The following is a 57423-nucleotide window of genomic DNA, read 5'->3' on the forward strand; positions in this document are numbered from 1 at the left end:
GCTGAGCACTTTTGATAATCCAGAGACTATGCCTGCTTTCACATACTGCTATAGACTGAATATTTGTGTCCCCTCCAAATTCATATGTTAAATCCTAATCCCCATCGTGATGGTGTTTGGAGGTAAGACCTTTGGAAAGTGATTAGATCCCTCACCCCTTCCACCATGTGAGAACACAGAGAGAAGACAGCCACCTATGAACAAAGAAGCAGGCTCTCACCAGGCACTGAATTTGCCGATGCCTTGATCTTGGACTTAACCAGCCTCAACTGTGAGAAATAACGCATAAATGTTTGTTGTTTAAGCCAGTCAGTGGTACTTTTGTTACAGCAGCCCAAATGGACTCAAATACCTATACTTAAAAAAAATCTAATTCCCACAACAACAGTGTGAAGGAGGCATCATTATCTTTATTTTAGAGATCAGGAAACTGAGGTTCAGAGAGGTTGCCCCAGTCACATGGCTGGTGAGTGGTGTCCAGTGTATGACTCCAGATCCAGTGTTCTTTCTCCTGCATCATATTGCCTTTACAGCAAGAATGTGTCAAGTTGTTATATATAGAAAGGAAGCCCCAGAATGTGGGGCTAATATGGCAAAAATACCCCATTGAGAGACAAGGCAATAAACAAGGCAAGGCACAGTGGATGAGGGAGGCACCTCCAGCCTCCTTCCCTGAACATCTCTCAACCTGCAGCAGCAATCATGGGATTCAGGCAGATGTCAAGTCTGTCTAGTGTAACCAACAGAGTGGTATTTACAGCTAGGTGTGACCCCAGAGAGTGCTTGGGAGTCAAGGAGAAGAATGAAATGCGTGGATGTGAGAAAGCATCATAACCACAATGTGCTGATTCCACTGTTTTATCCAATGCTGGCCCCATTCACGCCCCCTCCATGACTCAGAAGTTCTCTCCACTGGGAACTTTTATTACACCCATAGCTTCCAGGCTTATGAATTTCAGGGAACTGTACATTTTTTTTAATTAAGTAATGACAATGTTTTATTTTGCTGAGAAAGGACCAACAACAGCAAAGCAACAAACCTTAATTAAATCCACTCTTTCTAGCGTTGCATTGAAGATTTTTTTTAAAGACTTTATTGGGGAATTGGGGGAGGGGAAGAGCATTGGGGAATTGGGGAAGGGGAACAGACAAATTGCTGTCCTTTTGTTCTTCAGTCTAGTTGTGGAGGACGTCCCTTCACTGGCCCATGTTGGTATTGTGATCATTGTACTCTTCCCGGCTGTGGGTCACTGGTCATTGGATGGCCACTCATGGCATCTCATGGCAGCTCACGCTGGCTGCCGGCAGCTCACACTGGCTGCCGGCTGCTCATGTTGGCTGCCGACCATTCACAGTAGCTCACGGCAGCCCACTGCAGCCCCACTGCAGTCTACACCATCACTGGTGACTCACGGCAGCCCAGCTCCAGGTTGAGCTGTTGTTCACCATCTTAGCTGTAGAGGGTGCAGTATCACTGGCCCATGTGGGATCTGAACCGATGGCCCTGCTGCTCAGAGCTCGCATTCCCAAGCCAACTCTTAACCAATGAGCCACTTGGCCTGCCCATGCATTGGAAATTTTTAACACCAACAGATGGGAAGGATTAATTTAAAAAAACCAAATAACAACAAAAAAAGCCTTAGGCCCAGCCAGGTGGCTCAGTTGGTTAGAGCGTGTGCTCTTAACAACAAGGTTGCAGGGAGATCAACTCCCACATGGGATGGTGGACTGTGGCCCCCTGCGACTGGACTTGGAGCTGAGCTTGTGCCCTCCACAACTAAGATTGAAGGACAACAATTTGACTTGGAGCTGATGGGTCCTGAAAAAACACAATGTTTCCCTTTACCCAATTCCCCAATAAAATTTTTTAAAAACATAGCCTTATATATTGTATACATTTAGCTTATTTTTCTGATTTTGTTGTGGATTGGTGGACACTCTTATGTATGGGTGTTTGTGAGTTTCTGTATTAGATAATTTCCCATAGAAAAATCATCAAACCCCCCTCTTAACTGTTTATCCAATTCATTCATTTGATAAATGATATGATTAAGCATTGATAAGAGAGATACTTAGGTTAAAAAGCATCTTTCCAAAATGTGTGCAGCTAAGGCAAATTCTTCTTTTGGGTAACACCTCAACTCTTTAAAGTACCTAAAATCGTCATGGAAAGTGGTGGAAACAAGTATCTTTTATCACATTTTCCAGGTAATGAACACCATTCATTTTGCTCCCAAACCCAGGTCTAGAATATAAAAGATTCCAGGACAGATTTAAGAAAAATTAAGCTCAAACAAATGTAACTGAAGCTTATTATTATTATTTTTTTAATTTTATTTTTTTTAGCTGAGCCATCCTGCCACCTGTTGGCAGCTCAGCGGCAGCTAAGCTCGGGATGGGACTCAAACTGCTGTTGCTCAGAGCTCACACTCTTGAGTGAGCTCTTAACCAACTGAGCCACTCAGCCAGCCCCAAACTGAAGCTTATTTAATGGGGAAGCTTTATTTAATTATAAAATCCACGATCTGGGCTTCTGATTAAAAGAGGTAAATTGAACATATCTATTCATAACTGTTTTCTAAACTGAGAGAAGATAAGAAGACTTTTAAAGAAGGCACAAACTCTTAAACATTAATGAGGAGAAAAGAGATGATAGAAACAAAGCTTTGAAAGATGTAAATTGGGCTAGTTCAAGGCTAGGAAAAGAGGAATTCTGGGAAAAAGCTAAGGGCCTATTTCCACCACAGGACACTCTTCATAAGTTGGTGGCACCAAGTCCTTCTGGAAAGAGGGGTTAAAGTTTAGCCTAAACGTTGGAGGATAGGCTGAAAGTCTGTTTAAGTAAGCGTTAAATTCCAGATCTCCTCCTGATCTCACAAAGTGAGATAGAAAATTGGAGATTTATTCTCTGAAGAGGCCAAAGAAGAGAGTCTCCAACAGACACAGTTGGGGCAGTGCTGTCATATGGGAAACGGGGATAAAAATAGTATGAAAATAAGAACACCTGCTTGATAAGAGTGTGTGTACATATGTTGGCTATGGGAGAGAATATCTGAAATTGGGAAGGATTAAGAAAATTCTGGTTTCATAGTCTTTTCTCTATAAATAGGCCAACCTAAGACTATTTAACAATATAAGGAGTCCTCAGTTCTCTTTCTGTTTTAAATTGTTGTCTTTTTCTAGTTTCCCAATATTTTCTACCACTTTCTATGTTTCATTCGAGGCTCTCTTGACTTTAAGGTTCTAAAGTGTTCTATTTGGAGTATCCCAAAGCCCAGATACCCGTAGTCTTTGGGGAACTGGTCTGTTGAAGTTTCTTATCAACATACACCTCTTCAGACATTCTCGGGTTCTCAGTGAAGCAGTAATGATCCTGCTAACAATAATTCCCAGGCTTCCTTGCACTTAGGGTTCCACATGTGACCTAGGTGTATCTTCTGAAACTTGGATGACAGAAGTGAGGAATGTAAGGTGGTGACCATGTGGTGACAGGCTGGGTCTTCTTGGATGCTGTGGTGGAGAGTCTATTCTCTGGTCCCTGGCTCCATAGATGCCAAGTGGCAGACAGCAGCAAGAATGGGGTTTCTATTAGAATAGTCTCATGGTGTAGTTATGTATATATCTTGGCGCCTTGTCCTAAATTGGTAGCAGCCAAGCTTAATTTCATGTATCACAGAAATTTTATAAGTCATACTGTAACAAGTCGTTTTCTGTATAAAGTAGCTGGAATGGAGGACATTTGAGTCAGTCCCTCTCTCCGTATCTAGCCCAGACCCTGACTTCTGGAGCCCTGTACCCGATGCCCACTGAGCATCTGCACTTGGGTGACCTGCAGGCATTTCAATGTTAACATGTCCCAGCGGAGCTCAGCGTCTCTTCACCCACACCTGGGCTTCCTCTTGGGCTTCCAAAATGTAAACTATTCCAAAAATATAGACTTGGTTGTGTTCTACAGTTCACCACTCTCTAATGATGCTCTTCTATAAAATTCCTTATTTTGGCTCTTACAACTCACTCCTTCACACACACTGGGTATCATCCATAAAGAACTATTCCTTGCATTCCTTACACTCATGCCATCTCTCACCTCTGGACCCCATGCTGCTGTTACCTTTGGCTAAAATGCTTCCTTTCCCCATCCTTTTGCTGGTGTTCTCATGTTCTTCTTTTCAACTCTCCCTAAGTCCCCAAGACTAGGTTAGATATTCCTGCTATGTGCTCCTGTGATGTGAGAAATGGGGAATGGAAAGTGAGAGGGGAAGGGAGAGACACTTTGAGAAGATGGAGCCTTGGTCATGTGGAAGAGCTACTGTGCAGAATAGCTATTGTTCTGATGTACTTTGATACCTGACTCTGTGAATGTATTGAGCATCTTGGTCAAGGCCCATAGCAGCTGAGTCATAGCCTGAGGTGAGTCCCAAACATCCCTTCAATCACTGGCCACATCTATTCTAAGGTACATTGCCCAAAGCATGAGACTATTCAGCCTTAATGCCTTCCATAAATAGACCACTTTTCTTTTTATAAGAGCTTAGGTTAAGAGTGATCAATTCCATTGACCTTAAGAAGTGGCATCACAATGGTGTCTTTGACTCTCTCCCAGAGCTGGTCCTTCACAGAGAAGAGCCTTGCACAGGGCAGCCCTAACCCTGGCTGGGGATCTGGAATTGATTGCTCTGCCACTGGCTTATGTGTGGCCCCAGATAATTCACTCCTTCTCCCCTGGTAGTCCTTTATTCACCTGTAAAATTGCTACAATAGTTTTTACCTACCTCAGAGGTGTGCTGGGAGGTATAATTAATGGTGGTTAGAATACTTTGAGAGGCACAGATGAAAGGCCCTATATAAGCACATGTCATTATTATGATTAATGATATTTTTCTTCTCAGAACACATGGGGAGACAGCCCTTCTAATTTAAATCATTTAACTTCATTTCAGCTCCCCATTCATACAAGGGACTGTGCAGCCTCCAGGCTGACCACTGAAGAAAACTTTAATGCTTTGGAAATCTACAGACATCCTAAAGGTGATTTAAAATCTTTTTTTATTCACCCTCTTTTGATTACCCCCAAATAATCTGACTTGAAACATGACAGTTTTATGTATCATGAATAATCTGTTTAATCCAAAACGTTTCACCAAGTGTGAAGGGAGGAGAATAAAATACTCATTATTGTTAATTAATATGCACTGATTAATTCAGCACCAGTTCAAACTTTGCCCAGACCACAGAGAAAACCCAGACATCTGTGAGCCAGTGAGGAACCGATTTCCTGGGTGGGAACCCAAATAACTTATTAGGGGGTAATGCTAAGACCCTGTTGGGTCCTTGAGATCCTGGGAGTTGGAAACCCTGCTTCTGAGAAGAGAATTGCTTTTTGGTTCTCACCCAGACCCCTTCAGCCCCATCTTGTAGAGCACAATGTTAAACGCAGGCTGTGATTGAGAGTGATGATGACCCAGGGATTTCTGGTCAAGATAGTGGAGGGTGTAAATGCTGTGTTTACTTCCTCTCATGACCACATCAAAATTATAACTAAACTACAGAACAACCATCATTGAGAATCGCCTGAAGTCTAGCTGAACTGAAGCTCTACAACTAAGGATATACAGAAGAAACCACCTTGAGACTGGTAGGAGGGGCAGAGACACAGAATGGGCTAGTCCCACACCCACCTGTGACCATTAAAAACTAGGAGGGATATCTTGGCTGTGGAGATCCCCCCCTCAGAGGTGTGGGGAGTCCCAACCCCACACCAGGCTCCCCAGCCCAGGGTTTCAGTGCCAGGGAGAGAAGTCTCTGGTTGTGGAAACCAGCACAGATTGTGGCTGAGTGAGATGAAGGGCAGCTGGAGTCCCAGGAGTTCCTCTTAAAGGGCCCGCACATGGACTTATTCACTGATAGACTCACTTGCTTTGAGCTCCAGTGCTGGGGCAGCAGCTTGAAAGGTGACAGGGACATATGGGGAAAAATTGAGTGGTCTGGCTTCAGGTGAGGGCTGGAGGGGCAACTTTCTCCTGGACAGAGGAGCCCTCAAAAGCCATTATTTCTTTGTTGAGCACTCTCCACTCCTGGTGTGCTGACGCATGTGGCCACCTTATCTGAGTCTCCAGCAACGTGGCTAACACATTTGTCCACCCTGCCCCGGTGATTCTGAGACTCCACACCACCCAACTTTTGGGCACACCCAAGCCACTTACATCTGTGAATTGCTTTGTTGCTCATGTCAGGTGGCCCAGGCCAGGGCACAGGCTGTAGCTAAACTTGGTTTGCAGTGCATCCCCTCCCAAGAGGCCCCAGCGCTGGCATGCCCAGTAGCCAGCTTTGAACCAAGCTGGAGCATTACATGGCCACCTTTAAGGATGACACACCTAAAGGGCAGACTGGGCAGGCACCAGAGTCCTGCTAAAGTGAATCCTGCTCCATAGGGTCAGCTCCTGCACAACAGCTCCTACATTGTAGTCATAGCCCGTCCTCATAGTCAATCAGCTTGAGGGTCAATCCCTCGTATTGACATACAAACAGAAACCAAGGCTCAACTACAATAATAGGACCCACACAACTCACACAAGGGACACACCTGGACTACCCAGCTCTGGTGACCAGGAGGCTGTGTCACAGGGGCCCACAGAAAACCTACTACATAAGGACACTCTACTAAGGCCAGGAGACATAGCAGCCCTACCTAATACATAGAATCAAATATAGAGAGGCAGCCAAAATGAGGAAACAAAGAAACATGTCCCAAATGAAAAAACAAAACAAAGCTCCAGGGAAAGAATGAAACAAAATGGGGAACATCAATCTACCAGATGCAGAGTGCAAAATACTGGTTATAAGGATGCTCAATGATCTCATAAGAACTTCGTCAAAGAGATAGAAAACATAAAAATGGAGATAAAAAATATAAAAAAGAACCAGTCAGAAATAAAGAATACAATAACTGAAATGAAGACTACCTTAGAGGGAATCAACAGTAAGTTATATGAAGCAGAGGATCAAATCATTGATTTAAAAAATAAGGTAATAAAAAATATCCAATCAGAACAGAAAAAAAAAAGAAAGAATCCAAAACAATTAGAACAGTTTAAGGGGCCTCTGGGACAACATCAAGTGTACCAACATTTGTATCATAAGTGTACCAGAGAAGAAAGAGGGCAAGGAATCGAAACCCTATTTGAAAAAATAATGACAGAAAACTTCCCTAACTTGGAGAAGGAAATGAATATTCAAGTCTAGAAAGTGCATACAGTTCCAAACAAGATGAACCCTAAGAGGCCCACACCAAGACAAATCATAATTAAAAGGCCAAAGGTTAAAGACAAAAAATAATTTTAAAAGCAGCAAGAGAAAAGCAGTTATCTATCAGAGAGCTCCCATAAGACTTCCAGCTGATATCTCAACAGAAACTTTGCAGGCCAGAAGGAATTGGCACAAAATATTCAATGTGATGAAAAGCAAGGACCTACAACCAAGATTACTCTACCCAGCAAAGCTATCATTTAGAATTGAGGAACAGATAAGGACCTTCCCAGACAAGATAAAGCTAAAAGAGTTTATCAACACCAAACCAGAATTACAAGGAGTCTTAGAGGGACTTCTTTAAGATGAAAGAAAAAAAAATTAAAATATAAATAATAAAATGACAATAACTATATATCTATCAACAATTACTTTAAATGTAAATGGATTAAATGCTCCAATCAAAAGACATAACATGGCTGAATGGAAAAGAAAAAAAGACCCATACATATGTTGCCTTCAAGAAACTCACTTCACATCGAAAGACACACACAGACTGAAAATAAAGGGATGGAAAAAGATATTTCATGAAAAATAAATAAATAAAGAAAGAAAGAAAGAAAGAAAGAAAGAAAGAAAGAAAGAAAGAAAGAAAGGTGGAGTAGCATTACTTATACCAGACAGAATAGACTTTAAAACAAAGGCTATAATAAGAGATTAAAAAAGGACCTAGTAATCTCACTTCTGGGTATTTATCCAAAGAAACCCAAAACGCTACTTTGAGAGGACATGTGCATCCATATGTTCATTATTTACAATGGCCAAAATATGAAGGCAACTTGGGTGTCCCTGAATAGATGAATCGATAGAGAAGATGTGGTACATACATAAAGTGGAATATTACTCAGCCATAAAAAGTAAAATCTTGCTATCTGTGACAACATGAATGGACCTAGAGGGTATTGTGTTGAGTGTAGTAAGTCAGACAGAGAAAGACAAGTGTCATATGATTTCACTTATAAGTAGAAAGTATAGAACAAAATAAACAAACAAAACAGAAACAAACTCATAGATATGGAGAACATTTTGATGGTTGCCAGGTGGGAGGGGGAGTTTGGAGGGTGGGTGAAAAAGGGGAAAGGGTTCAGAAGTATAAATTGGTTGTTACACAAGTATAAATTGGTAGTCATGGGGATGTAGGATATAGCATAAGGAATATTGTCAATAATATTGTAATAACTATGGTTGGTGTCAGGTGGGTACTAGATTTGCTAGGGTGATAGATGGGAGAAGGGTTGGGGGGGCAGGGTGAAAAAGGTGAAGGGGTTAAGAACTTCAAATTGGTAGTAACAAAATAGTTATGGGGATGTAAAGTAAAGCATAGAAAATATAATTAATAATATGATAGTAACTATAGACAGTGCCAGGTGGGTACTAGACTAGTCAGCAGGATCACTTCTTAAATTATATGAATGTCTAAGCACTATGTTGTACACCAGAAACTAATATAAAATAATATTGAATGTCAACTGTAATTGAAAAGTTTAAAAAATGGGGGTAAAACTGAAGGGGAATAAGAGATTCAAATTTCCAGGTATAAAACAAATAAGTCTTGGGGATGTAATGTACAGCATGGGGGATATAGTCAATAATATTGTGATAGCATAATATGGTGTCAGATGGTTGCTGGATTTATCATGGCGATCACTTCTTTAGGTATATAAATGTTGAATAACTATTGTGTACACCTGAAACTAATATAATATTGTATGTTAGTGCTATTTTAATACAAATCTTAAAAAAATTTAAAAAGAAAAAAAGAGTGATGACTTACTTGGCTTCCCTGTGGCCTGTCAGAGGGACTTGCCAGGATGGGCATCTAGGCCAGGATTTTCATTCCTACCTGCTTCTAATTAGCTGCGTGGCCTTGGGCAGTTTATACAAACACACTGTGCTCCCAGAGGACAACACATGTCCCTCCTAAGGTGGTAAGGGGACTAAGAGAGAGAAGTCATGTGAAATACCATAGTGCCTAGAACATAATAGGTACTCAACGCACTTTCTCTTCCGTTTTCCTCAGTGGGCCTGAAGAGGGCTGAATCTGCTTTTATAAGGCAGCTGGGCGAATGTCCAGGATATTCAATCACAAGGCAGGCTTCCGGGAGAGGCTGTCCCATTGCTGCCTCATCTACACGAAGTCATGACTATGTATCTGAAGTGGGGCAGGTCCTACCTCACAACCTACTAACCCAGTGGGCATGAACATCTCCATAGTCAGGAAGGAGGACCTGGGGCAGCTCCTGTAGTGGCCCTTAGACCCTGATTCCAGAATCTTCCAACCAGCTGTTGCAGCACTCACACACTAATTGAAATGGAAGGCGCAGAGGCGCTCAGGAGGGGTGAGGGTCAGCCATGTGTCTTTAAATTGTTTAAATATTTTTTGAGTATTTAAAAATGCTTTTAATCATTTAATAGGCTTATAAATGTTTAATATTTATATGAATGTATTCGGAAATGGATTCCATATGTGAGCCTATGAGGACACATGACATTGGCATTAGCTATATTTGTTTGTAATCCATTAACTGAGAGGGAGTTGCTTTATTCCTCTTTTCCCTGATCAAAACATGCCCTGGAGCATGAGCTCAGTTCTGGATACATGTTTCAAGAGGGACATAGACAAAATTGCAATGAGTTTGGAGGTGACATTCAACTGGTAAAGGAAATCACAGAGCTGAGAGCTAGAGGGAAGGAAGGCTTGGGGAAGATGTGATCACCGTCTTCAAGTATCTGATGGTGAACTGCAAGACATTAAATCCAGGGGTCAAACTAGGAAGCTGCAGAGAGATAGCTCTTGGATCGCTAGAAGGAAGGCCTCTCTAACTGTCTGGCTGCCCAACATGGAATGGACAGCCTTGGGGATGGATTCCCATCAATTAATGTCTCAGTGAATAATTGACAGACCGTGATTAGAAAACCCATGCACCAGGGAGGTGTGTGACTTAAATCAGATCTCCTTCAAATGTCCAAACTATATGCTTTATGATTCTAGAATTTGTCTAAATTAACAATCTATGTATAGAACATATGACAGCTTTCTATTAACCAGAATATTTGCTTAGTGGGAGTGCCAGTCCTTGACAATGCTTCATAATATAAGGTATGCTGTACTTTTTCAAGTTCTGAGAACATAGCCTCTGCTTTGTACTAAATACTACTAGACACATGAGCATACGCTTTAGTATTAAGCTACTCTGCCAGGGCCTACAAAGTTGGGAAGTGGGGCCAAAACGCAAACTCTTTTTTAGCAACCCATGGTTCACTTGACCATTTTAGTCATTGTAAGTGGGAGCTGCTGAAATAGTTTGATCTAATTCTTGGTTTAGTTCAAATCTCCCAACAACCCCATGTAGCTGGTGAGGTTGTTATCCATACTGCACGGATGAGAAACTAAGACTCAGGAAGGTTAAGACATTTGTTCAAGGTAATTCTATTGGGAAATGTGAATTCTAGAGCTTAAACTCAGGTCTCATTTGTTCCAAATCCCACACCTGTACCACCACACCCTGAGGCCTTGTATGAGTCCTGAGGATCCACTGGAGAATAAGAGCTTGGAGGCCAGTGATTCTGAGCATTAGAGATTCTGAGCACCATTGGATTGTAAACAACACGAGAGCAAGAACCTGGCTGGCTTGTTCACTACTGCAGCCCCAGGACTTAGCCTAGACCCTGGTACCCTGTAGTGCTCAGTAAATACTTCTGAAATAAAATAATGAATACTAGAGTGCATTGGGAGAAATGCATTGAAAATAAATGCATTTCTGGAGAAATGCATTGAAAATAAATAATGCAGCTTTTTCTAGCTCTGTAAGAAGTTGCAAATATTGTTTTGGTGTCCCAAGAAAGAGGGAAACCCCAGAGACATTCATGAAGGTCTAATGTGGGAAATGGTATGGTACCCAAGGAGCTATAGATGTGGTTTACGGTGTGAATGGCTTCTTGGGGACAGTGTTTTGTTTGGATGAATTGCCATATTTTTATCTCCCAGCAAAGCTGGGGAAATAGTACTGGGATTCAAAATGTCATCCCAACAGGATGGGATGACGTTCACTATAATAGCACTCTGTGACGAGGACTGGACAATTTTTACAGTGCTCCTCCCCAATTTCTGTCCATTGGAGTAGAACTGGCTCTGCACTTGTCCCCCTCCCAGCTTGTCCTCTTGAAACCCAGAAACTTATCGCTTGTTGCCATATTGCTTCCTAAGACCTGGGTGCTGGAGAAAAGGTCTGCCTGTTATCTTACTAGGTAGGGCTGAGTTGAATAAAATTATTTTTAATAATGATGTATTTTAATTAATGATATCTACTTAATTAATGAATGTTTTTTATTGTGTTAAAATACACATAACATAAAATGTACCATTTTAAGGGTACAATTCAGTGGCATTAAGTACATTCACATTGTTGGGCAGCCATCATCACCAACTTTTTCATCATTTCCCAAACTGAAATGCCATACTCATTAAACAATAACTCCCCATCACCTCCTCTCTAAAGACCCTGACAACCGCTATTCTGCTTTCTGTCTCATGATCTTGACTTTTCATTAATTTTATCTCTCTTTTATCTTTTAGTTTTGAATGGAGACCAGGAGTGCCAGTGCCAGGTAAATGATTATGAAGAGCATTCATGTTCCAGAAAGATGGGTTACTTTTTTTCTTCTGTTATCTGGGAGGGAAGACTGAGTCTAGATGGCAGAGGAGAGAAGGGAGAAAACAAGATGTACCGAGCAACCTCCCTGAGTCAGGCCTCGGGCGTACAATCTCCCTACAAAGGGGCTAGTGTTACCTTCATCCTATAGAGTGGGGACTGAGACTCAGAATGGTGCTGTGACTTGGCCAACATCGTAAGTGCAGAGCTGGGATTTGAACTCAGGTCTGACTCTTAGTCTAGTGCTTTTTCCTTATATCTTTTCCTTTTTTTCCAGTAACAGCTTTACCATATAGCATAAAGATTATCCTCTAAAGTGGATAATCACAATATTGTATATTGTGTACTCACAATGTTATACAACCATCACTACTAACTAATTTTAGAATATTGTTGCCTTGCCAAAAAGAAACCTGGTACCCATTAGTAGTTAATCCCATTTCTGTCTCCCCACTAGCCTCTGGCCAACCACTAATTACTTTCTGTCTCTATAAATTTGCCTATTCTGGATACTCTATATAAATGAAGTCATACAATATGTGGTCTTTTGTGACTGGCTTCTTTCATTTAACATAATGTTTTCAAAGTTTATCCATGTTGTAGAATGTATCAGTACTTTATTTCTTTTTATTGCTGAATAATATTAAACTGTATGGATATATCACATTTTAAAATGTATTCATCAGTTGATGAGCATATTAGTTGTTTCTACTTTTTGGCTACTGAGAATAATGCTGCTATAAATATTTGTTTACAAGTTTCTGTGTGGATGTTTTCATTTTTCTTGGGTACCTCCCTAGGAGTGAAATTCTGATGTTTAACATTTTGAGGACTGCCAAATTGTTTTCCAAAGTTTCCCACCAACAGTTTGTGAGGTTTCCAATTTCTCCACATTTTTGCTACCTACCACTTGTTATTACTTGTCAATTTGATTTTAGCCATCTCATTGTGGTTTTGTTTCCCTGTCCCCTAATAAATAATGATGTTGAACATTTTATATTGTGCTTATTAACCATTTGTATATCTTTTTTTGGAGAAATGTCTATTCAAATCCTTTGCACATTTTAAAATTAGATTATTTATCTTTTTATTCTTGTGTTGTAAGAATTCTTTACATAGGCTGGATACAAGTGCCTTATTAAATACATAATTTGCAATATTTTCTCCCATTCGTGGGTTCTTTTCACTTTGTTGACTGCATTCTTTTTTTTCTTTTTTTTAAGATTTTTATTGGGGAATTAGGGGGATGGGAACAGAGAAGTTGCTGTTGTTTTGTTCTTCAGTCTAGTTGTGGAGGACGTTGCTTCACTGGCCCAAGTTGGCACCATCATTGCGCTCTTCCCGGGTGCAATGTCACTGGCTTCTGGACGGCCGCTCACGCTGGCTGCTGGGTACATACGGTAGCCCATGGCAACCCACTGCCACAGGGACTGCAGCCTACACCGTCGCCGGCGACTCACGGCAGCCCAGCTCCAGGTTGAGCTGTTGTTCAGCATCTTAGCTGTGAAGGGCAGTGTCACTGGCCCTCATATGTGGGATCTGAACCGGGGCCCTCTGGCATCCCAAGCCAGTTCTTGACCATCGCACCACTCGGCCGGCCTTGACTGTATTCTTGAAGCACAAAACTTTTTAATTTTGTCGAGGTCCAATTTATATATATTATATTTTTTGTTGTTGTTTATGCTTTTGATGTCATATCTAGAAAACCATTGCCTAACAACCCAAGGTTACAAAAATTTGCTTCTATGTTTTTTTTGTAAGGTTTTTTAGTTTTAGCTCTGACACTTAAGCCTATGACTTATTTTGAATTAATTTTTGTATATTGTGTGAGGTAAGGGTCCAGGTTTACTCTTTTGCATGTGGCTATCCAGTTGTTCCAGCACCATTTATTGAAAAGAATATTTTTTCCCCATTGAATTGCCTTGCTACCCTTATGGAAAATCAATTGACCATAAATATAGGAGTTTATTTCTGAATTTTCAATTCTATTCCATTGATCTATATGTCTATCCTCACTGCAGTACAGCAATGTCTTGGTAATAATAGCTTTGTAGTGAGTTTTGAAATTGGGAAGTGTGAGGTTTCTAACTGTTCTTTTTCAAGATTGTTTTGGTTATTCTGGCTCCCTTTCATTTGCATATGAATTTTAGGGCCAGCTTACCTATTTCTGTAAAAACACAGCTGGGATTTTGATAGGGATTGCGTTGGATCTGAAAATTAATTTTGATAGTATTGCCGATTTAACAATATTAAGTCTTCCAGTCCATGAACATGGACTGTCTTTCTATTTATCTAGGTCTTTAATTGCTTTTAACAATGTTGTGTAGTTTTTAGTGTATAAGTCTTGTACTTCTTTTATTAAATTTATTTTTGTGTATTTTATTCTTTCTGATGCTATTATAAATAAAAAAAATTTAATTTTATTTTTGATTGCTCATTGCAAGTATATTGAATTACAATTTGTTTTTGTTGATTAATCTTGTACCCTACAACCTCGCTGAATTCACTTATTAGTTTTAATAATTTATTAGTGGATTCCTTAGAACTTTCTCTATATAAGACCATATCATCTGCTAATAGAGTTTTACTTTTTCTTTCTATTCTGCTAGTATTTTATTTCTTTTTCTTGCCTATTGCCCTGGCTTGAACGTCTAATACAGGGGTTGGCAAACTTTTGAGACAAAAGAGCCGCCAGGGGTCGGCAAACTGCAGCTCACGAGCCACATGTGGCTCTTTGGGTACGTACATGTGTCTCTGAAGTAAAATTGAAAATGAAAATAAAACTATCATGGTTTCATTTATAATAATTTTAAAGGATATTATCCACATAATGGTGATTATGTAAAAACATATTTAGGGCTCTTGAATAATTTTAAAATTGTTGTGAGGGACAGGATTGGCTCTTCCAGGGGTTGGCAAACTTTTGAGGCTGAACGTACCCAAAGAGCCGCATGTGGCTTGCGACCCGCAGTTTGCCGACTCCTGCTCTAGTACAATGTTAAATAGAAGAGTAGAGAGTGGACACCCTTGTCTTATTCTTGATCTTATGGGGAAAGCTTTCAGTCTTTCAAATTAAGTGTGATGACTGTGGGTTTTTTGTAGATGCTCTTTATCAGAAGAAGCTCCCTTCTATTTCTAGTTTGTTGAATGTTTTTAAATGAAAGGGCATTCGATTTCGTCAAATGTTTTTTCTCTACCTATTGAGATGATCATATGGTTTTTTTCCTTTATTTTATTAATATAGTATGTTACATCGATTGATTTTTAGAAGTGAAACTAAACCTGCATTCCTGGGATAAATCTTACTTATGGTGTATAATCCTTTTTACATCTTCCTAGAGGAGACCAGTGCTCTTTCTTCTGATATAGCTGCATCTCACAGGCCTTTCTCGTCCTCAAAGCCAAGCTCCTGTTGTGGTGCTAGATCCCATCTCTGATCTTAAACACCGCTGTACATCAAATGCTAACCTGTATGTTAACACAATTCAACTAGTTCCTCAGGGGACCCTCAAAGCTGAATGAGATCAGCCACAAAGACGGCTCGGGGGAAGCACTGGTTTGCTGCGGCTGTCCTTCCAGTGTGTGGGAGAGGCATGTTGGTGAATTGCCTGCGAGTTTAGTGAGCAGATGTACCAGGTCTCATATGACCACAGTATTTTCAAATATTTTGTTGCCTAGGATCAGATCACATGTCCAGACTTTCAGCCTAGAAAACATGGCTTCTGTTTGTCATTATAGTCAAGCCATCCCGATCTCAAGCCCAAACTACAGCACCATTCCATAATGTGGATCATCCTCTATGGCTACAATTTGGGGAAAGGGTCTGGCTCAAAGTAGATGTCCCTCTACCTCAGGCTCTAGATTTTCCTACTTGGTCCTGCTTTTGCTGTTCTGTTTCCTTTTTAATCACTACAAAAAATTCAAGAGAAAAGGCTCTGAGACCTGAGGGATCACAATTTATTATAGTCAGCCGCTGGTGGTGTATTAAGCACCCTGATTACATCACACTGTCCCAAAATATGCCCTCAGTAAAGGAAAAATAGTCAGTAAATTATCTTGGAGTAAACTTCTAGATGTAATCATAGAAGAAAAAAAGTAGCTTAGGTTTGGAATTAAATCAAACTGAGTCCTCTGCATTTAGGGCTTTCTGCAATAAGTACCATTATTATGTATTATTGTGATTTGCTAGATTAAGGCAGGCGATACAAATCCTGAGTCCTTCATGGAATTTATGGGCCTTCAGGCTGTCACGCCAGCCCTGGAACCTCTTTACGCCTCTTGGTGCATCCAAGAATCTGGTTTCAGTTGTCAGGTTTTATCTATTTCCTTGATGAGCTTTGAAGATAGCTTCACATCCAGGCATAAAATGGTGTTTTGAATATACTCCTCTAAATGGCCTGAGCTGATCCTGCCCAAGGTCTTGAAGAAAAAATACACATGGCTACAGGATGTGCAGAACTTGCCATGCCTGTGAGTAAATGGGCTCTCCTCAAGCTTTCCCCAGGCGTAGTGTGATGTGGAAAGTAGGGTGAGCAAAGCTGGAATTTCCAGTTCCCTGCCTCTTAGTAGGTGGTGACCTTGGGAGATTTACCTTAATTAGAGACTGAACTTCTGTTTCCTTCTTTGTAAAATTAAACTTGCCTCTCTGGGTTGTTGTGAAGATTAAATGAATGTATACAAGGCATTTAGCAAGGAGCTGGATACACAGGAGGTGTTCAGTAAATGTTGATTTACTTCCTTTCCTCCTCAGTTGAGGCAAGAACATGTTCTGTAGCTACAGACCCAGAAAAGAGTCAACAGCACATGGTAGCTACCATGTCATAGCCATAAAACCAGGCATGGCCATGTCATGAAGTTAAGACCCAGAAAGCCTGGGTTTCAGTCCTGGCCCTGTAACTTACAAGTCACATGGCTTAATACAGGTCACCTAACCTCTCTGAGCCTCAACATTCTCATTTTAATAAAAGAGGTGATAATACTATCTCAGACCGAGGCACTTCTTGCTTGACATGTCTTCGATAGTTATATATGGGAGTTTGAGCTTTGTGCTTGGGCCAACGAAGTCCTCCAATCTTTTGCTTTTCCCATCTCTGCTCTCCCCAGGGTACCTTTTATTCTTCCCTGCTGGGATGACTGGGGCATGGCCAGGTTAGAATGGTGACCAAGAGTCCCTCAGTGTGGCACACTGACCTATTCTGTATGCTGTGATGGTTACCAGAATGGGATCTGGGTGAGTCATAACTCCACCGAGTATGGGCACTTGGTGACTTTGGTAAATGACTTTATCTTTCTTTGTTTCTTGATATATAAAAAGGGACCAATGCTATCTAATGGGGTTGTGATAAGCTTTAATATTGGCTAATAATTATTAAGCGTTTAATCTCAATAAGTTAATGCTGGGTATTATGTTAAGTGCTTTGTACAAGTTTCCTCATCTAATTCTCACAACCCTATGAAATTGATAATATTATTATTATTTCCATGTTAGAGATGAGGAAACAGGCTCCAAAGGTAATTAATTTTGTTCAAGTTCACATAGCTATTATATGACAAAGATGGATTTTTCTGACTCCAGAGGTAACCTCTTAGCCTGGCAATGAGATGTCATGTGTAAAGCACTGAGAATACAGTCAGCACACAAAATAAGCTACTTACTATGACAAATAGAACATATGAAGTATGGTGAGATTGATACTTCTTTAGCTTTTGGGGATGACCAAGTGCCCTGAGGACAGAAGTCAGAGACCCACCTCCGCCCCTGTCACTCTCTTTTGCTGTATCTTCTGCTCTCCTAGTGATCCTTTCACACTCCTGGGAAAAGGAGACAGCCACCCTGCATCAACATAGCTACTTCCACATAAAGATGGCACTTGACTCACTCTTGGAACACTGAATGAAGGAAGAAGTAAATAAGTAAAGCAAAATGGTTAATTAATCAGACCCTACTGGAGAAGGGTGATTGTGCGAGGCTGGGTTGGAAGGAATGGAGGAAGAGTTCAGTTTATGGCTAATGTTGGGTTTTCCACCCACAGCCTATGGAATGGGGTTGAGCCTAATGAATGTTTTTGCAAAGGGTCTTTGAAATTTCTGAGATGAAAGGCCATGCCCCATTTTTTTCAAGGAGCTTTTCTAGTTCTCATTGATCTGTTTGTCTGCTATTGTGGATGGTGGGTAATTAAATAATCTGAACATCAAAGATGCATTACACCATTTCATGTCCTCACTGCCTAACTCAGGGTTCCCTGTGTATAGTGGGAGCTCTATAAATGCCTGTTCTCACAAGTGAAGATGGGGGTCACCTGGCTTTTCTTATTGGCTCTGGTTTTCTTCATTCGGCTGATCCCCTTTTCTGTTAATTAGGCATGCAGTTATGAGGTTCTCTGCATGTGGGGAGTGGTGGAGGGATGGAGGTGGTAAAAGGTAGAGGAGTGGAGAATTCTTCTTTTTCCTCTTTTGCATGCCAATCACAGTATACAATGGTCAACACATAGGAGTTCTTAGCACGAGGGGCATATTTGCATATTGGTCTTGGGGTGAGTAATGAAAACCAAATGCAGAGCAATAATAAAATTCTCAATTCTGAAGAAATCAGGATTCTTTATTACAGTGAAAGCCCTCCTGAAGGGCCTGTGAAGCTGAGTTATGCATTTAAGCTAAAGTTGTATTCTCAGGAAACCAGGTCTGGAAACACATCTGAGGCAAGGCCTGAGAGGTTTATATGCATCTCTCAGAAGCCGTGACACTTATTCTCCCAAGATAAGCCTCAGGTTGAATTAACTATATATTTTTTTTTATTTAAGTTTTTTATTTTTATTTATTTCTTCACTGTTTCCACTGATTGAGCAATGTCATTGTTGATAGAAAGAACCCTGGTATTCTAGGCCTTCATTTCTGGCAGTTCTCAGATTTTTTAAAATCAAGAACATTGGTTAGGCTCTCCATTATTTTTAGTTTGCCTTTCGGGTTGTCAGGCTGCCCAGCATTTCCTCCTTGCAGGATTTTAGATGAAATACTCTCTGTGTTGTGTTCGGGCAAGTGAGGTGGCTGGTTGGGTGTAACGATGTGGAGCTACAGGTGAGCTGTAACTGCTTGGAGAAAGTATGGAATAGTTTCTGAATTTCCCTGGAAGGTTTATGCCAACAGTCAATTTAATAAACTAATTCATGTAAAGCACATCCTAGTGTGGTCGGCAGAGCCCTGGATTTTAAATCAGAAGCCTTGGGTGTAAACAATGGCTCAACTACTTACAAAGCTCTGTGTAAACCAACCAGCTCTCTGAGTCCTGCTTTCTTTCCTTGGTGACATGAATGTATTCCTATCTCTCTCTGTTTCCACAAGCTGTTTTGGGATCCATGGGATGATGAATGTGAATGGTAAGGGACCATATGGAGGGAGACATTTGTGCATAGTGTTGGGGAGAAGGTTAGAGGACTAACCAACATGGCAAGGCACAGCTACATTTAATTATGTTTTCTGGAGAAAATACTCTTTCCTTCATTGTGCAACTCAGAGGAACTCCATTTCAGGTGACTCTCAGATCACATAGCTAAGAATCCAGAATAGAATAACAGGCGACATATGATAGGCACCCAAACATTGGTTGACTGGGTGATAGAATAACTGTCTGTGTAATGGAATGTGATATGTAGACACCTTCTGAGTATTGTGGGGAGCATTTATTTTCTGGACTTAAAAGAATACCCTTAAGTATAGGAACTCAGATACCATAAAAAATAAAGGAAGCGCTAGATTTCTCAATAGAGAATTTAAAAAATACTACATTATGTGTTACAGATTACAAAACCAGTACTGTTTCTAGTAATTTCAAAATAACTAAGTGTATCTATTGTCTGCCAGTTTTAAGTCTACTCTTTCGTACTGGATTCTGGGACAGGGACAGCAAATCACTTTTCTCCTTTGCCAGTGCTCCCGGTTAGTGCCAGGAGGGGGCGCTAGAGGAAAGCTGGAGGAGGAAAAAGACATGGACGTGGCCCTATCTGTTTGCCTCTGGTGCCTCTCAGCATCTCCCCGGCAATGCTTCCTTTTCACCTTGGCAGGGTCAGTTTGTTCCAATAGCAGCAGGCGAATCCATTTGCAGTTTTCCCAACATTCGCAGAATCAGCCTCATGGCAACACTCCTCCCTGCTTGACAATGGGCCGTCAGCTCCAGTTGGCCAGTGTCTCCTCAGAGGTCTGGATCCCAGCCCCATCGGACCTCTCTTCCAAGCTTGTCGGTTTGAATCATTCCACCCTCTTCCCTTAGCTTCCCCAGCCCTAGGGGTGGGAATTGTGTCCTGCCCTGGTTACCTCCGTGATACCTTAGAGTTCTATTTTCCTTCTTCAGTTTTTCCAGACCTGGCCAACCATACTTCATATTCAATTATCTCTGTTCAAATAACTCGTATGGCAATAGGTGTGGTGTGGACTGCCCTCTGACAGATACTCCGAGTCTTAGAAAACCCTGAGAACTCTAATGAGAGATTTTTTGGTAGAGATTAGCGGGTCCTCTTTGACCGTGCTGGAAGGCAGGCACAGAGTGCATAGAGCAGTTAGCCATAGAAAGACGCACTGCTTGTTCTAGAACATTTGGAGAAGTCTCCTTATTGGTGAGTTAGGGGCAGACCTTTTCAGTGGAGGATGGAATTACAAATATCTCTTTCTCCATCTTTTTCTCTAGGATTTTTAAAATAAAAAGCTGGAAGAGACGTGAAGGACCACTTAGTTCAATCTCTTCATTTTATAGGTGAAGAAACTCAGGTCCAGGGAAACTGATATTGGCTTCTTGAGTTTAGTTAATTAAAGCCATCGTCAGGACTGGACTGCATGTCTGTTGATGCTTATTCCTGTGCATTTGTCGCTACATCATGCTATACTTTAGTTGTAAACTCACCTTGGCCCTGAATGATCTTAGATCAGATGGCTCTCAGACCCATGTGGGTCATATGGGGATGGTTGCACATTCTGGGGTTAGTAGGTTGAGGATATGGCTCTTCAGGGTTGCATTGTGACACGTGTGCTGTATTTTTTCAGGCAACCTCATATCTTAGGTGCCATTGAGAAATGACTTTATGACTATATGGAGGATATATAAATTTGCTTCACTCGTTTCTTGCCTTCTAAATGTTGAAGTCCCCCAAGCCCTAGGCTTTGAACCTTTTCTTTTGCTCCACTCACTTTCTAGGTGATCTTATGTAGTCCTGAATTTAAAGTTCATTTTGTATTTCAGATTTAGATCTTCAATCTTGACCTTTACTCTACTTTGCAGACACAGATAACCAACTGCCAATGTATCATCTTCTCAGGGGTGCCAATAGGAAACTCAGAATTGACATGCCTGAAACCAAACTGTTTATCTTCCCCCTAATTCACAAGTCTGCTTCTCCTGCAGTTTTCTCTATCTCTGAAAATGGTACCATGATTCCCTGAGCCGATCAAGTCAAAAAGCCTTGGAATCATACTTGATTTTTCTCTTTCCTTTACCTCTACATATAAATTAGTCTGCAAATGCTGTGGGTTCTCCTTCAAAATATATCCAGAATCTAACTTATTCTCGCTTCCTCCATTGCTGTCCCCTACCCTTAACCAGACTACTTTAATAGTCTCCCAGTTGGTCTCCTGTTTCTACAACTGCCACCTTTCCTTCTGTTCTCCACATAACAGCCTGACTGGACTGTTGAAACTGCAAATTGGAGAACGAGAAACAAACATGGTGAGTCCTCTGATGACCCTGGCTTGCTGCCTGGAAGTACTTTCCAGACTGTAGTGCAGGGCGAAAGAAGCCACACAGAACATGGTGGCCTAGCTGAGCTGAGGAGAGATTGGAGTGTAGGCAGGCTGAGGCAGCTAAAATTTGCAAAGCAGACTCATGAAGAGGAGGAGGGGGCAACACAGAGAAAGAAATCTGAGGGGTCCCCTTGAATCCTTTAGCTCATCCCCTGCCTCTGGTTTTGCTCCTTACAATCAGTTCTTGACAATCCAGCTAGTGTGTGCAAATCTGATCGCTTCCCTCTCCCTTCTTACACCTATTCTCTCTTCAAAATAAAGCCAAAAGTCCTTAGCATCGCAAAGCAGAGGAGAGCACTGCATGGTGTGTATTCTCACTATTGTTAGCTGGCTGAAGTGCTGGAAAGCCAGAGTAAAAGCACCCCTAGTGACTCTGTAGGCCTTGAACTTGGCCACACTCCTGTGGTCTGGCTAAACTCAACTGTCTAGAGGGGAAGAAAGCCAGGCAAACGATGACAGCACAATGCAGTAAGTACGCCATAAAAGCCAACAGTAAATGTTCTGTAGGAAGCTAAGAAGAAGGCGCTTGACCATGCTTGGAGTGGCAGGAGGGGATCAGAGGAAATGATGCTTCAGTGGAATCTTAAGGGATGAGTAGGAGTTTTGCAGGGGGGTCAAGGTGAGAAAGGACATTCTGGGCCGAGCAGACAGTGCGGCACAGGTGCAGAGGTGTCAGATGACAAAGGGTTTGATATGTCATGCACGTGAGTTTGGATATATCCTCGCAGAGGAATTGCTGCAGGATTTTAGGATCAGCTTTGTGTGCGTAAGATGACTTCAGCAACAAAGAGTGGGATGGATTTAGGTGGGGACCGGAGACAGGAAACCAGTGAAGAGATCACTACAGTAGCCCAAGCAGGAGATAATGAGAGGCAGAAATAACAGGTCGATTCAGAGCTTACCGTATTCCAGGCACACACTATTTTATCTCATTTGATCTTAACAACAATTCCTATGAGGTGGGGAAATTGAGGCAGTTTACTCAATCAGTGGCAAAGCTGAAGATAGAAACCCCGGTAGTGGCCCCAGAACTCATGTTCCACAACAGAGGGAACAGACTCTAGAGTCTTTAGGATATTAAGTAATTAAGGGATAAGTTCCCATTTTCCTCCCAGAGCAGTGTAACTCGGAGTGCTTGACTGGGCTTGTGGGAGGGTCACTAGAAGCCAACCCAGGCTCCCCTGGGCATGGAGAACGTGAGTCAGGCCATCTGGGCTGGCAGTGGGCCAGTCTGTGTTTCTTCTGAGCTTTGCGTGCGTTGTTTCTGCCTCGTCACACAATGCCACTGGCTTAGAATTATGAGAGTGACTGTGGCAGGCTGGTGCCAGCATAATGCACGACAAACACGTTCTCCAAACTGAAAGGAATGTTCCTTATGGGCTAAATTTAGGGCACATATGGCTCATCAGGTGGTCCAGAAAATGCCAGCAATCAGAGACTTATCAGCAGCCTCTTTAAGGAAAAACAGATGGCTCTGTTTTCTGTGAAGGGCTAAATGAGAAGGAAATAAATTCCCAGCATTTACTACGCATCAACAAGGTAGACGTTGAAGACCAAAGTGACAAAAAGCATTTAAGTTTGTATTTCCCAGATCATTTCTACCTCATAGATTTAAAATCAAACACACGTGTCATCTGCTAGTGATGGCTGTATTAGCATGCTTCTTTTGCCAGAGTAGACTTGTTTCTGCGCCTTTGGCAGTTACTTGAATGAAGCAGAAGCGAGGCAAGCAGGAAACCTTGCTCCGTGAGAATCTTGTAGATGTCTGAGAAGACCCCAGCAGCTCTGGTATCTACACAACTGGCCCGCAGGCCCCTTTGACGTGACAACATTCACAGTAGTCTTGAACCTACTGGACTCTCTGGGTCTTGCACCATAAGTCCACTACCTCCAAGTTAAATACACAAAAGGCTTAAAAAATTTAAACAAAAATTAAGTAGTTAAAACATAAAAGGTCATTGACAGCCTTTCATCATGTTTAAAGCTGGAGATGTCAAAGAATTACTTCTTCCTTTAGATCTCTGCTCAAAGCCATGTTATCGGAGAGGTCTTCCCAACCATTGAATAGCAATACCAGCATTCCTTTGCCCTGCCCACACTGTTACTCCCTAACCCAGTTGTCCACATTAATTTTTCCCCATAATACTTAGCAGCGCCAAATACGTATACTGTTTGTCATCCATTTCTCCTTCCTAACAATAAGCTCTGTGAGAGTAGGGGCTTTATTTTGTTCACTGCTCTATCCCTAGCATCTTGAACAGTTCTTGGCACATAGTAGATGCTCAACAAATAGCTACGGAATTAGTGAATAAATACTAACTCCTCGCTGACTTCTAACTATATTAGTCTAATGTGTATTCAGAGTTCATGTTGCTCTTCAAGCTACATACTCAGAAGCTTTCCATTTCATTCATCCCTTTTCCTCATCTCTTGCAGTTATAGAATTTCTCACATGTGGCAGAATTTTCTTTGATTTTTGAAAATCATTCCTATTGTCCAAGGCCTCCACCATTAGAGTGTGCAAGATTATCTGCTTCTTATCATTTTTAACCTCTTTTATTTTGTCTTTACTTTTGTTTCCATTGTAAGAATATGCCTCTTACTAATCTTAGTAAATTCTTAAATCTATCCAAGGATAGCCATGTGCCCCAACAATATGTCAGAAGGCAAATGACTGCTAATACCAAGTGCTGGTCAAGGGCATTTTAGCTGAACAAAATTCAGCTTTGTTTTTGTGTGAATGTTCATACATCACAAGTTCACAAATAGGAGAGATTCTCTACTCCCAGGTATGGATAGTATTCTGCCGTTGTCGCCATGACCTGGCCTCCTGTTTGTCTCTTGGAGGCCCTGAGAAGTCCTGCTTCCTCTCTGTACTCCTGCTGTTCCCTCTGCCTGGAATAGCCTCTCCTTCCCACTTGCCCAGTTCAAGCTCCTTTCCTTCTGAGGCCTCCCTTTCTGCTCCAACCCCACAGCATGGCGCCCTCGGGTTCTTTCCTTTAAAGTGATACTGGTCTTATCTCTTCAACTAGGCTCTGAGCAGCAATATTCCATGGAAGGAATTCTTGGACTTGCAGTCCAAAGTTCAGCCTTGAGCCTCATATCTGCTGCTTCTTGGGTAGCTACCTCTGAGCCTCTGTTTCCCTTGCAGTCAAGTGGTGATAATCATTTGTCCCTGGACAAGATGATGTAACTGAGGGTCAGATATGGTCATGTAGGAAGAGATCTTTGGAAATGATTCAGCCTATGCAAAGATCTCAGACATTATCATGATAGGATTTTTGTGTGTTAGGCTTATAAAAGAAAAAAAACACTTATTGTTTTTCTTTATGCTACATACATACATAATACTCTGCATGCTTCTGTATTCTGGTCAGCAAATGTGTGGGTTTTTTCCCACACCAGGAAACTCTGTGACACCAGCTGGGTGTCCTACGACTCAACTCAGTGCTGATAATACCTGGAAATAGCATCAGATCCCACAGGTTAAGAGCTTAGTCCCACCAGACTGCAGTCCCCTTGTTACCTGTGCTTCTAACTACTGGCTATAAATCAGAGGCTCCCAAGACCCCCTTCTCAGGTTCAATTAATTTGCGAAATTGGCTCACAGAACTCAGGAAACCAGTTTACTTACTAGATTACCAGTTTATTATAAACATATAATAACAGCCAGATGGAAGAGATGCATGGGGCAAGGTATGTGGGAAGGGTACAGGGATTCCATGCCCTCTCTGGGCACACCACTCTCCCAGCACCCTCTGTGTGTTCACCAACCCAGAAGCTCTCCAAACTCTGGCTTTTTGGGAGAGGGTAGAGATGAGGGTGCTGAAAATTCCAACCCTCAAATCTTGGTTGGTTCCCCTGACAACCAGCCCCCATCCTGAAGAGCTTTCCCAAAGTCACCGCATTAACACTAACTCAGGTGTGATTTGAAAAGGGTTTGTGATGAATAATAGAAGACTCCTTTATCACTCAGGAAATTCCAAGATTTTAGGAGTTCTGTGCCATAAATGAATGAAGACCAAAAATATATTTCTTATTATAAAATCACAATATCACAGTGCTACATTTAGAACCGTGTGGCCCATGCTATGAACTTTATATAAACCCCAACTGATGGGTGGTGGCCAGCGACAGAGTACATTTAACTACAGTTGCAAAATGAAACCACTCAGAATTGACTTTTTTTTTCCTTTTGGGAACTCCCACATCTGGGCCAGGGTGATGAAGAGAGGAAGAGAAAAAGAGGAAGCTTTTTAGAGTTGCACAGTCAGTCTGTATAAATTACTTTGCATAATTACATTTCCTGAACCCCTTTGCAGGTTTGGAACATTCACTCTTCATTCTTTCGTTTATCCAGCCACTAAACATTTATTGAGAGCCTATTATGCCCTGGGCACTGGGGAGACAGAGATGAATAAGGTGCATCCTGCATCACAGCCGTGTGGAGGGATCCTGCATGTGAACGACAAGATGGGAACAATTGAAGATCTGTTCAGGGAATGAAGGGGGCACCTAGTTCAAACCAGGGGATTATCTCGGAATATTTTGCACGGAGGGTAAGAGGGTACAGTGGGCGTGCGACAGCACTCGGTAGGGCAAGAAAGCATCCACTACAAAGGAACCCATCAGACTATACTGTTACACTTCTGAACCCATGTTCTTGGTCACTCTAGAACTGTACTGTCAGTTTACTAGGGGTCAGGTGGCATGGTGCTTGTCTCCATGATGTAAAGTAATCCCCTCTCAGCATTCTGCCCTGGAGGAAGAGGCCAAGTCAGGGTCCTTACATAAAGAGTCCTGTGTTTCTTGACTGTGTTTTACTCACTTGAGCTATCTGTGGATAAGGCCACTGCTCAGGCAGTGATACTCAGACACAGGAAGAGCTAGCTGAGTTTGTCTCCCATTTGAATGATGTTGGGTTTCCTAGACTGCTGCTGCTTAGGTAGTTTGGGAAGCTCAAAGCCTTTTATTCAAGGAAAGCCATTTGTCTCCTTTTAAATAACTTAAAATTTTTCATAAAATTTTAAATTTAAAATAATAAATTATTTCTTAACAATTTAATGGGTATACTCATTGCTACTGGTGTGTCATTGCTTCTAGCTCTTTCAGCAGACAGGGCTAGAAAATCTATGTAGAACAACCCATGCATACACACATATCTGTATTTCTGTTTCTATCCATCTGTATCTACAAGGTATGACAATTAAGTTCACAAACTCATCCTATAAAAAGTGCTACATACCTAATGGCTGAATGTAACTATGGTCACCTTAGAAGAACTCCTCTTGGAAAGCTATGCACCGATGCCAGCACCTAGTCCACCCTTCAAAGCAATTTTGGAACTCTTTTTCTGGAATGGCCATCAGAGCTGCCGTTGTATTACCCTTGATGTCCTGAATGTCATCAAAATGTCTTCTTTTCAATATTTCCTTTATCTTCGGGTAACGAAAGAAGTCACTGGGGGCCAGATCAGGTGAGTAGGGAGGGTATTCCAATACAGTTGTTTGTTTACTGGCTAAAAACTTCCTCAAACAGTGCAGTGTGAGCTGGTGCATTGTCATGATGCAAGAGCCATGAACTGCTGGTGAAAAGTTCAGGTTGTCTAACTTTTTCATGCAGGCTTTTCAGCACTTCCAAATAGTAAACTTGGTTAAGTGTTTGTTTAGTTGGTACAAATTCATAATGAATAATCCCTCTGATATCATAAAAGGTTAGCAATAGCGTTGCAACAAGTTCACGAGCTTAATTGTCCGACTTCGTACATTAAGCCAAGCATGAATTTATACTGATGTCCTTGACTCTAATCCAGTATACATGGATCATTCTAGCCTTACCTCTTTGCTTATCTGTAACTTCTTCCTTCAACAGTGAGAAACCTGTCTGCCACCATCCACCATTCAACCCCATTATACATGCTTACCGGGTTCATAATTGTTAACTCTTATCCCTGTGAGAAATACCTTTAGATCACAGTGTTTACATACAATTCCCTTTGTCTTTAGCCTTATAGTTTCTGGTCCAAACAACTTTTCCTAATTTTTCCAGAGCTACTTAGGTTAGCTTTATGTCCTTCTCCCCACTCCCGATAGTGCATCTCCCTCTTTTAAAATTATTTTCTACCCATTTGACTTGGGAGAAATACTGGATGTTGGTTCATCAATGAGCCTTTGAACCGTGACGTTTCTCTCAAGTCAATGTCAGACCCGAAAGAGGATTTCACCAGACATAGTATACAGATGAGTCTTCTACATGGTTTTCATAAAATGGGCAAGTCAATTTTTCACATACATTTATAGTTATCCAAGTTATCTTTGCATATTCTGGAAAATGTGGAATCGTTACACTATAGCAAAGTATAAAGAGTAAAATGGAAAGACTTTTTAAACTCACTACGGAGAGCTATCTTCTTCATATTTCCAATAATGTGTGTATTGTATTTTATAAACACTGTTATATCCTGTGGTAAAATCAATTTTTAACATCCAGAATATGAGTGTGGGGGAAAAATGTCACTCAGCGCTGGTCTGGAAGACATATGGTGTCCCTTGAGAGAGTAAGGAATTTAAAAAGACGAGATATGCTTGAAGACACAGAGATTGAAGTGAGAATAATCACCTCCCCCGTTTCTGCCTCACATCTGGGTGGCAGTACACTGAGGTTTTCCTTTCTGCTTTAACCCTTTCTCCCCAAACTGAGAGCCCTTCCATCCCACCTTTCTCCAGGCACTTTGGCTTTGTACATTGTAGGAACTCAGGAAATAACTGTCCTGTAGCCGAAGAGTAGACCTAACCTAGCCTCGAAAATCAACTATTTCTCCTTAATTTCAGAGAGCTATTTCCTATTTGGCAATACACACTTTTAGTGGATTAATCATGAAGTATTTTATGGTTGGCCCCACGTCTCAAGTGTTGGTGGTGCTCTTCCAGCCTCCAAAGCCCTTGATGGTGTGCATTACAGAGCCCGGCCTGCCCTGCGTGCCTTTACGAGCTGGGTGCTGGGGCCTCGCCCAAGCTCTCACCCTTGGGCTTGGTGCCTCTTCCGCCCACTTTACTGGCCACAGAATGTTTGTAGTTCAGAGTCTTTTAACAGCGAGCTCCTTTTACTCGCCAGAGGAACAACCACAAGAGGACCTTTTGCCAGAGGCAGAAAACCTTTCTCCTCCCTGCCTTCAAATCCATCACTTTACACAGAGGGTGTTTTCATGGGGAATAGCTAATAAAACATTTTGCTTTGGATTTTTTTTTTTCCCTCCCAGGGAAACAGAATTTGGGCCATACACAGCCATCCTCTGTGACTCTCCTAAAGACTTCCCCTCCATAAGCCCAGTTTCCTCCCTGGATGACACCCTCATGGGGTTGTCAGGGCTAAGGGAACAATCCCAGGTACAGTGATGTGCTGGGCTCCATGCAGGGTACTTAGGACATCTCTTGTCTGGGTTGTGTGTGTCTGGCTTCGTGTCAGTGGGAGAGCTAAAGGGAAGCAAACAGCCTGAGTCAGCAGGGCACTCGGGGGGTGTGGGAGGTCAGCAGGGCCACCTGTCCAATTGAGGAGGCTGTTTCTGCACAAGGCAGATGAGTGGGGGGGGCCTGCTCCCCTGGTCCCTGGCGTGGGACTGTGTATGAGTTTTCTAAGGCTGCTATAACAAACCACTACCAACTGGGTGGCCTAAAATACATTCATTCTCTCACAGTTCTGGAGGCTAAAAGTCTGAAATCAAGAGGTTGGCTGGGTTATCACTTTGTGAGGGGTGTAAATGTCTATTACATTGTTTTGTACAACTGAAACTAATATAAACAAAGAAGTTGGCTGGATCCTGGAGGCTCAGAGGGACACTCTGCTGCATGGCTCTCTCCTGGCTTCTGGTGGTCGCCACAATCTTTGGCATTTCTTGGTTTGTGGCCCCATAAAGTCAATCTCTGCCTCCATCTTCACACGGCCTTCTTCTTTGTGCATGAGGGCCTTCTCTCATGAGGACACAGGTCATATTAGATTTAGGGTCCACCCTAATCCAGTATGACTTCATCTTAACTAACTACATTTCCAAAGGCCATTATTTCCAAATAAGGTCACATTCTGAGGTTCCTGTTAAATACGAGTTTTGGGAGGGGGAATATTTTTCAGCCCAGTATAGGCTACATCAACCTGGAGGAGAAGGTACCTTTCTAAAGTGTGCCTTTGATTCTGTCTGCTTGCCAAGCTGTATCCTCTGCTTTTCCCCCTAACTTGTACAAAGGCGCCGTATGAGCTGGCGGGGGCCCTGGATATCTCTATGGAAGCAGTCAGCTATGCAGGGTCCATTAGCTTGTAAGCTTCCTGAACCAGAGACCCTGCCTGATGCCTCTTTGGGGCCTGCCATAGCTTGTATGGTAGATTGAGTTCTCAAAAATATTTGTTGCAATGACAGTAAAGAAGCCTGAAAGTAAAGAAAACTTCTGATTCCAGCTATTACAGCAAAACTTTTTTTTTTAATTAAAGATGGGTGAGTAGTCCTTAACTTGTTTCATCCCATATTTTTCTGCTTCTCTGATGGTTTAAAAAAGTCTTTTGGATTCTCATGGGTTAAGCAAGGTAGGTTTTACCTCATCACTGAATCACATAGTGTTTCTCAAAGTATGCTCCATGGAATATTAACCGCATAAAAATTGTTCCAAGAGAAAAGGGTTTTGTAGTGAAATAAGACTAGGGAATTATGCATTTGTTATTCTCTTCCTGGAGGTTAGCATTGCACACTGGATTTATAAAGCTTCTAACAAGTTCTGCGGTAGAGAAACCTATTAAACTTTGTTTAATCTAGTGTATCTCAAGTTAACTTGACCACAGAGTCCCTTCCACCCCCTTTTTGTAAATAACACCTATTGCAATCCATGGAACTAGTGTCTAAGCAACAAACTCTGAGATCCACTGGACAGTGGTTTAGAATATAAATGTTGGAATCAGGCTCAAATTCAAAACCTACATTCATTGACTTCAGATAAGTAACTGAACCTTTCTGAGCCTGAGTTTCCTCATCTGCAAGATGGTGTGATAATGCTACTAGCTTTATAGGATTTACAAAACAACGTAAAGTGCTTAGCCCAGGGCCTGGAATACAATAACAACTGAATACATTTAAACATCTATTATTATCATTATATTATTTTTTTATTTCTATTATTATATACCCCTATGACTTCTTTTATCACTCTTAGAGATCATTTGGGGGAAACAACAATCTTGATTCTCCCAAAGAATATGAAATTTTCAAAACTGTTGTCCTTTTATAAAAATCTACACTGCTAAGATGTTTGGGGCTTTTTTCTCAGCTTCTCAGAACTCTGGAGATTGACATTCACCAAATCCAGTCCTTCTGAACCTGGGGAACTCTCCTTTGTCTGTCAATCAGTTGTGATTTCTTAGGTTGGTCATAAACCAGTTATGTTCACCTGAAAAAAAATTAAGCCCAAAGTGGCAAATTAAGTTCTACATTTCAAAAGGTATTTCCTAGTTACTGGCTTACCTCTGGGAGTGTGGGGTTAGGGCAGGAGAGAGACAGTGTGGACAGGTCAGGGGGGAAGTGACTTGAAAATTCCTGGGTTCTAGAAGCACTGACCTGTCCTTTTCGGATGCAGGTACCACAGTAGATGTCACAGAGTCCACTGATGACTTGACTGAGGCAAAGCATTGCTTCCACGATGCCAATCCCCAGGAGGATGGAGAACAAGACCACGTTCCAGAGGACTATATGCTCAGGCTCTTGGCAGGTGGCCCATGTGGGCTGGTTGAATAAGTAGCTGTCCCTGCCAGGACAGAGGAGAAAATGAGCCTGGCTTTGAGAGACAGTAAAAGGTGGGAGCTGCTACTTACAACCATGAGAGAAGCACCAGTCTCATACAGGGGATTACAAAGCTTTAGGGTCTCCATTGCTCTCATCTTCATAGAGATAGCAGATTTATTATCGCCCATTGGCGGGAGGGTTCAACACACCATCTTTCCCTCTGATAGCACAACATCTCAGCAAGGCATGGTGGATATAGACAGAGCCACACAACAAAGCATTTGAAGAAGCAGGAAATCCTGGCTACGAAATTTTAACTGCTGTCAGGACCTCAGGGGCAGCAGGAGTGGCTAAGAACTTGGACTTCAAAGTTCCACAGACCCAAGTCCTAACTCCAGCTCCCTCACTCAAAAGTTCTACATAAGTTTCCTAAATGTTTCTGTACATCAGATTCTGTACGTGTAAAATGGGGTTAAAAATAGCATCCATATCACAGAATGGTTGGGAGGGTTAGATATTACCACAGTGCCCGCCATGCGGTAGGCAATACATTTTAGTTATATCATAATTATTATGATAGAAAATGGAAGTCTCAATTTCCATTAGCTGGAGAAGGCTTCAGAGGGAGAGGTGGAGTCACCTGGCCTTAAGTAGGTAGTAGCAAAGAGGAGAGCAGTGAATCTTAAAAAGAAAGCACACATAAGCAAAAACTGTAAAGGAAATATGGAATCAAATTGGAGAAAGAGAAAAAAAAAGTTGGAGAAAGAGAAAATGGGTTTTCTGGCCATACTTCATAGAATTATATATTATTTGATATCTATGCCATATTTCTACCATCACCCATATCCATATCTATGGAGTCCCCAGTGGGACTGGAAGTTCTAAAGTGTAAGCATTTCTTGGCCTTATTGGCATCTTTACATTTTACAAAAATTCCTTTGGCGATTCTATGGCAAAAGGGTTGATTCTATGGCAAAATGGAACTGGAATACTACTGCTTCTTAAACCTGGACAGGAGTTTGCGAGGTATAACCTGAAACTGACCCCATACATGGAGGACAGGAAGAGACCAAACAAGAAGGCAGGCCACTCCAGATTGGTAGGTGGCAGGTTTAATAAGCAGGAGAACTTACTTAAGAGGCTTGTATTGAGGCCGCAAGATGAGTAATTTTCTGTACCTGCCTGCCAGAATCTTAAGAGTTTTTATAGAGAGGCCCTAACTGGATTCAGTCACGCATACTGTCCAGAGAGTCTCAACGCCACATTTCAATAATATCTTAAGGCTTATCCTTGGAATAGCTTCTGGGAGTGGAGAATACAAGTGAACATACATGCTAAGGACAGGGGAAGGGGTCAGGAGCCTCCAATTGCCCAGGTCTAGCTAGGTCAACTGGTGGTCATGTCTTCTTGATGAACAGCCCCCATCCCCTCAGATACTTGTTGGAGGGCTATTATAGGAGTGGAGGTACAGGATGGTGGATATTTGGAACAGGGTGATGACACACTAGGTGAAGAACAGTGTATATTCAAGATACATTGTCAAGGTAGGATTGACAGGATTTGGTGGTGGATTGAACATGGGAAGTGAAATGGGAGAAGAATCAAAGATGACTCAGGTTTTAGGTGACATCTAATGGGATGGAGATAACAGGAGATTTGCGTGGGAATGTCAAGGGTTTTGGACCTATTACTATAGAAATGCCATGAGATGTTCAAGAGGAAATTTCAAGGAGGTGATTAGGTATTTGGGTCAAGAATTCAGAAGAAAGATCTAGGCTAGAGATAGATGTTTTAGGGTTATTTACATAGATAGATGGATGGTTCTGAAAGCCATGGAGTTGGATGAGATCTCCAGGGAGCGAACATGAGAAGAGGAGCAGGGTATTTCTCAGCCTGGGTTTCTGTCTATTCCTTTGGGAAAATGAAGGTGCATCATAGAGCCCAGCCATTTTAGGATATTTGTGCAGCCCCAAATTTGGTAATTAAGTCTCTCCAGTTTGATAGTGAGCAACATGCAAATAGGTAAGTTGTGTTAGCCTTCCTTTTTTACTCCTGTCTCTTATCACAGCACCAAGCCAGTACTAAGCAGGCCCTCAGCACATACTCAGTTGCGTTTAATAATTGGGGCTAATGAAGTCAAGGTATTATATTGAATACTTTGGTTGGACTGCTTAATTCATGCGCACTTCTTGCCTGGGTCAATCACCTTCTAGAGATTGTTGATTTGGGAGCAGGTGTGGAGAGAGAAACAAGACACTAGGTATGAATGACAGTGCCTGGCCCCATTACAGGATGGTCCACACTGAGAGCACACACTCTTTGTGGTCATCAGCTGTATCATCATTAGAAGTTAGGTACTGACCCAAGGCCATGAATGCTACTCACTCCAGGCTGTCATTCCTGAAAGGGTAGGTGTAGTTTCCACTGCCTGTATCACAGAAGGGGCCGCTGAGCAAACCTAGTGAAGAAATGACCACACAGTACACAGCCCCTACAGTGCCCTGTATGGCCAGAAGCACAGGGAACAGCATCTGAAATGGAACAGAGTCAGAAATTCAGTGTGGCAATGGGGAAGAAGGTGATGGGAAGTCCACTTTTAAAAGACGCATTCCCTGGGTTTCCCAGCAAATGGAAGGGAGTCCAAATCTTCTCTTGTAGATGGCAGCCCAGGTTAGCGTCTTTGTTTTACATCCCAAATGTACAGAAAATGGGTTCTAGGGCTAAGAAGCCTTCTGTCCATTCATCTACCCCAGTTGCAATTCTAAAGGATAAAATCATCCACTACAAAATTGTGAGCAGGAAATGTGACTTATTCACCACTGAACTGTGAGTACCTACACACTGCTTAGCAAATAAAGTAAGTGTGCTGTCAGCTCTTCATCTATACTCATGGTAGACATCAGTAATCGATCTCAGCACTCTTCCCCTTCAACCCTGGATGAGCCTCACAGTCCTTCTCAAAACAGAGCTACTGATCAATTGATGTTCGCATTCTAAATGAAACCTATTGCCATTTTGGTGGTGGGTATTCAGTAAATGTTTGTTGTATGGTTGGGTGAGTAAATGAATAATTGTTTTTTTAATGTCTGAGTCAGTGACCAACACAAGGCTTATACTGTGTACAAACCCCATAAATGTGTGTTGACTGGGTGGGTGGGTGAATGTGACAGCAAGGCAAATGTCAAGTAAAGGTGACCTTCTGGCATATTAGTGCATTAATGAATTGGGGTAAAGCTGAGGGACCTGTTTGCTTCAAAGCCTAAGCTTTTATTCTTGACACATCCATGTTGTGTCTTTCTTACCACAGGGAGGGGTACAGCTGGAGCTGAATGGAATGACTCAGAGAGCTCCTTGGAGAGATGGTCCTCAGGTGACATGGGGCTAAGGTCTCTGTGGAAGGTCTGATTGGAATTTGCAAGGGTTGGGACAGGGAATTTTTTAACCAGAAAAGAGAAATGAGATGGCATATGAACTAGAAATGTAAGAGCAGTGGACAACTTGCTGTGATCAGGAACAAGATCAAGAACGAGACATGAATACATAATGGATGAACTTGGAGCTTGTCAGCCTTTTGTTCTCCGTAGTGTATTGTAAGAGAATACCTGTGAAAGTGTTTTTGAGAATATAATATTTAACATCTCTTCTTGCTGGAACCCCACTTCTGTGATGTGTTGCCCCTTTGGCTATAGTGGAAATAGGAAAGCCAAAGGATGGGATGGTCCTGGACATCTCTGCAGAGAGACAGACAGAAACACAAACAACCAAACCCTAGCAGGCTGGTCGACCAGAGCTTATAGGCTTTGTGTTCACTGAGAATGGCTCTTCTCACACCCTCTCCAGGTGTGTTTTTCCTGAGATCTCACACAGCAGCCCTCATCTCTGCTGGCTATTGTCTTGCATAGTATTACTATGCTTCAAAAGGAGCATTGGCCAATAGTCTAATCCTTCAAAAGAGCTGAAGCACACGGCCTAGGACATAAGCCCTTTGGGGGTGGGTGGGGGTGGGAAGTTAAACATTCTGCAGAACCCACAGTACTTACCCCACATCTCTGAGCACAGCAGCCCTCTCCACCCCCTCTCAACAGCATTAGCGCTGGCACCATAACCTGTGGCAAACAAACAAACAAAAATGCTCTTGTAAGGAAGGGACTGTTATCTTTTTAGAATGTGGTTTTGATTGTGTCTCTAGCTATTTAAAAATGTCTAGCGATTCCTCATTGCCTGTAGGATATGACACAGGCCCTGGGCTTCGTACATGAGCCTTCACGGCCTGGTCTTGCCCTGCCTTCAGGGCCTCACTGCTCCTCGTACTTTCAGACCTCCTGACACACCAGTTTATGGGCTCCCAGGATAGACCCAGGACTTTCCTGCCTATGGGTCTTGGAATATGCCATCAGGTAAACTCCTCTTTACCCTCAAAGGGTCAGTTTAGATGTTATCTCCTGTGGTAGGCCGAACAAATGCCCCCTCCCAACCCCAAAGACCTACTCACTTCTTAATCCTGGGACCTGTGAATATTACCTTGTATGGTTAAGTTGGGATCTGAATAGAAGGAGTGTATCTGGGATGGGCCCTAAATAAAATCATAGGCAGAAGGAGTTTTCAGAGACAGACACACAGAGATGAAGGCAGAGGCAGATACTGTGACCTTGGAGACAGAGATGGAACAATGCAGCCACAAGTCAGGAATGCCAGCAGCCATCAGACACTGGAAAAGGCAAGGAATAGATTTTCCCCTAAAGCCCAGAACATGGGGCTCCACCAACACATTTACTCAGAGCGCTGGCCTTCAGGACTGTGAGAGAACAAATTTCTGATGATTTAAGCCACCGAGTTTGTGGTTATTTATTATTATAGCCGTGGGAAACCACATCTCCTCTTTGTAGTTTTCAGTGGCCCCCACCAGGCAAAAGGAACGGTGGCTTCCTTCCCACCAATCTGTCTTGCTGCACTGAGCACACAGCTTTCTCCTGATTCCCACTGGGCTCTGAGAGCTGGGGTTCAGCAGCTCTTGGCCCAGGGCTCAACACAGAATCAGAACCATTGACATAGTGGTACAATCTGTGATGACGTTGCCCCATGTTTCTTCCGGCACTGTGGGACAGGAGAAAGGGCACTGGCATGATATGACCATGGGTCAGGAACAAGAAATAAATACATCCAGCAAAGATATCCGTTAGACATGAAGGAGGAATAAAGACCTTTCCAGACATACAGAAGCTGAGGGAATTTTCTAACGCACGACCTGCACTACAAGAAATACTGAAGGAGGCTATTCGACCTGAAACAAAACAGCAAAAGAATACAAAACCATGAGTAGTATTACAAACAGACAGAGAGAAGCAGGAAATGGCAGCCTCTCCACCAAATAAGACACTATTCACTTAAACATAACACACAGGGTAAAGAAGAGAAAATAAAATAAAATAAAAAGAGGGAAAAGACAACTTGCTACTGCAGCGCAGAAATCAACTCACAGCATAAATAGGGATGATTTGTGACAACAAAAACATAAAAGGGGAGAGAGTAAAAGTCTGATCCAGCACAAGAGAATGGAGAAAGGAAGCATGCTGAAGAAAATGGAATACTCTAAATATGAAACTTTCTTTTACATAAACTTAATGGTAACCACACACAAAAAATTTAGCACTGAAATATATGACATTAAAAAAAGAAGAAACAGAGGGGGAAATCATATAATACAACCACGCTGAAATAATAGACAGCAACAAAAAGGCAAATAAACAATGGACACACAGTCCTACCAGAAAACCAAAGACAGAATGATAGGAAATCCTTATGTATCCATAATCACCCTAAATTAAATGGACTAAACTCACCAATAAAAAGGCACAGAGTAACAGATTGGATCAAAAAGCTAAACCCCACCATATGCTGCCTCCAAGAGACACATCTCAGCTACAAATATAGACTCAAAGTGAAGGGTGAAAATTGACACTCCAAGTAAATGGTATTCAGAAAAAAGCAGATGTAGTCATACTGATATCAGATGAAACAGGTTTCAGGATAAAAATGGTAACAAGAGACAAAGATGGACATTTCATAATGATAAAGAGGACTATACAACAAGAAGACATAACAGTCATCAATATTTATGCCCCCAATCAGGGAGCACCAAAATATACAAAGCCACTACTAACAGAACTAAATGGAGAAATTGACCAAAACACAATTATAGTATGTGACCTAAACACATCATTAATTTAGCTATGGATAGATAGATCACCCAAACAGAAACTAAATAAAGAAATATCAACCCTAAATGACACATTAGATGAAATGGGCATTTATAGAGTACTTCATCCTAGAACATCAGACTATACATTCTTTTCTAGTGTACATGGAACATTCTCAAGGATAGCCATATATTGGGACATAAAACTAGCCTCAACAAATTTAAGAAGATTGAAATCATACAAAGCATAGTCTCTGACAAGTCTTTGAAATTGGATATCAACTGTAAAAAGAAAGCAGGAAAAACCACAACTATGTGGAGATTAAACAACATATTTTTAAAGAATAACTGGGTTAAAGAAGAAATAAGAGGAGACATCAAAAGATACATAGAAACAAATGAGAATGAAAATACATCCTACCAAAAATTTAGGGATGCAAGTGAAAGCAGTATTATGAGGGAAATTTATATCATTACAGGCCTATCTCCAGAAACAACAAAAATCCCACATAAATAACCCCACATTACACCTTAAAGAACTAGAAAAAGAAGACCAAATGAAACCCAAAGTCAGCAGAAGGAAGGAAATAATAAAAATTAGAGCAGTACTAAATGAAATAGAGACCAAAAAGACAATAGAAAAAATTAATGCAACAAAGATCTGGTTCTTTGAAAAAATTAATAAAATCGACAAACCCTTGACTAGACTCACTAAGATAAAAGGAGAAAAGACACAAATAAACAAAATCAGAAATGAAAGAGGGGAAGTTACCATAGATGCCAAGGAAATACAAAGGATTACCCAAGAATACTATGAAGGGCTATATGCCTCCAAATTCAATAACCTAGAAGAAATGGACATGTTCTTAGAAACAGGTAGCCTTCCTAGGCTGAATCACGAAGAAGTGGAAAATCTAAATAGACCGATCAACAGTAAAGAATTGAATCAGTCATCTGAAACCTTCCCAAAAGCAAAAATCCAGGACCAGATGCCTTCACTAGTGAATTCTACCAAACATTCAAAGAGGATCTAATATCTGTCCCTTTCAAACTCTTCCAAAAAATTGAAGAAGAGACAACACTCCCTAACTCATTTTATGAGGCCAACATTACCCCAATACCAAAACCTGGTGAGGAAAACATAAAAAAAGAAAATTATAGACCAATATTTCTGATGTGTACAGATACAAAAATCCTAAACAAAATTCTAGCAAAATGAATGCAACAAATCATTAAAAAAATTACACATAACGACCAAGTGGGGTTCATCGCCAGGGCCACAAGGATGGTTCAACATACGCAAATCAATCAATGTGATACACCACATAAACAAAATAAAGAACAAAAATCATGTGATTATATCAATAGACGCAGAAAAAGCCTTTGACAAGATACAACATCCATTTATGATTAAAACATTTAATAAAATGGGTATAGAAGAAAAATACCTTAACATAATAAAGGCCATATATGACAAAAAAACAAGAAATAAATACATAATGGATGAACTTAAATTTATGAAAAGAATCACTGCACCCTGAGAAAGGACTGGTAATGTGTTTGCTGATGCGAGTGTCTGAGACATCCCCAGTCCTTACCAAGGTGACCAAGACGTATCCTGGGGAAAGTATAGTTGTTAAGCGTTTGATGTTAAAAATGAGTGCTACCTAGTCAAATGTATTCTTTTACTTGATAGTCTGAGGGTGTGTGTGTTTGGGCGGGGGGAGGGTGGCCAGGGGGTTGGGGGAGAGAGGATGAGAGTACAAACTCACATGCCTTTAGAAGCTGGGCAGGTAATTTTAAGTAAGAAAGTGTGTCCTGATGAATAATCAATAGGGAGAGGTGGGGACTGTGTGGAGAACTGGAGGGCACATACCCCTCCCAAGGGTATCCAAGTCATTGTAAGCAAAACATACAGGCACTGAACCAAACAAACTTGGGCCAACTCCCAGCTGAGAAATGAGAAACTGTCCTGCAGTAATATGCAGGGAAGGTAAGAGGCAGGAGACAGGCGCTGGGCTGGATCTGCGGTGAAGGTGGAGAAGCTGGTAATCTGAGCCAGGAGAGAGGACACTGCATTTCACTGGCTGCTAGGTGTGTGGGGGTGTTCTGTATACATTATCTCATTTAATATCAGGGCTCTGAGCTGAGACCTAGACAACCTTGGCCCAGGTATTGCTGATTTAGATGTTGTCTTGTGCAGGAAGGCCCAGCCGCTGCCATGGATGGGAGGGGTGGGTGGTCAATGAATGCAAACTGAGACAGCACTGCAACTACTACTGTGTGGAGAGGAGCCAGAAAAAGAACCCTTTTTCTGAGGGTTCTTTATGCCCCATGCATTCATCCATCCATTGAGCACCTACTCAGTGCCAGGCATTGGGGTCTCACATAATCAAAGATCTTTTCATAAGGGACCCCTGGATACCTGGGAGAGGAGGAGCCAAATGAAAACAGAGGCAGGAAGGAAGGAGAACATTCAGTGTCTACCTCAGTGGGCAACAAACTACAACCTGTGGGCTAAATCCAGTGAGTTGCCTGTTTTATAAATAAAGTTGTATTGCAACATAGCTATGCCCATTTGTTTACATATTGTCTATGGCTGCTTTTGCCCTATGATAACAGAGCTGAGTAGTTGAAACTAGAGACCACTTGGCCTGCAAAGCTGGAAATATTTACCATCTGGCCTTTTACAGAAAAAGATCGCCAACCCAGTAATTTTACCTAGAGAAGTCTTCATAGGAACGACACAATTTATTTTTCCAGACGATCACCTCGAAACCTGACGAACCTGACAAGTACTCTGTTATTGTGTTCTTTATAAAGTGTGTCTTTCAGTTGACAGCTACATATTCAGGTCTAGTCTCAGGCAGCACCCTGATAGATAGGCGCTTAGAGGGCAACGGTGAATGAGACTTGGGCTCTGTTCCTGGGGAGCTCACAGCCAGCCTAATGGGGGAGGCAGGGACATAAAAGGATGCTTGCAGTAGGATGTGCCGAGCACAATGTGGAATGTGTTTATGTATCATGTGTTGTGGGGTATAGAGGAGGAGCAGCCAGCCGTGCTCTGGGGGCCCAGGGAAGGTGGTCCCAAGATGAGATGATTGCTCTGTGACTTGCAAGGTAAAGTTTAGGGGCATCCTTCACCTGCAGGAGGTAAGCTAGCTAAATCTCATTCTTACCAAAAGTCCAGCTCCAAGAAAGCCATGGAAAAACCAGACGAAGTCCGTGATCTTGGCAGGCTCCAGCACCTGCCCGTTGGGAAAGTAGAGTAGAAGGTTGGCGATGATGGCTGCAGTGGCCAAGGCCAAGAGCAGCATGCCCGTGTACCTGGAGCCCGTCTCAGAGCACATGGCGAATTCTCCCTGAAAGAGAGAGAGAAACCAACTAGGATGCTGCCTGCTCCAGCGACTGCAGAATCAGGAGACAGTGCACTGGCCGAGATCCAAGAACATGGTGCGAGGCCAAGCTTCGCCACTGGTAGGTGGTGTGACCTGGGGAGTCACCTCACCTCTCTGAGCCTTAGTTTCCTCTGTAAAGCAGAGAAAATATCAACCTCCTAGATGGTGGTGTGTGGACTAAAGGAAGTAAAACAGATGTGAAAGCAGCTGGCTCATTCATAGATGTTCCACAGGCTTTCTTTAAAGGAGTTGGGCGACTGAGGTAATGTTTAGGAAATTCCTGGTATCCTGTTCCGGTTCGTTCATCCACTCCCAGAGGAATTCCCATAGTGATTATGAACCAATTTGTAGGCCAAACCCTGACTCCACCACTTAGCAGCTCTGCGACCTTGGGCAAGTTATTAAACTCTCCCAACTCAACATCCTCATTTGTAAAATGGGGCTGACAATAGCACCCCTCCCTTCTGGGGCTGTTGAGAGGATGAAAATAAGATAATACGTTCAAAATATCCTCATACAAGGCTCTCAGTGCACGGTAGGTAGCTCAAGGGGATCAGAATTATCTTAGCCTCTCATTTTATCTATGTTTAAAACTCCCTTTCTTATTTTCTTTGTCAACTGAGGTAATTGAGCCTGGAGATTTCAGAGAAGCCAGGGTGGGGGCATATGGAAAGAAGCAAAGGGTTTGCATCTTGTTTTTTCCCTGCATTCCCTGCTCCGGAGCGGACACGAGATGGTAGTAAAGTCAGCAATTCGCTCACTGAGTGAAGGCTGCCAGGGAAGCGTGTGGAACACGCCTCTGCGACCTGGGGAGGTGTTCCGGTTTCATGTTAGGTGGCGCTCTCCTAACACCTCTTTGTGCCCATTCTCGACTCAGATGCATGCCGAGATTGTTGACTGGCTCATGAATAGCAGCTCATTCACTACCTGGGTCCCCAGACACGGAGGCCTGGTGCCACGACTGGCCCTTCCCACGGGGGAAATCTGGAGTAATTTGCAGGGCCAGGGACCTCTCTTTGAGGATAAAACCAAGACCTGTCCTGCCTTAGCTTTCTGCTCCCACAGAAGTTTCCAATAGTGATTAAAGAACAATGGCTTACGTGGGATGATAATGCTTGGGGTCTTATTTCTATCAGCTATCTGAATTCAGGGCTGCAGAAAGCTGATGCCTGAATGGGGTGCTGCCTCTGGCTCCTTTGTTTGGATGGAGGAGATTAAAACTGCTGACCTCACTCACCATTATGATCACTAACAGCAGTGATAACAAAAATTTAACACTTAGGGGGAGATAATGCTGGATTGTGTGCAGCAACAACACATATAACCACTGCTACTTGCTCAAGGCGCGTTATAAACATTATTTTATTTAGTCCTTAAAACAGCTCCGTGAGGTAATACTTCCACAGCTCCATGAGGAAAGAGGCTTAGAGAAGTGAAATAAGATTCCAGGGTCTCCCAGCCATAAATGGCAGACTTGATACGCAAATGGAAGTTCGCCCATTTCCACTGCTAGTTATTCCCAGTTGGGGCAGATGACTAGGAACTGGGAGCACTGAGAAACCAGGGCTGTTGAGACTTCCTCCAAGCTGTAAAACAGTACAAAACCAACAGCCCCCAATTGTTCCTTACACCTGATGTCACAGCGCTTGCTGCGATGAATACAGTTGTGCTCACTCTCCAAGGAAATAGCAGATCTTCTTAACAGGAAGGGAGGGTGGGTAGAGACTGGGACCACATTTGGAAAAGGGGACCAAGCAGCACCCAAACGTGGCGCTTAATTAAACTACAGAAAGCTGATCATTCTCTTGGGTCATAGCAGAGAATGGTAGAGCTACTAAGGACTCTTAGAAATCTAGTTCAATCATTTCTAAGGAAGCAGAGACTCAGGGAGTTAAAATCATTTGTTCAAGGTTATGCAGCTAGGAAGTTGGAAATAATAACAAAAAATAGTCAGCCATGTTTACAGGCATGATCTCATTTGGTTCCTCAATAGTCCTGTTACAGAGACATCGTTATTATGCCTATTTTATGCATTTGCTGCTGGACTTTCTGAGGCCCAGAGAAGCTAAGGAACTTGTTTGAGGCCACACAGCTTGCAATGGGGCAGCTTGTTCTCTGGGTCTGTCCAGTTACCATAATTTTGGCCTCCACAGGTAGGACAATCACAAACCCGTGCGTTCCTTAATCACAGATTTCATTTCAAATCATCCGCCTTATGCTCCCCATATATTCATATTCATACTTGTTGGACAATTGCACCCTGAGTTTGGGTCTGGACAGTTTGGTTGCTGCACGGAGGCTTTTAGGCCAGCTGTCGTAGCACCAGGCTGCGGGGACTTCCTTTCAACACCAATCCTGCCCATCCTTAAGCAGAAACACAGACTCACCTGTCAACCCAGTACCTGGTCAGCTGGGCGCTGGGCCACAGGTACACTGGGGGACCTCTCCTGGGCAGGGCACCCTGGCCCCACCAGGCCAGCAGCAGTGAAGGGCCCCTCAAGGCGTGCTGTTGGTTCCGGAAATCTTCTAGCTCAGCTGCTGGCCGTTCCTGGGTGGACTCTGGTTCCTTCCACCTTTCTGGAGGCACAAGGTGAACACTTAATAGATTCAGACAGCAATAAGTCCCAGGCACCCACCTCACAGGATGGTTTAGGCATTTAACCACAGCCGTCAACTCTCTTCCAAAGCCCCCTTGATGAGGAAGTCCCTTGTTTCTTTAAAGGCTGAGGCCAGAACCTTTCCAGGTCCCTCTGAGGCCCCTCGGCACTATGGAACGCTGGATTCTGACAGACACCGGGGCTCCCCTTTTCCTGTCTGGCCCCACCTCTCTCCTGCTGCCCCCAGTCTGGGCAAAGTGGCTCAAATTCCCCCAGAAAGAGCTGGCACTGCCTCCCCTGCAAGGCGGCCCCAGGGGAGGAGCCCAGCCACCCAGCCTCAAAGGCGCTTACTTACTGCACTCTGCTCCTCTCTCTGGGTCATTCCTGATAACCTCTGAAAAGTTTCCCTGGCAGATGTGTTTCCATCGAGCTGAGATGGAAGAGAGTGTAGGGGACATGATTGCTCTGGATGTTGGTGGGTAGGGCGGGTTCGTCAGCCCTGTGTGAATACATGTGGGAAAGGCCCAGGTTCTTGACTGGGGGATCGGAGCGTCACCTTGTCATCTCACAGCTCCCCTGCTCAAGACCCTGGCTGGGGCTGTTGACCAACCTCACCCCACATTGATGAGCAGCGGGGCCTCCTGGCTATGTTTGGTTTTCCAGCTGGACTTGTGTCTCAGCCTGCCAAGGAAGGAAAACGATTGTCAAGGAGGCCCTTTCTCCCTTCTCACCCATTCCTCTGGCCCCTAAAGCTGTGATATTATGCAGCAAGAGATGGATGAAGTGTAACCACTTTGGGCACAGTGCCAAGAATCTGGTTACCTAATCACCCAGTGGGATGAGCCCCAAATGGCTCTGTTCCGCGTCTATCTCAGCTTTCGCAGTCAGTGACCAATGGTGGCTATGGGAGAATGGCTTCTTTGTCTTTGGTCTGGCTGCCACCCCTTCCTGCCCATGAGAACACATTTCCCTTTAGTAATCTACCAAGTTTTATTTTTCCTGCACAGTGACCACCAGTGTGTTACTAAGCCTCTGAGAAAGTGGAATCAAGTGATTCTATAATCAGATACCTGGCTCCCAAGGCCGAACTGTGTCGTAATTTGTAACCTACATTGTAGCAAAGTGCTTTCCTGTGCTGTGCCTGGATTGTCCTTTTGGTAACCCCGAGGGGCTGTCAGGACAGATATTTTTTCTTCATTATTCAGATGGGGAAATAGGATCTGAGAAGATCTGACCTGTAAAGCAGTGGAATGCAGAGAGAATTCAAAGTTCTCATTTTGGAGCTCTTCCTGTGGCGTTGAGCGGAACTTCTGATCCTGGGCTATCCCACTAGAGGCGATTCTGGGCCCTCAGGCTACTTTCACACTGCCTGTCATCTGCAGAAAATGCCTGGACATGCTGCCCCTAATAATTTATCATGTGAGATTCTCCATCCTCTTTTTTTTCTTGTCTGCTGGCTGGATGCAGAGACCCTAGGGGATGCTCGTGCCATAAGATCTTTTAGCTCTATCATCCACCCCCACCTTCCAAACCAGATAACTCTGGTTCCTGGACTCAATGGCATTCACCTCAGTGTCCTCTTCAGGTATTTAGAGGTCAGTTTTCTCCCTGCTGACTGAGTTAGGTACGACACTTGCATTTGCTTTCCATCTTCCCAAAATACACTGACATTTCCTGTTCTGTGATCTCATCTATTCTTTTAAATTATTTTACTGTGTTTTTCGAGGGTATTCCCAAAAGGGGGCGGATTTTGATCATTTTCAGAATTGACATTGGAGATGTTACTTAAATAACTTCAGAAATAGTGATTTTTGCATTTACCAGTTATTGTCCGGGATTTTAAAACACAAACAACACATGTGCAATTCATTTGCCTTTAATTAACTGGATAATTAATTAAATAGGAAATTAAAATTATATGTAATGTCTTTTTTTAAAACAAAAAGGGAAAATGGGAACTTCCTCTCCGGTTTTGCCACATGAGCAGCCAGCTTGTTTACTTTCATCACTGACCTGAACTCATGCCTGAGTCGGACTAAGGGAGGCTGACATCGTGCCTTGACAGGATGTGGTAGAGGGAAGTGGGCAGCTGAACCAGACGAATGTTGGGTGTCTCAGACCTCTGAGGTCCCGTGACTCTGTCTAATGTCCATCTGTAATTTCATTGCGCTTCTAGTTCAAGCATGACAGTTGCATTACCTCAGGCTCTCTACTGAAGTTACTGAACAGCTTTCATGTGTGTTTTAAAATTTTATTTTGACTCCTTTCCCAAAGATCAATTGAGAGAAATTTGGGTTGGGTTCTCCTGGAAACAGATGATTGATATTATTACTACTAATAATTTACACTTTTCAGGCTTTAGTATTAACAAATATCAGAAAGCACCACATAGTCTGATAGGCCACGTCCTATTCATCGCTATTAAATGTTCGGTGAGAGATCAGACTAGATTTCTGGGTGAACTTGAGGAACTTCTTTGTAACCAAATATGGCCATTAGAGGGAGCCTAGACCTTATGAGAGCATAAAACCCTGGTGAGGTAAGGAGAACAACATGAAAAGAGCAGCAGAACATAGATTCTGTTTTTCAGTTTTTAATTTAACTAGTTAAGAAAATATTATGCCTGAGAGATGACATCCCTATTTCCAGAGGGTTCATGGATAAATCTATAAACCCTACAGGGGTTCTAGTGATACAAATAGTTAAATTTGCCACTATTGTAATGATTATAAGTATTTGTGCTGACTTTGGTAACACTAGTTATAAGTAATAAAATATTAGCTAGAAATAACTTAATTATTAGTAGTAATAATATTAATCATCTGTTTTCAGGAGAGCAGAGAGATACGTGTAACAGGGGCCACAAGGAGAATGAGGATGCACTTTGCAGTGGAGACTAGAGGTTATTCTGAGCAGGTGAGCCAACCCAGGCGCAGCTGCTCTCCCTGAGCTCCGTGGGGCTGAGGGAGGGTGGTGGCTGGGCTCTAGAACTCAACAAAGGCTCTGCACTGACTGGGGATCTGCTAATTTTCAAGTGATGAGCAGAGAGTGTTCCTTAGTTTAGCTCTTTACACTTAAATAAATGGAAAAAGAATGGGCAGATAGGGAGGGCATTGAAAAGCTGGGAAGTCAACAGCTTTTAGGACTGGCCCACCACACAGAAATCATTGAGTTATGCTCTGTCATATTATTCTTGTTCCTGGGAAAGAGAGACTAGGGACCCCTTTCCTTTGGCATGTGGAGAAGGTGGGTTGTAGCGGATGACGTGCATTTATCCAGTTGATTTCCTTCCACCTGGTCTGAGTCCTAGTCACAGCTGAGTCAGGGAGCATTCCTCCCTGGTTATTAAGTTGGTAAGCTGAGTGGCTGTCCTGACCCTCTGACCCCTGGCCCCTTCGTGAGTACTGAGCTGGACTATGAATGTAGCACACTCCTTGTTTGGTGAAACCCAATGCTGCATGGACTTTTGCTCCCCTTGGGTCACCTGGGATGATCTGACAGCTCCACTGGCTGGCTTGGCTGGAATTCCACCCGGAGCCCATCTTTTGACTTGCAATACAGGGCTCAAATATGAAAATATTCTTAATGATGAATACTTTTTAAAAACCAAATTCTTATTGAAAAATTGGCTTTTATTTATTTATTTATTTTAATTAATTAATTAATTTTTTTGGTAATAGACGCTATCTCAACGCCACTGTTAAAGGCAGAGAAGGCAAGAGAAAGATAGAAGGTAGGAGGCAGGTGTTATGGAGGAAGGATACTTTTCTTAAACTCAATTAGGCAAAAATAGTGTCAGTGGAGAGAAGAGGCTTGGCCTAAGAGAAGAAAGCTAGGTGACCTCAGGGAAAGATTTTCAAATTCGAGCCCAAGCCCTTCTTTCTCCTTGAATCCCCTTTCTTATACTGGCCTCTTCTGTCTGGAATGTCCTCCCCTCTGCCCAGAAGCTCTCTTTCCATTTTGCAGATACAATGTGCATTCTTTATTTAGGTCTCAGTGTATAGATCTTACTTCTTCTGGAAAGCTTTGCTGATCACTCTTTCCTGCTGCACACTCCCTGCTAACTATTTCTTCCCAGACAATCAGGCCCATGAGCCCGTGACAGCAGGGATGGGGTGTTATATATTCAGCCTCTAACAGAGTGTCTGGTCTATGGTGGGTGCTCAATAAAGAAATATAGGTTGAAAAAAAATCACTGTTCACCTTGTTTACCTTATTTTCCCCTAAAATCTTATTTCACTTGCTATTCTGTTCTACCTCCCAGTGAAGCATTGTTTTCATATTTTTCCATGTGTATATTTCTTAAGAATCCAAGTAAATTATAAGCTACTGATGAATAGGCACCAATTCCATTCTTCCTTGAATGTTCCCTGCCATTAAACATTGAACTGAAAACCTAATCGGAGGTGTTATAAATACTTACTCATCTATTTAGTGAATGGATAAGACTCTGCCTATGATTAACTAGGTCTTTCTTTCCTGTTTTGCTCCATCCTCACCAGCTCTCTGTGACTTACTCCTTTCTCCCCAGGACTCCACCCTTCCTTGGCCCCAGATCATTCAGCTGAAAAAGGGAGAAGATGGAACCCATCATTAAGCCTACAAACAAGTGTCTTCACAAAGAATCCTTTTTAGAACTTTAAAAAAAAACAGGTTAAATCTCCCAGAATCCCTTGCAAGGGTAATGAGGCTTAGCAGTTAACTACTTAATTCTGAATGATGGAACCAACCTAGCAGGTTGGTTATAAGAGTGCTTTGCCTCAGTTTTCCCATATGTATAATGGGGTTTAATAACACCCACCTCCTACCTTTTCCACAAGAACATGGTGAGATAATGTCAGAACATGCACTGTAGTCCTCAGATGAAAGGTACCACATAAATACTACATGCTGTTAAACTCCTTGACCTATGGAAGATCACGGAAACTTTATTGCTTATGGTGTTCATAGCAAAATAGATGAAAAGACAGAGTGTTGCACCCAAGGACTTCTTGGCACTTGGACGTGGCAGCTGCCCATGAGAATTATGATCTGTACATGAAGCAAGGGCTTAAAAGCAATTTGGCAGTGGTCCCAGAATGCTTTAAAATTTTTAAATGGAGAAGGTCCAAGATGGTGGATTAGGTAAATGCTATGCCTGCTGCCTCCCAGGATCACATCAAAATTACAATTAAATTATAGAACAGTTGACCTCAAGAATCATCAGAAGAGTAGCTGAACAGAACCCCTATAACTAAGATATAAAGAAGAGGCCATATTAAGTCTGGTAGAAGGGATGGAGATACATAATGGGCTGACCCCAAAACCACAGGTAGTGGTTGAGCACCGGGAGGGACACCTTGGTGGTGGAGGTCCCCCCTGAAGATGGAGGGGTCCAAGCCCACACCGGGCTCCCCAGCCCAGGGGTCGTATGCCATGAAGAGGAGTCCCCACAATATCTGGCAGCAAATATCAGTGAGGACTCTGTACATCCATCCTGGTAAGATGGAAGGTGGCTGGAAACCCAGAAGTCCTTTCAAACGGCCTGCACACAAACTCATTTGTTTGAAAACACTTACCTTGGGCTCTGGTGGAGGGGCAGCAACTCAAGAGGTGCCAGAGATATATGGACAAAGACTGAGTTGTGTGACTGCGGGGCAAGAGGTGGAGGGACAGCTGCTATTGTGAAGCCTGCCTCACGTGTAGCATACAGGAGGGTGCCAACTTTTCTATGTTGAACCCTCTTCCAAAGGGCCAAATCTGAGATTGCATTGGTCTAGTAAAGTCCATGTGTGTACCACCTTGGTAACATCTTGTGTAACTGCCCTGCCCAGCTAGTGCTACATCACCCAAGGCACTCTCAGCATCACTGGGGACACTCTCAATCAACACTGGATCAACTAGCTTGGCTCACACACCTAAGAAGGCTATTTCAATGGCTGAGCCTTATGGGCAGCTGACAGGTGGCAACAGGCCTATGGGCGGGGAGGAGGAGGAGGAGCGGGGCTGGGCCCTTTGCTAAGCTGCCTCAGGCCCAATACTGGTGGCAGCCAGCCTCAGTTTACAGTGAGGCCACCCCACACACCTCCAGGTCCAACACAGGCAGCAACCAACTAAATATAGCTTTGCAGCTCCTACCAGGTAGCCCCAGGCTGGTCACAGGCAAGGCTGAAATTGGCCTGCAAGGGAGTCCCTCCAAGAGACACCAGAAACAACGTACCCAGAGGCCATCTTCAGATCACACCAGAGCATTACCCCGGTTAGCCCTACACCAAAAAGGGGTTCTCCAAAGGCAGAAGAGCCTGCTGGGGTGAATCTCTCTCTGAGGGTTCAGCCCCCACACAGCAGCTTATACACTGTAGGTGTAGCCAGTCCTCACAGCCAGTCAACCTGGGAGTCAGTCTCACCCACTGACATGCCAAAAGCAATCAAGGCTCAGCTACAACAGGAGACTACACACAACACACACAAGGTACACTCGTAGAACACACACATAAGTGATTAAGGAGACTGTACCACTAGACCACATGGGACACATACTACATAAGGCTACCCAGCAAAGACTGAGAGACACAGGAGATCTACCTAATACACAGAAGCAAATCCAGAGAGGCAGCCAGAATAAGGAAATAAAGAAACATGTCCCAAATGAAAGAACAGGAGAAAGCTCCAGAAAAAGAACTAAATGAAATAGAGGTAACCAACTTGCCAGAGACAGAGTTTAAAACACTGATTATAAGAATGCTTAAGGAACTTAGTGAGAACTACAACAAAGAGATAGTTAGCATAGAAACCATAGAAAAGAACCAGTCAGAAATAAAGAATACAATAGCTGAAATGAAGAATGCACTAGAAGGAATCAACAGCAGATTAGATGAAGCAGAGGACTGGATCAGTGATTTAAAAAACAAGGTAGACAAAAACACCCAGTCAGGACAAAAACAACAAAAAAGAATTTTAAAAAATGAAGATAGTTTAAAGGACCTTTGGGACAACATCAAGCATAACAACATTCTCATTATAGGAGTGCAAGAAGAAGAGAGAGAGAGAGCAAGAGATCAATAACCTCTTTGAAAAAATAATGACTGAAAACTCCCCTAACCTAGCAAAGGAAATAGGCATACAAGTCCAGGAAATAAATAGAGTCCCAAACAAAATGAACCTGAACAAGCCCACTCCATGACACATTAAATTAAAATGGCAAAGGTTAAAGACAAAGAGAGAATCCCAGAAGCAGCAAAAGAAAAGCTGTTAGTTATAGGCAATGGTTCTCCCATAAGACTGATTTCTCAACAGAAATTTTGCAGGCCAGAAGGGATTGGCACAAAATATTCAAAGTGATGAAAAGCAAGGAAGTATAACAAAGACTACCCTACCCAGCAAGGCTATCATTTAAAATTGAAGGAGAGATAAAGAGCTTCCCAGATAAAAAAAAAGCTAAAGGAATTCATTATCACCAAGCCAGTATTACAAGAAACGCTAAAAGGAATTTTTTGAGAAGAAGAGGGAAAACAAACAAACAAAAGAAGATCAAAATATGAATAATAAAATGGCAATACCTATGTACTTATCAATAATTACTTTAAATGTAAATAGAATAAATGTACCAATTAAAAGACATAAAGTATCTGAATGGATAAGAAAACGACCCATGCATATGCTGTCTACAAGAGACCCACCTCAGACTGAAAGGCACACATAGACTGGAAGTAAAGAGATGAAAAAAGATATTTCAGTCAAATGGAAACGAGAAAAATCTGGGGTAGTAATACTATATCAGACAAAATAGACTTTAAAACAAAGACTATATAATAAGAGACAAAGAAGCACATTACATAGTGATAAAAAGATCAACACAAGAAGACATTACCCTAGTAAAAATCTATGCACTGAACATAGAAGCACCTGAATATATAAAGCAAATATCGACTGAAATAAAGGCAGAGATTGATAGTAACACAACACAGTAGGATACTTTAATACCCCTCTCACACCAATGGACAGATCTTCCAGAAAATCAGCAAGGAAACAGCGGCCTTAAATGGCACTAAGCCAGATGGATTTAATAGATATTTTTAGAGCATTTCACCCAAAAGCAGCAAAATATACATTAATTTCAAGTACACATGGAACATTTTCCAAGATAGACCAGATTTTAGGCCACAAAGCAAGTCTTAATAACTTAAGAAGACTGAAATCATATCAAGTGTCTTCTCCGGCTACAATGGTGTGAAACTAGAAATCAATTACAAGAAAAAAACTGAAAACACACAAACACATGGAGGCTAAATAACATGCTACTAAATAATGAATGGATCAATAATGAGATCAAGGAAGAAATCAAAAGATACCTTGAGACAAATGAAAATTAAAAAACAATGACCCAAAAATCTATGGGACATAGCAAAAGCAGTTCTAAGATAGGAATTTATAGCAATGCAGGCCTACCTAAAGAAACAAGAAAAATCTCAAATCAGTAGTCTAACTTTACACCTAAGTGATCTGGAAAAAGAACAGCAAACAAAGCCCGAAGTGAGTACAAGGAAAGAAATAATAAAAATCAGAGTTAAAATAAAATAGAGGCTGAAAAAAAAACAACACAAAAGATCAATGAAACCAAGAGCTATTTTTTGAAAAGATAAACAAAAGTTACAAACTTTTAACCAGACTCATCAAGAAAAAGAGAGAGGACCGAAATAAATAAAACAAGAAATTAAAGAGAAGTGATAACTGACACTGCAGAAATACAAAAAAATTTAAGAAAATACTATGAGCAACTATACACCAACAAATTGAGCAATCTGGAAAAAATGGATAAATTCCTAGAAGTATACAATCTTCCAAGGCTGAATCAAGAAGAAACAGAAGGGGCCGGCCGAGTGGCGCAATGGTTAAGAACTTGCTTGGGATGCCAGAGGGCCCCGGTTCAGATCCCACATACGAAGGCCAGTTACACTGCTCTCTACAGCTGAGATGCTGAACAACAGCCCAACCTGGATCTGGGCTGCCGTGGGTTGCCAGCGACGGCGTGGGCTGCAGCCCCTGTGGCAGTGGGTTGCCATGGGCTACCGTGTGTAGCCAGCAGCCAGCAGAAAAAAAAAAAGAAGAAACAGAAAATCTGAACTAACCAGTTACTAGTGATGAAATTGAATCAGTGATCAACAAGCTCCCAACAAACACAAATTCTGGACCAGATGGCTTCACAGGTGAATTTTACCAAACATTCAAAGAAGAATGAACACCTGTTCTCAAACTATTCCAAAAAAATTCAAGAGGAAGGAAGGTTCCCAAGTTCATTTTACAAGGCCACCATTACTCTGATTCCCAAACCAGACAAAGACATTACAAGAAAAGAAAACTATAGGCCAATATCTCTAATGAACATCTATGCAGAAATCCTTAACAAAATATTAGCAAACCAAATTCAGAAAGCTATTAAAAAGATCATACACCATGATGAAGTGGGATTCATTCCTGGTGTGCAAGGTTGGCTCAATATCCACACATTAATTAATGCAATACACCACATAAAAAATGAAAAATAAAAATCATATGATCATATCAATAGATTCAGAAAAAGCATTTGACAAAATTCAGCATCCATTTATGATAAAAACTCTCAGCAAAGTGGGACTAGAGGGAACATATCTCAACATAATAAAGGCCATATATGACAAACCCACAGCTAACATCATACTCAATGAGGAAAATCTGAAAGCATTTCTCTTAAAATTAGGAACAAGACAAGGATGTCCACTTCCACCATTTTTATTCAGCATAGTACTGGAAGTCCATCTACAGCAATCAGACAAGAAAAAGAAATAAAAGGCATCCAAACTGGTTTGGAAGAAGTAAAACTGTCATTATTTGCAGAGGACATATTATATATAGAGGATCTCAAAGAGTCTGCCAAAAAACTATTGGAACTGATAAATGAATTTAGTAAAGTAGCAGGATAAAAAATTCAGAAATCAGTTGCATTTTTATATACCAATAAGGAAATATCAGAAGGAGAAGTTAAGAAAACAATCTCATTTACAATTGCATCCCAAAAAAAGTATCTAGGAATAAATTTAATCAAGGAAGTAAAAGACCTGTACTCAGAAAATTATAAGACATTGAAGAGAGAAGTTAAAGAAGATACAAGTAAATAGAAACATATACCATGCTCATGGAGGGGGAAAAGTAATGTAGCTAAAAATGTCCATACTACCCAGTGTAATCTATAGATTCTGTGCAATCCCTATCAAAATACCAATGGCATTTTTCACAGAACTAGAATAAATAATCCTAAAATTTATATGGAACAATAAAAGACCCTGAATAGCCATGACAACCCTGAGAAAGAACATAGCTGGAGGCATCACGCTACCTGATATCAAATTATACTATAAGGCCATAGCAATCAAAACAGCATGGTATTGGCATAAAAATAGACACATACTCATAGACGAATGGAACAGAATAGAGAGCCCAGAAATAAATCCATGCATAAATGTCATTTAATCTATGACAAAGGAAGCAAGAATTTACATTGGGGTAAAGACAATCTATTCAATAAATGGTGCTGGGGAAACTGGACAGATACACACAAAAAATGGAACTTGACCACATTGTTATGCCATATACAAGAATAAACCAAAATGGATTAAAGACTTGAATGTAAGACCTAAAACCATAAAACTCCTAGAAGAAAATATAGGAAGTAAACTCTCAGACATTACCCTTAGTAATATTTTCACCGATATATCTCCTTGAGCAAGGAAAACAAAAGAAAAAAAAAACAAACCAATGAGAATCCATTAAACTAAAAACTTTTTGCACATCCAAGGAAACCATCAACACAATGAAAAGACATTCTACTGAATGGGAGAAGATGTTTGGCAGTGATACATCTGATAAGGGGTTGATATTAAAAATTTATACATATTAAAAAAAACACCCTCATACAACTCAACGCCAAAACCCCCCCAAACAATCCAATTAAAAAATGGGCAGAGGACCTGAATAGACATCTCTCCAAAGAGGACATACAGATTGTCAATAGACATATGAAAAGATGCTCAATGTCATTAATCATCAGAGAAGTGGCAAATTAAAACCACAATGAGATACCATCTCACTCCTGTCAGAATGATTATCATCAATAAATCAACAAACAACAAGTGTTGGCAAGCATGTGGAGAAAAGGGAATGCTTGTGCACTGCTGGTGGGGCTGCAAATTAGTGCAGCCACTATGGAAAACATTATGGAGGTTCCTTAAAAAATTAAAGATAGAACTGCCTTATGACTCAGCAATTCTACTCCTGGGTATTTATCCAAAGAAACCAAAACACTAATTTGAAAAGATGTGTGTACACCTGTGTTTACTGCAGCATTATTCACAATAACAAAGATATGGAAACAACCAAAATGCCCATCAATAGACGATTGGATAAAGAAAAAGTGGTACACATATTCAATAGAGTATTACTGTGCCATAAAAAAGAATGAAATCTTACCATTTGCGACAGCATGGATGGACTTAGAGGGTATTATGCTAAATGAAATAAGTCAGTCTGAGAAAGACAAATACCATATAATCTCACTTATATGTGGAATCTAAAGAACAGAATAATGAACAAACACAACAGAAAAAGACTCACATTTATAGGAAAAAAAACCACGATGGTTACTAGACAGGAGGGAGTCAATGGGATGGGTGAGAAAGGGGAAGGAATTAGAAAGCACAAATTCATAGTTACAAAATGTTCATGGGTATGTGAAATACAGTATAGGAAATATAGTCAATAATATTATAAAAACTATAGTGTCAGATTTGTACCTCAGAATGTGACTATATTTGGGGATAGAGGCTTTAAAGAGGTGATTTAGTTAAAATGAGGCCATTAGGGTGGGCTGTAATCCAATATAACTGTGTCTTTATAAGAAGGGAAAATTTGGACACACAAAGTGAGATACCAGAGGAAACACCATGTGAGGACACAGTGAGAAGGCAGCCATCTGCAAGCCAAGGAGAGAGGCCTCAGAAGAAACCGAATTTGCCAACACTTTAATCTTGGACTTCTGGCCTCCGAAACTGAAAGGAAATACATTTTGGCCTTTTAAACCACCCAGTCTGTGATACTTTGTTATGGCAGCCCTAGCAGATTAACATACGGTCGAGTTCTTCATGGACAAATATAGAAATAAACAAACTTGAATTGGTTGCTTTTAATAAGGAGAATTTATTGGCTCACATAACTAAATAGTCAAGGGTGGTAGGCTGACTATTGACCACTACTGAATTCAGGGGGCCAAACAACATAACCAAGGCGGGCTTCTTTTATCTCTCAGCTCTATGCTCTATTGCTGTGCCTTTATTCACAGGCCCTTGGTGTGGTTGGGTCACATATTCTAAGGTTTAAGTAAAGGGGAAAAGAATCACTACCTCTTTTTTCTGCAGCTCCAGAAAAAGTCTCTTTGTTCTTCATTGGCCTCTTCTGAGCCAATTACCAAGAGCAGAAAAATGTGGTGCTCTGATTATCTAGTCCTGTGTCGCGTCCTCCCCTTTTGAACTGGGAGTGTGGAGTCATCTTTATCCAAACAGCATGAGTGAGAATGGAAGAGGGGTGATGATCTAATCAGAAGGAATAAATGCTGGGGTGCTAAATAATAGCAAATTTTAATTTTAAATGTATCTGGTAACAGGAGCATACCTGCATTCAATTAACTCATAAATCAAGGAATTTGTTAGTGGAAGAATGGTGAGAAGCAGTAAGGATTTGATCTAATTAGTATTTAGTGAGCATGTACTATGTATCATCTTGGAGGTAAGTGAACATGAGGACCAAGAAAATTTTTCTTTTTTTTGCTGTAGAGGGCGCAGTGTCACTGGCTCTCATATGTGGGATCTGAACCGGGGCCCTGCTGCTCTAGCTGGCATCCCAAGCCAACTCTTAGCCAACGCACCACTCGGCCGGTCCGGACCAAGAACATTTTTATCTTTAGTGAGTGTGTGTGTGGTCAGTGATTGTTGTGGAGTTGCCATCTGTGGCCAGGAGGGTCATCCCTTAGCACTTTCCCATGGCCTCTGTCTTTGTAGTGGGATGAGAGAGCTCTGGGAAGAGAAACTTATTTGAGGGAGTCTATCATCACTAGTCCTTATATCCTTGAAGTTGTGTTTATTCTAATGCCCTCTATCATCAGTGGGCATGCCCATGTACCTTTCTTTGATAGATGGCCATTAAGCTGATGTTAGGATAGATCTCATAAGACTCAATGAGATTTGTACATGATTTATAACTGTCCTCAGGAAACCCATTTCTGGGCTTGGTTCCAGGTTCTATTACTGACTCACCAGATGGCATTTGGTCTGCAATTTATAGCTCATTTCCTCAGTTTCCCCATTTGAGACAAGCCCCAACCTGGTCTGTTTCCTTCTCTTAGATGTTGTGATATATAATTAGAGGTTTATTTTTCTTCCTCTCCGAAATTTATTTCTTCCCACAAGCTGCCCTAAGTGCCAACTCATATCAGTTAGAAGGAAGGTGATAATCATTATCATTACCATCACTATCATCATCATCTAACAACAGTAATAATAGTTTACATTTATTGAGTGCTTTCTACACATCAAGAACTCTGCTAAGTGATCATGTTTGATACAACAACACTTTGTGATAAGTGGTTTCATTACATTATCCTCATTTAACACAGGAAGCCAAGACATGTAGGGGAGGGGCTCATCTGTATTTGCCTTCCTCTGGAGCCATT

The 57423-nt window shown here is 41.9% G+C and overlaps 1 protein-coding gene across 1 annotated transcript; it reads right to left on the minus strand.

Annotated features, from left to right (window-relative positions):
- Nucleotides 1-25486: 25486 nt before the first annotated feature.
- On the minus strand, nucleotides 25487-43530 carry LOC109376315 (transmembrane 4 L6 family member 1-like). The gene is made up of 6 exons (XM_019632186.1): nucleotides 43479-43530; nucleotides 40873-41055; nucleotides 35538-35603; nucleotides 33883-34028; nucleotides 31333-31519; nucleotides 25487-26195 (listed from the first exon to the last, which is right to left on the minus strand). Exons 2-6 carry the CDS (start codon nucleotides 41041-41043, stop codon nucleotides 26175-26177), a joined length of 591 nt encoding a protein of 196 aa, XP_019487731.1. The 5' UTR covers nucleotides 41044-41055; nucleotides 43479-43530; the 3' UTR covers nucleotides 25487-26174.
- Nucleotides 43531-57423: the final 13893 nt, after the last annotated feature.

This window comes from Hipposideros armiger, unplaced genomic scaffold, assembly GCF_001890085.2.
Source record: "Hipposideros armiger isolate ML-2016 unplaced genomic scaffold, ASM189008v1 scaffold_1097, whole genome shotgun sequence".
NCBI lineage: Eukaryota > Metazoa > Chordata > Mammalia > Chiroptera > Hipposideridae > Hipposideros > Hipposideros armiger.

Bases quoted from the DNA above. Each gene is read 5' to 3' on its own strand.
- LOC109376315 (XM_019632186.1), bottom strand. From the start codon at position 41,043: ATGTGCTCTGAGACGGGCTCCAGGTACACGGGCATGCTGCTCTTGGCC. The intron at 35,604-40,872 runs GTAAGAATGAGA...TGTTTGCCACAG, and splicing joins TTCTTGGAGCTGGACTTTTG to GTTATGGTGCCAGCGCTAAT. The intron at 26,196-31,332 runs GTCAGTGCTTCT...GTTCACATGCAG, and splicing joins CCTGCATCCGAAAAGGACAG to GATCCCTCCACACGGCTGTG.